Source organism: Bactrocera tryoni, unplaced genomic scaffold, assembly GCF_016617805.1.
Source record: "Bactrocera tryoni isolate S06 unplaced genomic scaffold, CSIRO_BtryS06_freeze2 scaffold_11, whole genome shotgun sequence".
Classification (NCBI taxonomy): domain Eukaryota; kingdom Metazoa; phylum Arthropoda; class Insecta; order Diptera; family Tephritidae; genus Bactrocera; species Bactrocera tryoni.
In genome coordinates, this window is record NW_024395824.1 from 20022355 (window position 1) to 20094443 (window position 72089).

The window sequence follows — 72089 nt, forward strand, 5'->3', positions numbered from 1 at the left end:
TATATGTTTAGAGTCTAGGAATGTAACTCGCGTTGCTTTGGTATACATTTTATACTATTATATAAATAAACTATTCAATACAGAAAACGTTTTTGTCAGTATAAGAATTCAAGGAATTGTACTTGAGGTTTAATTTTGAATATGTTTACACAAATAAATTTATTTGGAAAAAATAACGAATTTAAGGCTGATTTCTCAACGTCTGGTTACCAGCCTTTCTGTCCAGTTAATAGAGTTGTCCGCTTAGCAGAGCATCTATTTAATAGAGCTTTCACTGTATTTTTTATTTATGAATTGTTTTTACTATCCTATTTTCTAAGTTGGTTCGAACTGGATACAGTGTGCTAAATTTTACTAAAATCGGTTCAGTAGTTCAGGAGTCCATCGCGGACAAACAACGTGACACGTACTTTTTATACACTTGCAACCAGTTGCTACAGGGTATTGTAGTTGTATTCACTTAATGGTTGTACATATCACCTAAAACTAATCGAGGTAGATATAGCGTTATATGACGAGAAAAGTTGAAATCCGGTTGACTGTCTGTCTGTCCGTCCGCCCGCCCGTGCAAGTTGTAACTTGAGTAAAAATTGAGACATCTTCGCGAAACTTGGTATGCAGGTTTCTTCGTAGAAAAAAGTTCGAGTTCAAAGATCGCCATTAACCGAAAACCTATAAAGTGCCATAACAAAGTACTAACTTAAGATATAAAACTCATATTTAGCACAGGGGATCGCAGTAGCTAGAGGCACCTGTGGGAAAAAAGTTTCGAAAAAGTGAGCGTGACCCCGCCCTCCAATAGGTTTAATGTATGTATCTCCTAAATCACTTAAGCTATAACAACAAAGTTCGCTCAATGTGAATATTATAAGAACTCCACTTTACGAAAATGGAAATTCACTTCCCATTTAACGGTACTGTTCTAAACTGTTAAAAGAACGATAAATGAAGAACTAAATGCGCCAGAGACCCAAAAATTTGCCGCCAGGATGGTATGATAAGGCTTTATAGGGGCGCGCGTAAAAATTGGACAATGGGCTTGTACCGCCTAGTTTATTGTGAAATCCCTTTTCTCGGGACTGACCGATTCTATAAACTTTGGTATGTTCAAACACGGCGGCGAAGAACTCATAAGGAGAATGCATCAGCTTCTTTGTAAAATATGGCCGGACGAAAGCATGCCCAACGATTGGTATTTGAGTGTGCTCTGCCCAATCCACAAAAAGGGAGAACCCACAATCTGCGCCAACTACCGTGGGATAAGCCTCCTCAATATCGCGTATAAAGCTCGAACAAGCGTATTGTGTGAAAGATTAAAGCCCACCGTCAACAAACTGATTGGACCTTATCAATGTGGGCTTTAGACCTGGAAAATCAACAACCGACCAGATATTCACCATACGCCAAATCTTGGAAAAGACCCGTGAAAAGAGAATCGACACACGCCACCTTTTCGTCGATTTCAAAGCTGTTTTCGACAGCACGAAAAGGAGCTGCGTTTATGCCGCAAAGTCCGAATTCGGTATACCGGCAAAACTAATACGGCTGTGTAAACTGACGTAAGATATTGACGAAAGATATTGATATCATCGGCCTCAACACCCGCGCCGTTAGTTCTGCTTTCTCCAGACTGGACACGGAAGCAACGCAAATGGATCTGGCAGTGAACAAAAGCAAGACGAAATATCTCCTGCCATCAAATAAACAGTCGTCGCACTCGCGACTTGGCTCTCACGTCACTGTTGACAGTCATAACTTTGAAGTTGTTGATAATTTCGTCTATTAAGGAACCAGTACAAACACCATCAACAATGTCAGCCTGGAAATCCAACGCAGCATAACTCTTGCCAACAGGTGATACTATGGACTGAGTAGGCAATTGAGAAGTAAAGTCCTCTCTCGACGAACAAAAACCAAACTCTATAAGTCACTCATTATTTCCGTCCAGCTCTATGGTGCAGAGGCTTGGACGATGACAACATCTACGAATTTCTGCGAAAGATTTATGGTCCTTTGCGCTTTGGCCATGGCGAGTATCGCATTCGATGGAACGATGAGCTGTATGAGATATACGACGGCATTGACATATGTAGTTCAGCGAATTAAAAGACAACAGCTACGCTGGCTAGGTCATGTTATCCGAATGGACGAAAACACTCCAGCTCTGAAAGTATTCGGCGCAGTACCCGCCGGGGGACGCAGAAGAAGAGGAATACCTCCACTCCTTTGGAAGGAGGAGGTGGAGAAGGACCTGGCTACGTCTGGAATATCCAATTGGCGCCACGATTGGTGCGCTGTTGTTAAATCGGCTATAATCGCGTAAGCGGTGTCTACGAAAGTAAAGAAGAACTACGCGAGCGATTCACCTAGGAGTTGCTGCCGAGCTTTCAATAGACGCATGTATTCTTGTAATTTTAGGTTTTATCAACCGTCGCGGTATACCTGTGAGAATTCGTAGCGACAACGGTAAGAATTTCGTCAGAGCCACTAATGAAGAGAAACGTTTTCCCGAAGCATTTGATAGCCATCGCATTTTGTTCGATCTTTTTGTGAAAGAAGTTGAATACAAGTTAAATTTTTCGTATAAACCGTATAATTGAAAAAAATAATTATAATAAAAAACTGTATAATCGTATAATTAAATTTTCGAATGCCGAACAGACTGGCTGAGGCACTGTGGTAAGTTAACCTTGCGGATCATGAATGATGTAAAAACCTTTCGTTTATGGCAGTGTTCGTCATGACAGGAACTGTGACTATGTGAGTGAGCACGAAACAAAGGGCACCCAGTGAGAACTCCGTTACCTTAAATTTGGATTGTATTATTAATTTTTCGTTTAAAAAATTGCTGTTGTGCTTTCTGATATAGTTTATATATTTTGCAATTAAAAAAATTATGTTTGAGTCTAAAAATCTTTATTGTAGTGTATTTAAATAGCGTGAAACACAAAATGTAACTCATAACACCATAAAGCTTTTACTATTTGTAGCTTTGTGGAAAGGCCTTGCGCCGCTAAGCATTACATCGCAGGGCCCATTAGCTTATTTGCAATTATTATCTGGTGTTATTCGGCCTGCCACTTCCATCTCCAGATCCTTCCGCTCTGTTGTACATAAGTCTCAAACAGTAGAAAAGTATATGCTCTGCATTTTTGGTCCTGCTATCATACTAGAACTAAGTAACTCCATTGTTATGACCGTACCTATGCATGTACTCTCTGAAACTGAGCTTCTTAATTGCGTCAAGGGTAGAGCGTTTCCTGCGGAAGCCGTATTTGTTGTTGAATACGCTGCAGGCCTCCCCTTCAAGGTGACTTTCTTTTCGGACACAGATTATCCTATCGAGGATTTTACCCATTGTATCAATCATTCATAGTGGGCAATAAGAATTCTCACACGACGGTTCTCCTGCTGCTTTATTTACCTTCTGTGCTATCACTAGTCCCTATCTTAGGAATAACTTCCTTTTCGTATCATCGTGTAAATATCCCCATAAGTGTTTTTGCGTTGTGCTCCAATGCAAGCTTCAAGACCCTTGTTTAAATGAGTTAAGCATCCACCCCCTCTACCCGGTAAAACTGGCGCATCCTAATAAAACAGCGCAATTTAAATTAAAAAAAAAAATTATATACATATATGATTTTAGTTTAAGGTGTAGTATCTTTATTTGCATTTTTATTAGATACTAGTCCAAACGCGGAACTCCACTCTTTGTTGTCAAAGATATTATGTATCGTGATAACAATATAATCGAATAGTTAAATTGGCAATCTACATTTTTAATTGACTTCATATATCACTTAAAGAAGAGTACATACATAAATGTGTATGATGTAACAACATCTCCACATTCTCTGCATCTGCATCGCATATCGTTACACATATGTATATATGTATGTATGTATATACGCTTCTTGTTATAGTAAATAACAGTGCAGGAGTAGAGCAGAAGAGGGCCCCCTCACGCCCTATATCTAATCATATGCTAATGTTTTGTCGAACATTCATCGAATGTAATTGCAAAATCGACTGCTAAAACCCAGATAGTGTACGTAAGAAAACACAGACTTGATCGTTACTTTAAAATTGTGCATTGTTCTCTGCAATGTTTCGCGATTATTTGTCAGCTATGTATTATGCACTCATCTCAAATGATGATTCAACCTTTCCTTATTCAGTTACAACTATCACTATAATTCATATATATGTGTATGTAAACAAAAACAACTGTACCCCGTCAGTAGCTGTGTGATTTTATTTAGTATTTTTGAAGAAGAAATGTTCAAATGATTCTTACATGAATATTGAACACATACTTGTTTTGAAACATATTTTTTAATATATGAATTGTTTTGACTTTTAACATAAAATGATAAAAAGTAGCCTATGCCCGTCCCGAGGTTCCCAGCTACCTCATCACCAAGTTTCAGCCAAATCGGTTCAGCCGCTCTTGAGTTATAAATATATACATAAATTGCGAAATCGAGGGTGATTTTGCAAAAAAGGACGCCGTTAGGACCATCTCCAGGACCGTGTAAATTTTCACGTCATTCCGTGCTGTGATTCGGGCGTATGCGCAGGCATACAAAAAAAGCATTTAATTTTTATATATAAGATTTAATTTGGCTGAGTCGTTTGGGTGTGGGACGAACCAAAATAAAACATCTGTTTGCCTGTTATGGGTAAATTTCCTTAAAAATAAAGTGGGGAAAAAAGCTATGGCTTGATGCTGTTCCCGTAATTATAATGTTAATGTAATTATACAAATGGTTTTAGTCCAAATTCAATTATTGAAATCAGTATGGAACAGTTTTCTTATCAAAATACTGCTAATAAATCAGAGTCGCTCGATAGTAATAATAATTTAACGCTACGAGGGCTGCTATATATATTCTGGCCTAGGGCAACACTAAGTGTTGCCAGGTGCAATCTGACATTTCCATTGGAAAGTTCGACATTTTTTAGCATAACATCACTCAGAACGTTTTGTCATTTAATCGTGAATTGTTTTATTTACAGGGAATTAAAAAATTCATCTCGGCCAAGAAATGGAATTAACTCGTGAACATTTTCGTGCGATCATTTTTCACAACTTTCGACGTGGATTATCACGACAAGAGTGCATCGATGAACTAAAATCTTTGTATGGCTATGAAGCACCATCCTATAGCACTGTGAAAAACTGGTACAACGAATTCAATCGTGGCCTCGCTCAAAGACGAATTCCGTGAAGGTCGTCCAAAAACAGCCGTTGTGCCAGAAAACATCGATGCCGTACGTGAACTGATAATGCAAGACCGTCATGTAACATACCTACAGATAGAGGCATGCCTATGCATTTCTCCCACCAGCATACATTCGATATTGCATGAACACCTGGCCGTAAAAAAGGTTTGTTCTCGTTGGATCCCGCACAATTTGACAATCGCTAAAAAAAGGCTCGTGTGGATTGGTGTAAAGAAATGCTGAAAAAATACGATCGCGGTGCTTCAAACCATGAATCATGGATCTATGCCTATGAGCCCGAAACAAAACAGCAATCGACACAAAAAAAAAACATTTTCGTTGATAAATATGCCTATTTACATTATTAGGCCAGAAATATATATAGCAACCTACGTATAAGCATCCGTTGTGTTTAAAAAATAAATAATAACCGTTTAATGCAGGACTTATCGGGGCAAGAGTTCCAAGGACTTCCACGACCTGAACATTCGTTCAATAGGCTAGTATTAGACAGCAGCTTTGAAGTAGATGATGTTGGGGAACACACTTGCTCTCAGCCCTTACCCTACTTAGGACATGAGATTTAAGTTGAATACCTTCTTTCGCAGTAAAGGCAAATTGACAGGTGTAATTTGATTACGCCGCCTCAGGGATTTTTGTACTATTACTTAAAGGAAATAGTAACAATTTTTCTTATGGATTGATTGCAATTGATGATAATGATATCAATATCATCGGCCTTAACACCCGCGCCGTTAGTTCTGCTTTCTTCACACTGGACAAGGAAGCAAAACAAATGGGTCTGGCAGTGAACGAGGGCAAGACGAAATATCTCCTGTCATCAAACAAGCAGTCGTCGCACTCGCGACTTGGCACTCACTTCACTGTTGACAGTCATAACACTGAAGTCGTAGATAATTTCGTCTTTCTTGGAACTAGCGTAAACACCACCAACAATGTCAGCCTAGAAATCCAACGCAGGATAACTCTTGCCAACAGGTGCTACTTCGGACTGAGTAGGCAATTGAGAAGCAAAGTCCTCTCTCGACAAACAAAAACCAAACTCTATAAGTCACTCATTATTACCGTCCTGCTATATGGTGCAGAGGCTTGGACGATGTCAACAACTGATGAGTCGACGTTGCGAGTTTTCGAGAGAAAAATTCTGCGAAAGATTTATGGTCCTTTGCGCGTTGGCCACGGCGAATATCGCATTCGATGAGCTGTACGAGATATATGACGACATTGACATAGTCCAGCGAATTAAAAGACTGCGCCTACGCTGGCTAGGTCATGTTGTCCGAATGGACGGAAACACTCCAGCACTGAAAGTATTCGACGCAGTACCCGCCGGGGGAAGCAGAGGAAGAGGAAGACCTCCACTCCGTTGGAAGGACCAGGCGGAGAAGGACCTGGCTACGCTTGGAATATCCAATTGGCGCCACATAGCGAAAACAAGAAACGACTGGCGCGCTGTTTTTAACTCGACTATAATCGCGTAAGCGGTGTCTACGCCAATTAAGAAGAAGAAGATATTTTTCGCCCTTAAATTTTTCAATAGAAACCTGAGTACACCTCATTTTAAGACAAAAAAATTTTATGTTTCGCATATGTAGGATTTTTGAGAAAAAATTGTCTTCAAAGTTAATGCATAGAAACAATATTGTCAAGATAATTTTAAGATCTAATTTTTCTTCGGCTTCTTGTTTCATCTTTTTTTTTGGTTTTTGTTATTTAAAACTGGGTTCTTGCAAACTTTGGCAATGTACTGAATATATGTATATTATGTATTGTATAAATATTTTTTTTTAAGTTATAGCAATTAAGTATATATGTATATGTATTGAACACATATCTCTTAAAGATGTGATATTTTTATATGAATTTTTTAGGTTTTCTGTATTTTTTATCTTTTTAAATTGTTACATTAGTTATAAGAAATGTATTTACTTATTATTACTAGCATGCATATTAGGTCAATTCAGAATCGTGTGCATCTGAGTTTGCAAATATATACCATCAAAAGTGAACTTTTTTTTGTGATTTTTGTGCAACCCTTGCAAATACTATTAATTCACAGTAGATCGGTGAAGAAAAACTTTTTTTTTTTTAAATTTCGCACAAATTGGAAAATATGCCGAAAAAAAGCTTTAGAGAAAAATTAACTGACACTTTGATTGATGATGCTGCTGAAGAAATTATGGACATTGAAGGTAAGAAATATTTTGCAGAATTTCAGTGAATAATAATTTTCTTTTAGAAATCAAAAGTGATGATGACGCAGTGGATGCAATGTTAGATGAATTGGCTGACAATATATACATATACATATAGCGCAGCATATATAAAAATAAACGACAATTTTTGGAGTGGGAGATGGCGAAACTATATTGATAATAACAAAAAGAGTCTTTAGAGTGTTCTTGCGTCACCAATCTAACTATATACTATATCGGCCCGATGAGATTGAACGATCGAAAATAATATCCGATACCTTTGATGAGTTACCGTTTTGTATTGGATATATTGATGAAACCGATATTAAATTAGCAGAATCTCCAATTGAAGACCATACATCATACTTCTCCAGAAATCACATACATATATTCAATAAAAGCACAAATATGTAGTTTGTGACTATAAACGAGTAATTCGACATGTTGTGGTTGGTCCCCCTGGGAGCTGGCATTATGCCCGTATATATCGAAATAACTCACTCTTTCAGCAAAATGAGCAGTATTTTTCTTCACAGCAATGGTTGGCTGGGGACTCGGCATACCCTTTATCTGGAACGTTAATAACCCCTTATAGAAGACAATGGAATAGAAACGCCCAAATTGCATTTAATTTACGGTAGAGTAAATACCGGGTTAGAGTAGAGCATTGTTTTAGGCTTTTGAAAGAAAGATTTTGAAGCCTTAAGCAGCTAAGGATGCGCCTCTCTAACAAAAAAAAAACATTAATTATGCTGCGATTGGTTTCTTGTCTGCTGTATTCTCCACAACATTTTAAATAATAATGGTGCCACTTCGTTCGACAATGGTTCAGATCCATCAACTACTACGGAAGATTCTATTGAACCTGATGACTATATACCCAACAATATTGTAGAAATTAAAAGACAAGCATACGCATAATGTTTTCTTAAATGTATTTAAATTCATTTGTCATTTTTTAATTACATATATTTATACATAAAACTATTGTATGCAAAATAAATGGTTATTTTAATTTAAGTATTTAGTACAAAACAAATATGAAAGAGAAAACGCGTTGAATGATAGAAGACAGTAAAACATCAGTAACCGTATTAAATAAGTATTCATCTCAACAGTAATTGGAATTAAATATTTCAAAATACAAAGATAAATAAAGTACAGAGATAAACAAATTAAGGTAAATAAATAATGAAAAATAAAATACAGAGAAATTACTGTTGAAAGGAATATTTATATTTTATTTCAAGTTCGAACTTTTGTAAGCGTTCCTCCTTTTCAATTTGAAGTTTTTGGAATCTTTCATCCTTTTCCAATTCTAAGGCTTTTAAGTCCAATTCACGGTTCTTGAGTTCTATTTCAACTTTGCCTTTTTCAATTTCTGCTTGCAATTTTCTTTCATTCAAAGCGTGATCTTTTTCATGTTTCTATTTTTCCCATTACATTTTCATTTTAAACATTTCCCTACGCTCGACTTGAAAATCATCGACATCAGAAAAAGTGATTTCCAGTATTTGGATGACCGCGCTTCCGTTCGTACTGCCACTATCAACCACTTCAAAAGGTAATTCACTTGTGGTTTTTTTTCCAAAAATGTATTTAAGTTGATTAAAGAGTGGGCACATCTGCAACACTTTGCCTGAAATATAAGCATTAGACAAAATTTTGTCGCATTCATTACGCTTACCTTCAACACTCGACATACCGGCATCAGACTCAAGAAAGCCTGCTCCTGTTAACAATCGCCAATCGCTAGCTTTTTTGTATGAACCCTTCAGGTGCCGCACACCGTATTAGATCCCACGAGGCGTCTATTTTCGTGCTCTCAATGAGCTTTTTATAAAAAATTTGAGCTGTTGGTGCCTATTAAAATTAAAATTATTGTTAAATAAATTGTTGAATAAGTGCTCCAGCAAAAATTTCACTTACCTCTACTTCTGGAGCTTCCTGCAAGAAATCCAGCATACTCTGGATTTCTTTTACGCTCCATCTTTTGTTGGGTTTTTTCACGTTTTATTCTTTTTTTGCTTAAGCCGGTTTGCTCCATTTCTTTTCTTTGTTTGTTTTTATTTTTGACAACAGCTGATAATTTGCAAACCAGTGTTGCAAATAATACAATGCGTAGGGTTGCTTCTTTGCAAGGGTGTAGCAAGTGCATCGCTGCACATTTTATTAGTGTAAAAGCAAATATATGCTCGATAACTTGCAATTGCAAAGATGCAAGACCATTTGCACCAGATTCTGAATTGGCCTATTGTGATAATTTTACACTCTTGCAACCAGTTGCTACAGAGTATTATAGCTTTGTTTACCTAACGGTGACGGGAAAAGTTTAAATCCGGTTGACTGTCTGTTTGTCCGTCCGTTCGTCCGTGCAAGCTGTAACTTGAGTAAAAATTGAGATATCTTGAAACTTGGTATGTAGGTTTCTAAGTACAAAAAAAGTTCGAATTCGTAGATGGGCTTAATCGGACCACTGCCAGGCCCACAAATCGCTTTAACTGAAAATCTATAAAGTGCCATAACTAAGCACTAAATTAAGATATAAAGCTTTAATTTGGTACAGACGATCGCACTAGCCAGAGGCACCTGTGGGAAAAAAGTGAACATGGCCCCGCTCTCTATTAAGTTTCATATATACATATATCTCCTAAACCACTAAAGCTACAACAACCAAATTCGCTCAACACGTATGTATATTACAAGAACTCCTACCTACAATCTAAAAATGGACGAAATAGAATGAAAACCACTTTCATACCCCATATAACGGCCTTGTTCAAGACTACTAAAACTGCGATAAATCAATAATTGAATGCGCCAGAGACGCAAAAATTTGCCGCCGTGATGGTATGACGAGGCTCTACAAGGACCAGGGTACAAATTGGACGATGGGCGTGGCACCGCCAATTTTTTGCTGAAATTCCATATCTCGGGACTGGACTGACCGATTTGGACAAAATTTGGTGAGTGGTATTTTATTTTAATTTCGATGTCTTCTATACTGTCGTAGATACCGCTTACGCGATTATAACCGAGTTAACAACACCGTGCCAGTCGTTTCTTCTTTTCACAACGTGGCGCCAATTGGATATTCCAAGCGAAGCCAGGTCCTCCTCCACCTGGTCCTTCCAACGGAGTTGAGCTCTTGAATACTTTCAGAGCTGGAGTGTTTTCGTCCATTCGGACAACATGACCTAGCCAGCGTAGCCGCTGTCTTTTAATTCGCTGAACTATGTCAATGTCGTCATAAATCTCATACAGCTCATCGTTCCATCGAATGCGATATTCGCCGTGGCCAACGCGCAAAGGACCATAAATTTTTCCCAAAACTCTTCTGTCGAAAACTCATCTGTTGTTGACATCGTCAAAGCCTCTGCACCATATAGCAGGTCGGGAATAATGAGTGACTTATTCAGTTTTGTTTTTGTTCGTCGAGAGAGGACTTTACTTTTCAATTGCCTACTCAGTCACAAGTAGCACCTGTTGGCAAGAGTTACCCTGCGTTGGATTTCCAGGCTGACATTGTTGGTGGTGTAGATACTGATTCCAAGATAAACGAAATTATCTACGACTTATGAAAGTTATGACTGTCAACAGTGGCGTGAAAGCCAAGCCGAGAGTGTGACGACTCTTTATTTGATGACAGGAGATATTTCGTCTTGCCGTCGTTCACCACCAGACCCATTTGCTTTCATAACTTGTCCAGTCTGGGGGAAGCAGAACTAATGGCGCGGGTGTTGAGGCCGATGATATCAATACGGCTCGGAGATGACCTTCCCGATCCTGACAGAACTTTCGGTGTTGCCCAACGTCAGTTTACACAGCCGTATTAGTTTTGCGGAAATACCAAATTCAAACATCGCGGCATAAAGGCAGCTCCTCTTCGTGGTGTCGAAAGCAGCTTTGAAATTGACGAGGAGGTGGTGAGTGTCGATTCTCCTTTCACGGGTCTTTTCCAAGATTTTGAGCATGGTGAATATGTGGTCAGTTGTTTATTTTTAAGGCCTTAAGTCACACTGATAAGGTCCAATCAGTTTGTTGACGGTAGGCTATAACCTTTTTCACAATGCGGTAGATTGAACCTCATACGTGATGTTGAAGAGGCCTGTCCTACGGTATTTGGCGCAGATTGTGGGGTCTCCCTTTTTGTGGATTGGGCAGAGCACACTTAAATTCCAATCGTTGGGTATGCTTTCGTCCGACCATAAGCTACAAAGAAGCTCATGCATGCTCCTTATCAGTTTTTCGCCGCCGCGTTGTGATTGCTATTCGAACTTCTTCATGGTCGGGCAATGGCACTTTTGCTTCGTCGTCACCGATTAGGGAATCGGGTTCGACATCTCCTGGTTATTCTTTACTGCCCTTCAGCATGCTGGGTAAGTGTTCCCTTCATAATTTTAGAATGCTCTGGGCAACAGTCACTAGATCACCTCTAGGGGTTCTACAAGAGAATGCTTGAAACCTTCTGTTAATCGCCGCCCCTTTTTGTAGAATTATTGAGAATTACCCCTGATTGCTTGCTTGCCAGGAAGCTTGATGAATTTTTTAATATATCGGGTCCCGGCGAAGTCGATCAGCCTCAGCCCATTTGGGGATGTTTCGTCGTGGAGGCTGAATTTACCGACCGTAGTGTCAAAAATACCTTCTTTGCCCACCCTGGCGTTAAAGCCGCCAAGCACAATTTTGACATCGTGGCGGAGGCAGCTCTCATAGGTGCACTCCTAGCGCTCATAGAGGACATCTTTGGTCACATCGTCCTTCTCTTCCGTCAGTGCGTGGGCGCAAATAAACGATATGTTGAAGAACCTCGCTTTGATACGGATTGTGGCTAGACGTTCATTCACCGGAGTGAATGATGGTACTCGGCGACGGAGTCCCTCTCCCACCACGAATCCCACACCAAACTTGCGCTCCTTTATATGGCCACTGTAGTAAATGCCACAAGGGCCTACTCGTCTCTGTCCTTGTCTCGTCCATCGCATTTCTTGGACGGCGGTGATGTCAGTCTTTATTTTCACAAGGACATCAACCAGCTGGGCAGCGGCACCCTCCCAATTAAGAGACCGGACATTCCATGGACATAGCGGGTCCCAAACCCAACGCACAACCCTGCGGAGGGGATGTTTCGCCTTCTCACTTTAGCTCGCCTTCGAACGGATTTTCTTAGGCTACCCAGAGGATACTTGGTCAAAGATCGGTAGTCGTGAGCTGTTTGAGTCATATGTAAAAGAATCGTTTCTGGCCACTCCCAAGTGAATGGCGATCAGAGAACTTTCCTCACTTGCGTGAACTTCTACACATGACTCCATCCTCCACCATAAAAAAATAACCCTTGTAGATAAATATCCCATTCCTGAAATAAACGAAGTACTTACTCAATCAGGGAACAATAAAATATTCCCCGTATTAGATCTTAAAAGTGGTTTTCACCAAATTCAGTTAAAAACAGCAACATAGAAAAGACCGCTTTCTCCGTAAATAACGGGAGATGTATATCCCATTCGGTCTCAAAAATGCTCCTTCAACTTTTCAACGTGCATTGATGACATACTTAGATGACATCATAATATTTAGCAAAGATGATGATACCCACCTAAAAACCTTGGCCACAGTTCTTCAAACTCTTCACGATGCTAACATGAAATGTCAGCTGGATAAATGCGAGTTTATGTAGAACAAAGCTGAATTTCTCGGTTTTGTTATTTCCGATGAAGGAATAGAAACAAACCTTAGCAAAGTCGCAGCATCCATTCCCTAGAACTCCGTGGGATTTAAGATATTTCATAGGCCTCTCCGGCTATTACAGGAGATTTATACAAAACTACGCTAAATTAGCAAAGCCACTTACATTTCTTTTAAGAGGAGAAGATGGACATGTGTCCAAAAGAATGTCATCAAAAACATGTATTACACTAGACAAAGAAGCATTAGAATCTTTCAGAAAATTAAAAAGTAGTCTTGTATCTAAAGACATATTTCTCCGTTACCCAGATTTCAATAAGGAATTCCATTTAACTACTGATGCTTCTAATTTCGCAATAGGAGCTGTTCTATCGCAAGATAACCAGCCTATATCGTTCCTTTCTAGAACACTCTCTAAGGCTGAAGAAAATTATGCGGCTAATGAGAAAGAAATGGTTGCCATTATTTGGGCACTCAAAGCCCTTAAAAATTACCTGTACGGTGAAGAAAAGGTTCAGATCTTTACAGATCATCAACCCCTAACATACTCTCTGAGCAGTTGGAATGGAAATGCCAGAATCAAGAGATGGAAAGCCTATCTAGAGGAATATGATTATGAAATATTCTATAAACCAGTGAGAGAGAACGCCGTAGCTGACACACTCTTCAGAATACCAACAGAACAAATTCATTTAATTGCCTCTACACAATACAGCGCTGAAAGCTCCAGTACCTTAATCCTTCTGTAACAAACGGTATTTATTCAACCGCGGACTTAATGGGAAAAATTTAACTATTTTACGAAAGTCATTTTAGGAGCATTAAAACACGCTTCTCACAAACAAAAGTCGAAGATTTGACTACTGAAACACAACAAGAGGAAGAAATTTTGAAAACCCATAAAAGAGCTCACCGTAATGCATTAGAAAACAAGAAACAACTTTCACAAAATGTTTATTTCCCTAGAATGAAGAAAATTTGAAAACATAGTGAGACAATGTAAAATCTGTAAAGAATCCAAGTACGATAGACACTCCCCTAATCCTGAGCTTAAAGAAACTTCAATTCCGGAATACTCCGGTCACGTACTGCATCTTGACGTCTACTCAACCGAACGACATCTTGTACTAACGGCAATAGATAAATTTTCCAAACTAGCTCAAGCTCGAATCATTGAATCAAAAGCTACAGAAGATATTAGAACCCCTTTGCGAGATATTGTATTTTATTTCGGAGTCCCTAAGCATATTGTTATGGACAACGAAAAATCTTTCAATTCACAGTCCATTAAATTCATTTTAGAACAACTAGGAATAGAAACTTATACTGCTCTACTATACAAAATCACCGTTGACAGACAAATAGAACGATTTCACTCGACATTATCAGAAAGAATGAGGTGTCTTAAAAAGGAATCCACTCATCGAGAATTTAAAGAACTTTTAGACAGGGCAATATACGAATACAATTACTCATTTCATTCAGTCACGAAGCAACGACCATTAAAGGTATTTTACGGTAGGAAAGTAACAACAGATCCAGATCAATATGAAAAGGCTCGGCAGGATAACATCGTCAGGCTTAGGACAAAAAGATACGGAGACTTATTAAATCATAACAGAAATCGAAAGAAGATAACACAAGTTTACAAATTCAGGTCAACTTTTGGATCTGAGCAGATAAGAACGATTCTTAACTATATTTGATATGCTGAATTCGAATATGCATTTAGTTTTTTAAGACTGATTCTAGTTTCCGAGTTCTCGCATGATAGCACCATTGTGCTGTTACAAGCACAGTAATTAAATACCGATTGAGGAAAATTCCCCCAATCTTACAGGCACTGCTTGATAAGTCATTTGAACTGTAGCAGTAAAATAAAATAAGTGATTAGAGCAAATAAAAATGCAGAGACAGTGTTGCAAAGTTGATTCAAAGTGTTTTTGTTACGTTTGTGGTAGTTATATGATTAAAAAAAGTGGCAAAATAATAACAAAAGCGCTCAAAGATACGTATCTGTACTACTTTGGTTTCAGAGTAGCAGACACTCATAAGTCTTGGATACCGAAAATTATTTGTAACGCATTCAAAACAAAGCTGTATAAGTGGTCATTGAGAGAACGTGAGTACTTTTCCTTTTCAATGCCAGCACTCTGGAGAGAACCTAAAAACCATGTAGATGATTGCTATTTTTGTTTGATGAAAATTAAGGGCATAAATGCAAAAAAATTAGCAAAATATGAATATCCTGATGTATCATCAGTATCCAAGCCAGTTCCACGTACCTCTAAGGATACATTGCCAGTTTGTCCAAGTATAAGTGGAAACGTCCTGGAAACTTTAGCTCCATCACCCTCGAGTAATGATAGCGACTTTGTCAAGGAGGAGACACATTTAATTTCGCAAGCTGAACTAAGCGATTTGATTCGTGATTTGAATTTGTCCAAACAAAAAGCAGAGTTGCTAGCATCACGGTTGCAGCAATGGAAATATCTACACTCTCGAACACAAGTTACTGTATACAGAAACAGAAATCAGACACTTCGACCGTTCTTCAAAATAGAAGACAACATAAGTTTCTGTAACGATATTAATGGTTTATTTAATGAAACGAATACACCGTACGATCAAAACGAATGGCGTTTATTCATTGATGGTTCCAAATACATCCTAAAAGCTGCTCTTCTCCACAATGGAAATAAAAAACCATCTATTCCCATTGCTCATGCAGTACAAACGAAGGAATGTTACGAAACAATGCGGAAGATCCTGTGCTTCATGAAATACAATGATCATAAATGGAAAATATGTGGCGATCTAAAGGTTTAAACATTGATTCCAATTAAATCGAAAACACTTATTTTTTATATTATTTCAACAGGTAATTGGTATCTTAACTGGGATGCAATCTGAATTCACCAAATTTTGTTGCTTTTTATGCTTGTGGGATAGCCGCGCAACTGAACATCATTATGTGAGAAAAGAATGGCAAAGTCGTACTCAATATGAGCCTGGACAGCAAAACGTCTCCGCTGAACCACTTGTAAATCTATAAGACATTTTCCTGCCACCTCTTCACATTAAACTAGGCCTTATAAAGAACTTCGTTAAACCGTGAAGGACCGGCTTTTCAGTATTTAGTTAAGTTGTTTCCTAAATTGTCATATGCAAAAATCAAAGAAGGAATATTTGTCGGACCTGATATTAGAAAATTAATGGCTGATAAAAAATTTACAAAATGTTTATCGCCCGATGAAGCAGCCGCATGGGCATCTTTTCAAAATATCGTTCACCACTTTCTTGGTAATCACAAATCCCCTAATTTTAAGGAAATTATTGGCGATATGTTGCAAAATTATCGAAAGATTGGAGCTAGAATGTCTCTAAAGATACATTTTCTGCATTCCCATCTCGATTTTTTTCCCGAAAACTTGGGTGATACGAGCGAAGAACAAGGAGAGCGGCTACACCAAGATCTAGCCAACATTGAAAGAAGATACCAAGGATTTTGGGATGAAGGCATGATGAGCGACTACTGTTGGACTCTAATACGTGAAACAGATACTAAGCAATACACAAGGCAAAGTTCCACCAATCTTCATTTCCGATATGTTACTTTTAAGTTAATAAAATGAATATTATTTGACAAAAATCATAAAAAATTAAATTCTTCATTAATTTAAAAACTAGAATCAATCTTAAAAAACGAAATGAAGATTCGGATTCAGTGTCATCAATTGTCATAGAAACCACTTTTGGTTGCCCAGATCCAAAACCGTGTATACTTGTGTAATTAATTATCAACCAGGACAGGTGGCATTTATAAAAGTAAATACCAGGCTACGATCGAAGCTTTCCTCAAGATTTAGAAAGGAAGTAGTCAAGGAAAATAAAAACACCATTTTTTTAACAGAATCAAGAAAAATTGTCCATAAAAGCCTTATCAAAATTTAACATTTACAAACTATTACTATGGAATATGACTGGCCCTACAGGTACGATAAATGTCAAGAACTGTACCATCCCACAAATCGTAACAAAGGACTCGGGAAGTTACAGACCTCAACGACAAAATTAATACACATAATCGACCTTAACCAAATTCAAAATGCGCTGGATCAACTATATGATTACACCGAAAATAGTTTGAAACGTAGTCCACTATATACCACTCATCACAACGAAATAAATACAACTATTTATACAACCTTCCCAAAGAAACGTCAATCCAGATCCTTCAATTGGGCAATATCAGTTAGGAAATATCTAGGAAACGACCTCACTAATTATATACAGAAAAGCAGTTCAGTTAGCATCGAGACAGCTATTAATTTGCATAATCATAATAGATCAATTATTTACGAAATAATTAATATTAAATACACAACGCAATGGGCACAGTTAAATATTATAGATACACTTTTATTAAATGAGGACGAGTTAATTGAAATAGAGAACATAAAAAAATAATAAAAAATAATAGAAAAAAAAATAAAAAAATAAAAATAAAAAAACACAACATGGAAAACCTTCCGATAGAAGAAATCATGGAGTTTTCTGACGTTTCGATTCTACACAATAAAACTATCATTTTATACATTGTTAAACCGAATCTAGAAGAAACAGAATATCAAAATATACTTGTAAAACCATCAATGAAAAATAATTAAATTATACATTTGAACACAAACGAAATATTCGTTAACAAAAATTGTGGAAGAACTCGACGAAGGTACCATTCTATATACTTGTAAAACCAACAATAAAAAATAATTAAATTATACATTTAAACACAAACGAAATATTCGTTAACAAAAATGGTGAAAGAACTCAACGAAGGTACCATTCTATTAAACAACTACAATGGTAACATAACCTGGAATGGCACAGGTTTGCATTTAGAGGGCAGCTATATAATACAAATATCAGATGATTCGGTGGAATCAACAACAACCGGTTCAGCAAAATAGATTTCATCATAATGAAGCCAGGAATTCTTCTCGTACAGTTTACACGTAGCGAAACTGAGCGATTGAGAATATTATTCCTAGAGGCTCTAGAGTATTACACTGATAACGCTTTTTGGCATTGCTCTGACCCTCGTCTTGGGATTGCACAAATACAGTCAACGGCTGAAGTGTATAATATTGCCGATAGGACTTACAACGGTCACAGAAACAAAAGTAGCAGTGATCACCGCACCACCAAATTGCAATGAATCAACAATCAAGTTACGAAGTAACCTACCCCAATTTCATATCATTCCGTATTTCTAGAAATCTCTTGAGGACAAGCATAAATCGGAGAGGGAAGAGTTAAAGAACGAAAATATTGTAATAAACTGTGGGGACACACCAAATCTGGCAACACCAATTCGGTGTTGGAAAATACCCCTTTTCGGAAAAAGCACATTTTTTTGGATCTTTTTCGGAATGCTACGCTTGCCTAGCACTGGGGCCTTAAAAAAATATAATTTTTGTGGATTCAAAATGGTCTCAGTTCGTTTGGACTGCGACACTTCCGTCTCAGAAGCGTTTACTCACACGGGTCTGAGTTATGACTACACAGTTAACTTTTCGTTGGATTCCTCGTGTTTTCAGTCAACAGAACATCAACAATATAAAATCGAAACTTCAAAACCTCGCATTTAATATTCTAAAAGCAAACCACGAAATTGTTGAAGTAAATCTATAATTAAAAGTAAAAATATAAAAGCATGATGTCTTGTTAAAAAATTAACTTATATATAATTTTATGTTGTATATGGGTGATATAGGCCTTCTGGGGAACGAAGCACCCAAAAATATTATCGGTAACGCGCTATTTGCATACCTATGTGTTAGTGTGGAATTTGCAAAATACCCGAAAATTATTTATAAAATGCTCAATCTAATATTTTTCAGCAGTGGCATCATTGGCAAGTGTTATAAAAAATGCGAGCTATCACTGCTCTCTCTCGAATCAAAAAGTTGCGTATCAATTTATCTATGAAGTGGGGCTTACTATACTGATCCTATGATAAACGAACCCCTAGCCATCTACTACCTGTATCTTACGTGAGTACTTACTTGACTGACCCTATGGTAAGCCAACGCCGAACCACTTAGTGAGAAAATGTACCTGCTTGAAATCGTAAGCGAAAAGTAACGATCAGACATCCCATTCGTTTATGTTATTTTGTAGATAATTAAATATTGTAGCGAAATTAAAAATAAAACATCGGTCGCGGTTTGTTTATGCGTTTTCAAGGCACCGTTCTCGAATTTACAAACACAATTATAATGCATCGAACTTTTTATTTTATTTCGTTTTTCGCTTTTTCGCAATGCTCCAACGCAACTGCGTTTGCCGGTTGACAAAATTTTTGGCAGTATTTCAGTTGAGATGAGAGAAAAGCGCCAGGGCAAGTGATATCTAGTAAGTGAAATTAAATAAATTAAGACTAACATGTAAGAAAGGACTAAGTTCGGGTGCAACTGAACATTTTATACTCCTGCAACTTGCAAGAATCAAAGCCAGGAAAATACCTTAAAATGTAAATCTTCAACCCGAAGATCGGAATCTAATCAATTTTATATATACAGTCGACTCTCGTGAATTCAAACCTGCGATAATTCGAACCTCTCTATAATTCAAAGTTATCACGAGTTCCCTACTAAATCTCTTTATATTTCGAACCAAATCAATACATTTTCTTACACTTGGTAATTCGAACGAAAAAATCATTGCTATTTAACAAAACGACGCGTTAATTCGAACTCATCAGCGTCCAACACTCGACAATTCAAAGTTGCAGAGAGAAGAGGAGAAAGTACATTTTGCGACAAGTTCAAACTTGTATCAAGATACACGAGCCTTTGTTTTTGTTATGATTAGTTTGACTATTTGACGCACACACTTCTCACGATTTGGTTTGTTTAGTTATTCACTTACTGTTCCTCTTTCGTTGGTATGCAGATTAAAAGTTAGCGTTAGTTATGAGCCCTAGAAAGTATAAATGTTTGACGATTGCTGAAAAGAAAAAGTTAATCGAAAAAGTAGAAGAAGGTGAGAAGAAGAGTGATGTTGCAAAAGAATTTAAGATTCCTCTGAGTACTCTCTCAACAATAATAAAGCACAATTAATGCTGCACAAACTGCTGGAACACGGAAAAGAACTACTAAAGGTGAATTTCCTCGTCTGGAAGAAAGCCTGGCCATTTGACTAAGACAGCGTAGAGGACAAAAAGTGTCTATTAACGGGAACTTGTTGAAGGAAAAAGCGAAAGAGTTCGCGTCTACTCTAAGCATCAAAAACTTTGCGGCAAGTGAAGGGTAGCTTACAAATTTCAAAAAGAGAAATGGAGTTGTTTTTAAAAAAGTTTGTGGGGAAAGTGGAAGTGTTGATGATGAAGACGTTCTATCGCAAAGAAATTGTTAAGATCGTTTTAGAATCTCTCGACAAACAGCTAGCTGCAAATATCACGGTTCTGACAGCTATTTTACTAATTGACAAAACATGGAGAGCTGTAACACTCCTAACGATTCTTAACTGCTTAAAAAATCCAGTTTCTTAAAAGAAAATCAAGAAAATCTTCCAATACTTATAGATGATGAAGAACCAACAATAGAACCATTAGTTGATATCAGCGGTGTGAGTTTTTCTGATTTTGTTCAAGTGGATGAAAATGTTGCTGCCTCAGGTTCACTAGCCGATGGCGAAATTTTATCTGCGACAGATACGCAAAGTAACGATGAAGAAGAGGACGATACATCGGAACCTTTGGCAGAAGTGTCAGTTAAGGATGCAAGATCCTCATTTGATACCTTACAAAGCTTCTGTCTACAAAGCGAAAGTGATGAAAAAGCATTTCAGGCACTTTTTCTCTTAAAAAAAGTTATTGAGCAGTGTGAGCAGCAGAATTGTGCTTTAAAGCAAACCAGTATAACAAAGTTCTTTCGAAAGATTAATTAATTCACATTACGAATACATGTATGTACACGAATGTACCTCTTAATTCTTATCATTTTTATATTAATAAAAAAAAGTGAGTGTGCTTATGACCGCACGACTGAAGTAAAACTTCTTTCGCTCTATCTATATGTATATATATATGAATGTGTGTGTACAAAATATACATGTATGCACATATACATATATTAATTTCCTACAAATATTTAAATTTATTTTATGTTTTCATTAGTAAATTAATATTTTTGCATAGATCTTTTATTTTTTTTCATTGTTTTATTCGTTATTTTCATTATTGGGTACATCAGTAATTACTGTGGTTGATTGTAAAACCGAGACAATAGGCTTATGATACGAGAAATACGATACATATATTTTAGAATTAAAATTAGAATTTTACATAATATACTATACTAATAAATATTTTTGTGTTATATTATATTTCCTACTAATAGAAATTAAATTGATCACAACAATATATACAAGGCATTTATGAGTTTGATGGAATACCCTTATTGTAGGTCGGAATTCGCCTCGCAATTTTAACATTTTTTGCAATTCTCTCACATATTCTAACCGAGAATATGAAGAGACAGAAATATATGTATTTACGGCATATGATGACATGGCATATATGCCAAAGCAGAGAATAGGCAGAGACAGGAATACACTCCCAACGAAGAATTTCGTTTATATTTATTTCATTTTGAACAGCGAAAAATGTGTACAAAACACACCTCTCGCACAGACAACATAAACAAATTTTTTATGCATGTACATATTTACATCTTCTATCATATTAATCTTTTGTCTCTGCACATGCTCATATCATAATCTTATTATGTATACGCATGTGCGCATTCAGAAATTTAAATCATGATTTTATAACTTATCAATATACATAATGTATTACATGCGCGCGCATTGATCTGCATGTTCTTGCATTCATATATATTTATATGTACATACATATGTATATTTGCATACACTTCCGAACAAATAATGCACAAGCATACAAAACATACATATGTATGCGTACACATGTACACATGTACCAGCAATTAGCGTTCGCCTCGCCTGATCACACTTTTCGTAACGCGTTCGTCAGCTTACTCCCCAAGCCAAGCGCGCGTAAAGAAGTTTTACTTCAATAATAAATAAAAATTAACCAGCACTTAATACTTCGAAGTTTTATTTATTTTCTCTCACAAATTTCGAACCATTTGATATTTCAAACACTCGATATTTCGTAATATTTTAAGAGTCCCTAGAGTTTCGAATTAACGAGAGTCGACTGCATGTGATATACTTAAATATAACTCATACACTGACCCACAAATTCGGCATAAGATTTGTCAGAGAAACCAAAATCATTATGCGTGGTATATGGGAGTTGGGGTAGTAGCATATTTATCTTTTAACTATTATCATGCCACATACCAAAAAAATGTTCTCCGAGTTTCATTAAGGTACCTCATATATTACAATCACCAATCAGTCGGATTAAAGTCAGCCGGAACAAAGTTCGAAAACCCTGATATTAGATATTTGGGGGCTAGATCAAGTTTTCGCCCAATTGTATCTATTTTAGGAACAAAGATATATTGTTTAGAGCAAAACATTTTTTTTTGTTTCAATATCTTTTTATTTATTGAATCTCCTTTTTGTTTTGGTTTAAAAGCTTAACAATAAGTTATAAAATCTTAAATCTTATCTTAAAAACTAGACAAGCTCAAGCAAGTAACTGAGCTATTTTGGTGATACGTTGCTCCTTAGTACGCAGGCATATCTCTTCTTTTAAGGCGTGTTTGATCGCAGAAATGTACCAAAGCATTAGCCAAAAGGTTTGGGTGATCTCGGAGTTTAGATATATATTTATTTCTGCTGTCTTCTACTTCTTTCTTTACAATAGAAATACCAAGGTCTTTATGGATATTTTCATTACGCATGTACCATGGTGAACACGTGATTGTTCTAAGCATTTTTGATTGGAACCTTTACATTACATCAATGTTAGTTGCACAGGTCGTACCCCACAGTTGAATGCCATACATCCAAATCGGCTTTATGAAGGCATTATATAAATGCAATTTGTTGTCTAGGCTACTAGCCCTGACAGACGAGCAAAATTAATGCGCCTTAAGCAACGCTAATGCGCATTGCAATTTTATGGTGACAGACGGCAGACTTGTGCATTTAGACAGCTGATAGTGAAATTTGTTTATTTATTAAAAAAAAAGTGAAATAAAAATGAATAAGATAAATTACTAATAGAAATGTTGGTATTTTTGGAAAATCAATATAAATTTTACGAAAAAATTCGTTTATTATTAACTACGTTACAAGATAATAGATTGAAATTAAAAGCAATAATTGATTATAATGCGGAAAAAGTGTGCCAAAAAGTTAAGAATAATGGAAAAATGGATTGGACTATGCGTTATTTATTTTCTGCCATTTAAATATATTAAAATTTGTTTTTGTTAATATACTTGCACATAATTGTATTAGCAATATAAAACTGCTTACCGCTGATGCTGCAAACGCGAAGGAGGTGGTAGACTTCAAGCGACATCTGTCAAAAAATAGCAAAAATCGGCCATTTTTGAGCAGTGCTGCCTACTCAAATGTGGTAAATTCAGCAAAATGCACGAAATTTTTATGCATTACAAACTTACATTAACATGGGTCAAATGCGCAAGTAAATGTAAATTAAGCCCGCTACTGCATATTAGCGCTGTCGTCTGTCAGGGCTATAAGCCCCGAGTTTTTATTTAAAAGCCAATTTAAATTTCCAGCTTTTATCTTCATGCAAGTTATTTTGCTAGATACATGTTTTCTTCACGTAAGTCTTCTATCTAAGTGAATAACAAAATAAGTTACTTCATTCGTTTGGGGTACTAAAGTAGTGTTCATTTTTACTGCCGGACACATTTTTGGTCTTAGCGAAAACGTAACATGCTTACACTTTAGTTCATTCACATTTATACGCCAGTTGGTTAGCCATTCTTCGACAGACCTTAAGTGCTCGGCTAATATTCTTAATGCTATTATGTGGCATTTGTTACGGCTTACTAAAGCTGTGTCATCCGCAAAAGTTATGTTAATACATTATTAGCTGTTAGAAGATCTGCTGTATATATGATGTATAGAGTTGGGGCTAAAAAACTGCCCTGTTGTACACCAGCCCTTATCTGTCGTTGATCAGATATGAAATCTCCCATTTTTACCATAAATTGTCTATTAAGAAATTAAATAAGACTCCAATGTTTTATACAATTCTAAAGGTAGAATATTTTTAATCTTATAATAAAAGGCCCTCATGCCACACCTTATCAAACGCCTGAGCCACGTCTAGCAATATAGCTGAACAGTACTCTCTATGTTCAAATGTTTTTCTTATTTCGTTATTAACTCTATTTACTTGCTCTATCGTGCTATGTTTTTTACGAAACCCGAATTGGTGCCTTGGTAAGGAGTCATCTTTGATAGTAAAAAATTTTCAAATATTTTAGAAAGACAGGGTAGAAGACTGATTGGTCTGTATGAAGACGGCTGTGTTAAGTCTTTCCCAGGTTTATCAAGATAATCTGCGACTTTTTCCATGAATTAGGATAGTACCCGAAATTAAAAATTGCATTGAAGAGCAAAGAAATCACTTCTACGGCAATATTTGGTAACTCAATTAGCATTTTTGGGGTAATATTACCATGTCCTAGTGACTTTTTTGGGTTAAGTTCTTTTATTATTCTAGTAACTTCAGAAGTAGAAGTCCTAATTGGAACAAGCGTCTCGTTTGCGGTATTTGGCAAGGTTGGCAACTTAAAGTTGTTCCTTGGGAAATTGGGTTGAAATACCTTTTCTAGGTGATTTGCAAAGCAATTTACCTTCCTCATCACTGCGTGCCCAATTACCATTCAACTGTCTTAGAGGCATGTTGGAATCTACTGGTCACTTGAAAGACTTTTGGGCTTTCCAAAGGGAGTTTTGCTTGCTAGAATTTTGACACAGTTTCTTTATGTAATTTTCAGTGTTGTGTTCTTCCTCGCGTTTAAGCGCATTTTTTAACTTTCGTACAGCAGATTTCAGTTGAAGCAGAGTTCAAGGGGAGCAATTTAACTGCCATTCACGCCAAGCTCGCCTTACAAGTTTCTCTATTTCATTATTTGTGATCTTTCTAAAACCAAAGGGTTTATTGTTTCTTTTTGGTGTTCCCAATACAGCTGAATTAGTTATTACGTCATTAAATTCTCTTATATTTTCATCAATGTCTCTTCCTGTATTTATTTTGCAATCAATATGGATGTGGCTGCTAATATAATATCTATACTTTTGGCTCAAATATCATGGGCTGTTCGTATAACTTTATTAGTACAGGAACATGATCAGATTATAAGTTTGTACATGTATCAGCTGTCATAAGTGATCTATCTATATTTTTGACTACAGCAAAATCTATTAAGTCTGGTATTTTTTTCTATCACTGGGCCAGTATGTCGGCTTGCCAAGAGATATTATATCCAGATTATTATGCTTATTCATAATAGTGTAGTACAGCCGTCGTCCTTTCGGATTACTAGAGCATAGTGGCTTAAACGATTTCTAATCAACACTGCCGTGCCACCATGTGCTTTTCCATCCGGATGATTTGTGACATAGAGTCTAAATCCCGGCATATTCAAATTATTTTTATTTGTTAAATGAGTTTCTGATATAAACATTACATCTATATTTTTTTCAGACAGAAATCTAATAGTCTCTAATTTATGTTGGTTAACACCGTTAGCATTCCATATACAGATATTTAGTAAGCTCATTTTTTACTTAATAAATATTGCAGCATTTGACTTAGTGATTTTATTAAATCTCAGATCATGTTTCGCATGGTAGACATAAATTGTGTCATACACTGTGTAAGATTTATACTCATAGTTCCAATACCTCCATTTGGAGGATTTGACGGCAGTTGCATTTGCACAGTGTTGCCTTTCACCATTTCATTTGCATAGCTTCCTTGCCCATTATTATTGACAGAAGTTACAGGATTTGAACTTTTCTCTGAGGTTGCTATAATTTAATTACGGGATGTTTGTTACATTTGATTACGACGTGCTTGAATGCCATGTGACAACCTCGATTTCAAATCTTTATGTACAGGACAACCCCTGCAGTTAGCAGTATGATTTCCTCCACAATTGCTGCATTTTTTATTTAATTCTTCTTTCTTAAGGGTGCATTTTGAAGTGGGAATAAATCACCACAAACCACACAAATACTTCGTAGAGAGAGATATGATTTAGTATACCCATATTCTTGGCAGTTAGTACGAGTACATTGTACCGGACCTTTTTTTTTTATGTGGTTCTTCAACAGTTATTCTACGATGCAGCAAATATTTCAGATTATATATAATTACAATGGGTCTCACTTTTTATACTCTCGCAACAAAGTTGCTAAGGAGAGTATTATAGTTTTGTTCACATAACGGTTGTTGGTAAGTCCTGAAACTAAAAGAGTCAGATATAAGGTTATATATATCAAAGTGATCAGGGTGACGAGTAGAGTTTAAATCCGGATGTCCGTCTGTCCGTCCGTTCGTCTGTCCGTCCGTCTGTCCGTCGGTGCAAGCTGTAACTTGAGTAAAAATTGAGATATCATGATAAAACTTGGTACACGTATTTCTTTCCTTCCATAAGAAGGTTAAGTTCGAAATGGGCAAAATCAGCCTACTGCCACGCCCACAAAATGGCGAAAACCGAAAACCTATAAAGTGTCATAACATATTTGGCACAAAGGATCGCAGTAGGGAGGGCATATTTGGACGTAATTTTTTTGGAAAAGTGGGGGTGGCCCCGCCCCCTACTAAGTTTTTTGTACATATCTCGGAAACTACTATAGCTATGTCAACCAAACTCTACAGAGTCGTTTCCTTCAGGCATTTCGACATACAGTTTAAAAATGGAAGAAATCGCATAATAACCACGCCGACCTCCCATACAAAGGTTATGTTGAAAATCACTAAAAGTGCGTTAACCGACTAACAAAAAACGTCAGCAACACTAAATTTTACGGAAAAAATGGCAGAAGAAAGCTGCACCCAGGCTTTTTTTAAAAATTAAAAATAGGCGTGGCGTCACCTACTTATGGACCAAAAACAATATCTCAGGAACTACTAGACCGATTTCATTGAAATTCGGTATATAATATTTTCTTAACACCCTGATGACATGTACGAAAAATGGGTGAAATCGGTTCACAACCACGCCTTCTTCCAATACAACGCTATTTTGAATTCCATCTGATGCCTTCTCTGTATAATATACACATTAGGAACCAATGATGATAGCGGAATAAAACTTTACACAAATACGGTATTTGAAAAATATGTAAATGACGGATAATGATATCTCGATTATCACTTTATCATGCGAGAGTATAAAATGTTCGGTGACACCCGAACTTAGCACTTCCTTACTTGTTTAAGTTGATTCGAATTCGGCAACAATTCAATTTTAAACATTGGCTGTGGTATTAAGTTTCTATTAAATATATTTGCAACGGTTTTAATACCAAAACCGCGTTCTTCCGATGCTTCTTTGACTTCACTAGAGTCTACGGCGGACTCTATACCCTTAATTACAACAACTAGGCCCTTAGAGCTCTTCAGTTGATACGAATGATAATTCTTGTTTTTATTTGACAAAAATTTTACGATTTCCATAAAACTTTTTTCGGTGTAGGACTGAATTTTTGTTTCGTCTATATAGCCTTTTTTCAAAGGCACTATATGCCTACAATTTCACTTAATTTCGCAACAAGCGTATTACTGCTAAGTTCGCGCAAATATATTGGAGGTTGTTTGGCATTAACGACTGTGGTGGTACCCTTCGCATCGTCGTCTGAACCATTGCTTAGTATGGCAAATCTGTTGCCATTTAAAACTTCCGTTTTATTTTTATTTGGTGTGCCGCTTTGAAAATTTCTCAGGATTGACCGCTGACTTTGAAGGACTTAATTTCCTTTTTATATTAACGTAGCGGTCAATGCCAGTTTGTACAGACGAACTTCTTTTTATTGGTACTTTCTCACCTTGCGTTGTAATTTTCTTCGTTGCCTGCACGCTTGTTGGTACCTGCAGACTGGTTGCTGTCAACGCATTTGTTGTTGCCCGATTGTTGTTTTCTGCTGCTTCGGCTGACTGCGTTCTTTGCTTCGTTTCCTTTTCAGCTGATCGCCGCGATGACTCACCATCGCCGTTACACTTTTTATTGCCAGTAGTTGTTGTTGTTGTTGGGTCGACAAAGCTGAAGTAGGCATTGCTGGTGAGGCTGCGAAGAAGCACTCATTATTGTTTGTTTTCACTTGTTGATTCGTAAATAGTTTATGTTTATTATTATTAATTTGTGTGCACTGTTCTTTGTTTGTTTACAATTCAATAAATTGTTTTTTTTTTGTTTTACTTTTTGCTTGATTATTATTATTTATTTTTTTGGGAAAGATTGAATTCACAGAGCGAATTAAATTAACTCGTTATTACACTTTGAACACTCTCTTTCGTTTGTGGGCAAAACATGTTCTGTAATTTTCCTAAAGAAAACTCAAATATTGGCCGATTTATCCAGCATGAAGTCACCCGTAAGTTCGAGAATCTGTATATCTGGAAAGCGAAGTAGGCGTGGTTATAGTCCGATTTCGCCCATTTTCACACTGCGATATAGGATTATAAGAAGAATGCTACATACTTTATTTGGATGAAATCGATTTAGCGGATTCCGAGATATGTGATTTCACCAAAAAGTGAAGTCCTCCAATTTTCCCACAGGCTCCCACAACTCATATTTTGACTCATTTTTGAACAGCTCTAACTGTTTTCCAACTTCCCCGAATTAAATCTTTAATCTATAATTTAAATTATGCTTAAAAACACCTTTCCAACACTATATGGTATGACACAATGTGATTGGTATTACTAGAGATATACGACTACCAATATTTGTGTTAAGCAAATTTTGTTGTTGTAGCATTAGTATTTTAAGAGATATCTACATTAAACTTATTAGAGGGCGGGGCTACGTCCACTTCTTCAAAATTTTTTGCCCACAGGTGCCCCTTGCTACTGCGATCCTCTATGCCAAATTACAATTTCATATCTCAATTTTTCGGTACATGGCGATTTGTGGGCATGGCCGGGGTCCGATTACGCCCACCTACGAGTTTACAATTTTTTTGTACTAAGAAACCCGCATACTAAGTTTCATTAAGATATCTCAATTTGAGTAAAGTTACAGTTTGCACGGACGGACGAACGGACAGACAGTCACCCGGATTTTACCTTTTCGCGTCATTCTGATCACTTATATATACATAATTATATATATGTATGTATAACCCTATGTCTATCTCGATTAATTTTAGGTGATACGTATAAGCGTTAGGTTAACAAAACTATAATACTCTGTAGCAATTGGGTGCAAGAGTATAAAAATGGTGAAAATAAAAGGCTGCTAACTAGTTAGATATAATTATTATACTATACACATTTACTATACTTACTTATACATTTGTACAAAATTTGCGGAACACAGTTTAGCTGTATGCGTTATGTTATATACATCATTGGTATATGCATATACGTTGACGAAATTAAAGAAAAGTGTTGCACCCTAATTTAGTAAACACTGTTCATCCAATAAATATACCAATAAATATATTCAAATGCTCTGTTCAATATAAATCCCTACTCCGAAAGTACTAAAATGCATTCCATTTGTAGACAGTGTATTTCTGCTTAATATCAATTGCTCCTTTAGCAAAGCCAAAAGGCTATCGGCCCTGTCGTAGAATCCGATTTTCTCGGTATCGCATTTCAATCCGACAGTTTTTTTGGAAGGGTGTCGCACAATCCGATCTTATCGATTTTCATGTTCGAAACGCATTTTTATAGGTTTAAGGTGTCGCGAATTCCGGGTTTGTAGGTTTTCTTATCGGGAACAAAACGATCAGACGATCGCTAGCTACTATTTCTTATAAAATGTAAGTACATACATATATTTTGTCCAAAGTGTAAAATGTAATTCACATTTGAATATTAATATACCATTGATACTATTTCAACATTTCCAGGGGAAAACATAAAAATAGAGGACAAAATTATGTACTGTTGCAGTTTATGGAGAAGTATCCCGACATCGCCAGAGGGTTTACCAAACTAGAAAAGGCGCGTGTGGACTCCCTTTGGCAACAATTAGCAGAGTCGCTTAACAGAGCAGGCCCGCCAATAAAGGATGTGAACGGTTTGAAGAAGGTAATCAACAATGCTTTCATACTCACGCTAGTGGAAATCCTATTCCATTTTCTAATTCTTTTCTCCTATTTTTAGATATGGACGGACTGGAAAAGCGAAGTGAAAAAGAAGTTGGCGCAGAATAAAATCGAAGCCCGAGCCACTGGTGGAGGACCATTTTCTAAGTATACATTGAACCAAACAGAGGAAACCCTTGTACGCATTTGTGGAATGGCTCAGAGTGTTGGAGAGGTTTCGGGACTATCATTTGGTCTCGAGGAAGAATATTTAATATCAAGCGATGACGATATCCCTTCAACTTCTGCGAAACGTCCTCGTCTTGACACCTCTATCGCTCAAAAACCTACGCCAAAAGAAACAACAAATGAGCGGCTAAAAAAGTTTTTTAAGTACGACAAAGAATGGAAGCACAAGGGAGACAGACAAGGCTTTAGTCAGCGCGGTTAATAACCTAACACAGGAATTCAAAAAATCCACCAAAAAAATGCTTGAAGTATTACGCAAACATGAGGAGGAGGAGAATGATCCCTTGGAAGAGTATGACTGATTTAAAAGACGTTAAAATAAAACTATTTACATATGTACAATGAATTCTATAATTTAATTTATTTAAGGATTTACGTATTTAAATAAACAATTTCATGTTGTGTTCCTTAACAAAAGAAAGAGCGTTTGCTATTTCGTTTCGGATCCGTTGGCCCTCATTTTGCATTCTACTATGTGATAAAATTTCAGAATTTTCCTCGTAAACTTCTGTGGAAACGGTGATAGTTTCTATATTGGGGCATTCAATGTTATAACACCGACAGATGTTGTGCAGTGCGCAACCAACATTGACAATATTAACCACCTTTTGTGGGTTATATTGCAATGTACCTTGTAAGCATCCAAAGCGACTTTTTAAAAGGCCTATCGTTCTTTCAATCACATTGCGTGCCGAAGACTGAGCCCTGTCAAAAGTCTTTTGCAGTGAGCCGTACTCAGGATCTCTGTATGGAGTTAACAAGAACGGTTCAATACCATATCCACTGTCTCCTAGTAACCTGGAAGTTCGATCGCCAATTTCGTACTCCCTAAGAAAGTGCTGTCGAACGGTGCTTATGCTCCAAACAAACGCATCATGACTGGATCCAGGATACCTTGCATCTACTGCACGAATCGTCATATTACTGTCGCAAACCTTTGAAAGTAAACACATATACATTTAATAGTAACTTGGTGCATAAACTTGTTCTATTTCTTACAATCATAGCGTTCATACTGAAGAATCCTTTTCTATTAAAAGTAGAGGTGTTCATCAGTGGAAGGCTTTATAACTTTAATATGTGTTCCATCGATGCAGCCAATGATGCCAGGAATTCTATATTTGTTATAAAAATAGTCTTTGGAGTGTTGTTTTTCACTGGCTCCCATTGCAAGTTGTATCCATTGATGACATATAGAATGTTCTAATGTTTTTATCACTCGTGTTAGCACTTCAGATATAGTGCTTCTTGCCATACTTATGTTTGCATCATTTCCCACTGATCGCTGATATGGGAACGAAGCGTTGCAGCAAGTTGAAGCACTGCGGGAATCGTCGATGAACGTAAGCGTGGCTGAATTTTGTCCAATACGATAACAAAAGCTTCTTTGTTTAAGCGATATTGAGCAATAAATCTGCAAACAAGTGAGTTAAAAACACATAGCCATTGAAGTAAAGTTTTGTATACGTTGACTCCGGCAGCTCGAGAGGGTTGCTCTTATCTCATAATATTCGCCGCTTTAAACTGTGTTGCTGTTCCTCCTCCATCATAAGTAATATGGCAATTGCAGCTGCCATAATATATTTCAGTTATTTTCTTTGAATTTTCACAAAACAGTTCAAATATTAGAAAAATGCTCTATTGTTTACAAATAAGCGTAAATTTAATTTAACACATCATGTTCGAAAAAAGCTTATTCCGATAGAATTTCGCGACACCAAATGAAACCGATATCGGTTTTCATTTCCGGCAAAAACCAATTCCAAGTCGGATTCGACGACAGGGCCGTATATTTCGAATTTATGAATCGAAGCCACTGCCGTTCGTGTTCGACTTGTTAAACGTACGAACGAATGAATGAATGAACGAATTTCAGCGTTAACCGATAAAAGTCGAAGTGAAAGCTTAGAAAAAACATAAATTCCTACAGATTTTGTGTATAAATAAAATAGTCACCCTCACGATAAAGGAGACATTTCGTACCAGAGATAAAGAGATCCCCAACTCTCCTGACACTGGAAATGTGAGAACCGCTCTCCTACCGAATTTTGACAGTTGACTAGATTGGGTTGGTTTTGATGTTTTGCAATTGGAATGACTGGCACGGCCAGATTGAAATTATACCAAAAATATATGTGAACGGAGAAATTTGTTGCCGTCGTTCATGATCGCTAATAAAAAATTATACAATGAAAATCAAAGAAAATGTGAAATTTAAATATATTTCATGAAACGTTTTGCATAGTAGAATTACATTTCAATTACAAGTGATTAAAAACATTTATTAATTGAGAACGAACAGGCTGAATTCACCTTATCAAGTATTGATTCTTCTTCTTCTTAATTGGCGTAGAAACCGCTTAAGCGATTATAGCCGAGTTAACAACAGCGCGCCAGTCGTTTCTTCTTTTCGCTACGTGGCGCCAATTGGATATTCCAAGCGAAGCCAGGTCCTTCTCCACTTGGTCCTTCCAACGGAGTGGAGGTCTTCCTCTTCCTCTGCTTCCCCCGGCGGGTACTGCGTCGAATATTTTCAGAGCTGGAGTGTTTTCCTCCATCCGGACAACATTACCTAGCCAGCGTAGCCGCTGTCTTTTAATTCGCTGAACTATGTCGATGTCGTCGTATATCTCGTACAGCTCATCGTTCCACCGAATGCGGTATTCGCCGTGGCTAACGCGCAAAGGACCATAAATCTTTCGCAGAACTTTTCTCTCGAAAACTCGCAACGTCGACTCATCCGTTGTTGACATCGTCCAAGACTCTGCACCATACAGCAGGACGGGAATTATGAGTGACTTATAGAGTTTGGTTTTTGTTTGTCGAGAGAGGACTTTGCTTCTAAATTGCCTACTCAGTCCAAAGTAGCACCTGTTGGCAAGAGTTATCCTGCGTTGGATTTCTAGGCTGACATTGTTGGTGGTGTTTACACTGGTTCCAAGATAGACGAAATTATCAACGACTTCAAAGTTATGACTGTCAACAGTGACGTGAGTGCCAAGTCGCGAGTGCGACGACTGTTTGTTTGATAACAGGAGATATTTCATCTTGCCCTCGTTTACTTCCAGACCCATTAAGTATTGATTATTACCATAAAATCATAAAAAAGGATTTAAGTAGTTTCGCCATATATGTATGTATTAGAAGTCCAATATATAATATTTAGTAATCCTAGTAAATGTTGGGTGTCTTAATTTAAATGCCCAAAAATTCTTATTTTGTTCGATCTGGCCATAATGGAAAATGTTATAAAAAACGCTTATTTTGAGGCGCTCTCACACTGGAATAAGTTGGGCATCCCATTATCCCTGTTTCTTACGTTGAGCCGAAGTATCACAAATACGCTATATGTATGCATATGTATGCATATGTATACAGGAATATGTATGCATACGTATGCATTTATTTGCTGAGTTACTCAGATTCGAAACAAAACCAGCGTTTCGCAGAGGGTCTTTTTGTATGTACATACATATGTACATATGTATATTATTATATATTCTTTTGAAGCCATCTTTACTCTATTAAGGGAGTTCTGCATTGACCGAATCAAATAGTAGTCCGATGGTGCAAGATCAGGGCTATGTGGTGGATGCATCAAAACTTTCCAGCAGCTCTCTCAGTTTGTGGTCTAACGCTGTCCTGATGAAAGTCGAAGCCCTTTCTTTTGAGCAGTTCTGACCGCTTTTTTTCGATTGCTTGATTTAATCTCATCAGTTGTTAGCAGTAAAATCTAGAATCAATCGTTCGACCAGGAGCAGCTCATAGTTGATGATTCCTTTTCAATCCCACAAACACTCAGCATAACCTTTCAAGGCGTCAATCCTGGCTTTGGGACCATTTGCTGAGCTTTACCAAGCTTGGACCATGATTTTTTTCGCAAATTATTGTCGTATTTGATCCACTTTTCGTCTCCAGTCGCTTTAGAAATGGTTCGATTTCATTTCGTTTCAGCAAAAAATAGCAGATGTTAATTTGGTCCATTAAATTTGTAGCCAGCCTTTTTTAAATGGCTGCTTATGTGACGGTCCTGGTCAATCTTTTCCATAATTGCATCGACTTTTTCAAGGATATGTCGACCAGAGGGAGGTGCATCTTTCACATCGAAATTTTCAGAACGGAAGCGAGCGAACTAATGTTGTGCTACACGAACTGATACAGCATCGTCTCCGTAAACTTCACAAATTTCATTGGTGGGTTGCGTGGCATTCTTCACTTTTTTATACAAAAATTTCAAAATACAGTAAATTTCTTAATTATTTTCACTCATTTTTGAACAGCTGTAACTTTTTTCAACTTGCTCGAATTCAATTTTTGGTTAAATCAAGCTTAAAATCTCACCTTTACAACACCATATTGTATGACACAATGTGATTGGAAGCACTGAAGATACATAGTAGGACTGCAACCACATCTATTGACAAAATACGAAAAGACTTTTTCGACTACTTAATAATATATAAAAAGATTTTAATCAGGATTTTAATTGGTGGCCTAAACAAATGTACTGCATATGCGCCACAACTTCCTAATTATGTTTGAGATAATATACAAACAGAGAGAAAGAGATGTTTAACTCCTATTGCTAAACGTCAAAACCACCTAAACTTTGACAGTTGATCGAGTTCAGGAGGTTTTGACGTTTAGCAATTGGAAACGAGCGATGGCCAGATTGAAATCTTACCAAAAAAATATGTAAACGGAGGGATTTGTTGCATCGTTCAAGACCACTTATAAAAAATGTAAAACAATGAAAATTAAATAAATTTGTGAAATTTAAAGGTATTTGATGAAACGTTTTGTAATTTGAAGCATCATCATTTTATTTTCAATGGAAAATGATTAAAAACATTTAATGATTGAGAGCTAACAAGCTTAAATCCTATTATTTGGTATTGAAAGGACAAAAGTCAGTTGTTATAATATACTTCAATAAGATTTAAATAGTTTCTCCATATAATAAATAACCACTATATAGTAATCTTTATTCATACTAAATATTGGGTATTGGGTTGATAAATGCCCAAAAATTGTAATTTTGTTCAATCTGGCCTGAATGGATAATGTTATAAAAAACGCTAATTTTGAGGCGCTCTCACACTGGAATAAGTTTAACATCCCTTTATTCCTGATACAAATTTGAGCCTTAAATTTATTCATTAGTATTGTTATACATTGTATGATATATGTATGTACTATACAGATAAAGATAACGATAGGCGATATATGTACATACATACATACATACATATTAGGCCGGGTCGATTTGTGGGGGGGCAAAAAAATCGCCCATTGCTCTATGAAAATCATATTCTAGGAATCAAAATAAGATACTTTGGCGAAAGAACCATACCTCTGAAACGAATTTTGATGTCCCCCAATTTGGGTCGAACCTTTGGGTAGGGACAAATTTTGAAAAATCCCACTTTAACCCATTTAGAGTGCTCCAATCGAGTCCAAATGTATGACCGACCCCCACTAACTTTGGACGGCCGATCCACCAATGCCCTGGAACTACCCTGGGGGGTTCCCCATACAATCATTTCAAAAAATCACCATTTTTGGTGATTTACATGAAAAAATCAGCTAAATTGCTTTGCTAAATTGTTTTTTCTTTATTTTTATTTATTTATTTATAATAATATCTATTTTTTCTCTTAAGAAATTTATTTAGTCAGAACATATGTAAATGAAAAAATTAATTTAAGTGAGTTATAGAAAAGAAATTAAAAAAATTATTGTTTGAAGTCTTTTTTACTTTCAAGTATGGGCAATTTCGCACGGCTCTGTAATGTCGTCGTCATAACAGCCTCTACATTTTCCGGTATAACCCGTTTGGAAACGCTAGCTAGCAATTGAACATTTCGTTCCGTTCCTTGTATGTGTGATGGAATTTTTGGATCATTAAACGGTGGATCATCTTGATTTAAATATTCTTTCAATGTATCGTACGGAATGCTTCGCGTGAATGGTGGTTCAAATACGATATTTATATCACTCAAATTGATAATTTCCGTATAACTTGTGCAATTAAAGTTTATATCTGGTTTTTGATAAACTCTAAGTTCCATTGGCTCGTCAACATCGGTTCGATAGCGTAGAATTTTCTTAATGGCACAGTCGCGCTTTTCTTTCCTATCATCAAACAACATTGATAACAAGATATTTTCCGAATGCGCATATTATGAATTATCATTAATTACTTGATTGACAATTTTGCGTAAGCGAGGTTCTAGAAATCGTGACCAACCAATGAACTTGAAAAATAATGCACTGCCGTACACGAAAGAGCTATAATACTTGATATTGAAGTACATTGGCACATAACATTTAATTATAAATTCAACCAGAATTCTTAAATTTGCATCTGGATTTTCCGTTGTCACATATAATCGCAATAATCTAGCGGCCTTGGTGAGCCACCGAGAATGTACAATTTTCCCTGGTTTGATGTTAGCCAGATCCACCGGAACCACGCCGCTAGAAATTGCATGGGCCATGTCGTATAAGTACTTCGAATCGGTGGAAAATTCTTTTTTTTCTGGAGCAGGGGGCATATTTTGCAACTCAATTTTCTGGAAGCCGTCCACCACCTAAAAATATATAATAATAAAATAATTAAAAATGGTTGACAATTATAATAAATGAGTGATAGCAATAACTTACCGGAAGAGTTTCACAAGTTTCGATTTGACGGCTCAGTTTTCCGGTTGCCGATCTTGGCCCAGTGCTGGTTGATTTATCCAAAGCTTCAAGCAAATGCCGAAACGGAGGTTCGTTGAAGTGTAGAAGGCAAACAAACCAATGCAATGGTCTTTTTAACAGCAATTCGAATCGTCGTATAATTCCACCGTGTGGGCCAGCGTTTGTTGGCTCAACGTCAGTGCATATTCCAATTAATTTATCCAGTGATATATTTTTATCGTTGAAAAAACCATTTAATTTGGTTGTTTTGTATTCAGCGGTTTCATGTTCCAGTCTTACGTAACCAATCAATTCAGAATTGGGTTCTCTCAAAATAACAAGATGAGGCTCTTTTACCATCCTAGTATGATACTTCTCATCAATTTTATCTATCGTTAAAGTATCATATTTTCTGCCATCGAATGAAAACGCTAACAAATTGGTATCATCTAACCGTTTGCGAAGCACTTCTTGTCTGCATTTCTCTTTTTCTCTGCGAACTTTCGATTTATCCATGATGAGAGGTTTCCCATGCTTATCTTTCATTTTAAAATCTTGCAAAAGAGCGGTTCCCAATGCTGATGCTACTCTGTCAGGCACACCAAATCTGTCACATACCAAGGCAAAGTTAAAACAATCGTATCTCTCTGTGTATTGTGAACTTGTGCTTCTATCCATATCTTCTTGAACTGGTGGCGGTGCGTATGTTGAATCATCGGGATCTTGGTATGTTGGCATTGATGACATAGACGTTGCTCCTTGCTCTTCAGTTTCCATCATAAATGCATTCATTGTTAGTCTTCTCTGATTATGTTGATCGTGCATGAACTCTTTGAGGCGTTCGGGAACCCAGCCGCATGCACATGGAGCTGCCTTCAAATCGCATACACATGTTCCAATGTAAAAAATTGTTTCCAGAGATTTTACATACTCTGTAAATTGTTGGGTGTTGTTTCTTCTCTTGATTTGCTCTTGATACTTGTCAAGCAATTTATTCAATTTATTACATACATTTTTTTCAGCATTATTTCCATACCAAGTTTTTCCCAAATTCCAATCAACTTATCTTGTACTTGAATAGTGAATGATTTATGGGAAAACTTTTTTTTGTTCTGTTTTAGCATGTCGCTTAAGTAAAAATAATATCTCAAGATATCCAGATGGGTTGGTAAATTAAGATCAGTCAAATCAGTAGACACACCAAAACCAGTAACATCATGCTTGGGTATATGACTCATTGGGTTTTCGATAGTTGTTGATGTAGTTGCTTCATCTTGCGGTGTAGAGGATGGTGGATTCATTGTAAACTTTTTGAGGTAATAAGAATGAAATGGTAATTGTAAAGTAAGACGCGTAGGGTTTCGGTTGTTAAATAGAACTCAGCTCTGGTTGCCCAGAGCTCCTTTATTTATAGCATTCCTTATCCTAATTTATGTATGCACCACATGCTGAGTGCATACACACATCTTAACACTAATCTACTGTACATATCGACAGTATGTACACATATCTTAAGCATAAGTGTTTTCAGGGGCAAACACAATTGTCTATTGTTAGTTTAAGATCATCACTTAAATTAATTGTTTTCATTTACATATGTTCTGACTAAATTAATTTCTTAAGAGAAAAAATAGATATTATTATAAATAAATAAATAAAAATAAAGAAAAAACATAGCAAAATAGCTGATTTTTTCATGTAAGTAAATGACTTGTATGGGGAAGCCCCCAGGGGAGTTCCAGGGGGTGTGCCACTGGCATAGGTGGATCGGCCGTCCAAAGTTAGTGGGGGTCGGTCACACATTTGGACTCGATTGGAGCACTCTAAATGGGTCAAAGTGGGATTTTTCAAAATTTGCCCCCACCCAAAGGTTCGACCCAAATTGGGGGACATCAAAATTCGTTTTAGAGGTATGGTTCCTTCGGCAAAGAATCTTATTTTGATCCCTAGAATATGATTTTCATAGAGCAATGGGCGATTTTTAAATCGACCCGCCCTAATACATATGTACATCTGTAAGATGACGTGAGCGCAATGCAAATATTATATCACCTACAAACATGATAAAATATAGAAATCATATTTATAATTAAAAAGTTTAAACTTATAAAGTGGCTCATGCGTTTAAAGAAGTAGATAATCTGGTTTAAAATAGTGTACATAACATAATAAGAATGATTTTATACAATTAACCCTCTTCCGTTTGTCAAAATATGTAAAAACTCAGAGAAAGCATAAAAATTAATTACATTAATTTGTAACGTGGCTTTTACCACCTTACAATAATTTACGTCAACTTCGCTCCACAGTACATCATGTACCTTCACCATACCACCATACGTACTAAACTTCACCGCATTGACTACGCACCCAACTCACCTCACTACGATGATGAAAGCTGCTAGAGCTTTTCACCATACGTACTAACGCACCATACGCATACAACTTACCTCGCTACGGTGACGAAAGCTGCGCTATGCTGCTATAAAAGCAAGCACTTTACACCAAATGCGATCATTTGCTCCAGCCCGCCGAACCGGACGGTCGCTCAGCATCACGTAGGAAAGCAGCAGTAAGCAGGGAGGAGCCCGTTTTCATCACCGCCGTGCCGACTTCATCAAACGTCAACGCCGGGCACGCTTAGTTTAACCCGTTTTCATCACCGCCGTGCCGACTTCATCAAACGTCAACGCCGGGCACGCTTAGTTTCACCCGTTTTCATCACCGCCGTGCCGACTTCATCAAACGTCAACGCCGGGCACGCTTAGTTTAACCCGTTTTCATCACCGCCGTGCCGACTTCATCAAACGTCAACGCCGGGCACGCTTAGTTTCACCCGTTTTCATCACCGCCGTGCCGACTTCATCAAACGTCAACGCCGGGCACGCTTAGTTTCACCCGTTTTCATCACCGCCGTGCCGACTTCATCAAACGTCAACGCCGGGCACGCTTAGTTTCACCCGTTTTCATCACCGCCGTGCCGACTTCATCAAACGTCAACGCCGGGCTACGCTTAGTTTCACCCGTTTTCATCACCGCCGTGCCGACTTCATCAAACGTCAACGCCGGGCACGCTTAGTTTCACCCGTTTTCATCACCGCCGTGCCGACTTCATCAAACGTCAACGCCGGGCACGCTTAGTTTCACCCGTTTCATCACCGCCGTGCCGACTTCATCAAACGTCAACGCCGGGCACGCTTAGTTTCACCGTTTTCATCACCGCCGTGCCGACTTCATCAAACGATCAACGCCGGGCGCGCTTAGTTTCACCCGTTTTTCATCACCGCCGTGCCGACTTCATCACCACCGTGCCGACTTCATCAAACGTCAACGCCGGGCACGCTTAGTTTCACCCGTTTTCATCACCGCCGTGCCGACTTCATCACCACCGTGCCGACTTCATCAAACGTCAACGCCGGGCACGCTTAGTTTCACCCGTTTTCATCACCGCCGTGCCGACTTCATCAAGCGTCAACGCCGGGCACGCTAATTTCACCCGTTTTCATCAACGCCGTCTACATCGCCGTACCAGCTTTAACAAGCGTCAACGCCGGGCACGTTAGTTTCACCCGTTTTCATCACCGCCGTGCCGACTTCATCAAACGTCAACGCCGGGCACGCTTAGTTTAACCCGTTTTCATCACCGCCGTGCCGACTTCATCAAACGTCAACGCCGGGCACGCTTAGTTTCACCCGTTTTCATCACCGCCGTGCCGACTTCATCAAGCGTCAACGCCGGGCACGCTAATTTCACCCGTTTTCATCACCGCCGTGCCGACTTCATCAAGCGTCAACGCCGGGCACGCTTAGTTTCACCCGTTTTCATCACCGCCGTGCCGACTTCATCAAGCGTCAACGCCGGGCACGCTAATTTCACCCGTTTTCATCAACGCCGTCTACATCGTCGTACCAGCTTTAACAAGCGTCAATGCGGGCACGCTTAGTTTCACCCGTTTTCATCACCGCCGTACCGACTTCATCAAGCGTCAACGCCGGGCACGCTAATTTCACCCGTTTTCATCACCGCCGTGCCGACTTCATCAAGCGTCAACGCCTGACTCATCAATCCCGTTTATTTCCATCGCGCTGGTCTGGCTGTCCGCATAAGGAGTGGGGGTGTGGATATAACTTCACGAGGATAAAACTCGTCTCTCTTTTGCTAAGGGTTCGTGGGTCCCAAGGCTGACCCTGGAGCGGCTGAGCATACCTCAGCTATGGACGAAACCCCATTACAAATGGCGCCCGATCAGGGGCCTGACTTTGTGAGTGATAGTGAAAAACATGAAACAGTCACCAACGCTCATGAATCAGGTTCGCCGCACCCCCTACATAATCATAAGCATCGCAGTACTCCAGCGAATAAGGCTTTAACGCTGGAGACGGACACGACCAGTTGGATTTACTGGCTGAAGAAGGACCGATTAATCACCGAGTGCAGACGACACCACATCGCTGTCGAAGGACGCACCGTAGCAGATCTCCGTAGCGAGCTGAGCGCCTGCATCCGTGCAAAGCGCCATCATAAATCCACGGAGGACCTAGTGCAAGCCTTAGAAAGGGAAATGAAGGAGGAAGATAACGCCACCATACTCGTTCCAACCACCACAGTGAGAATCCCCAGCAAAGCGATAGCAACACGTGGCGACATAACCTCAGCTGCAAGAGTGCCGGATTTGGAGGTTATAAACTCCGTGCGGCGATGGAACATACGCTACAGTGGTCGCGAAAATTCACACGACTTTCTAGAGCTATGCGAAGAACTAGCCGAATGCTACTCTATAGCAAACAACCAGCTTCTTGTAACGATGCCGGAAATTCTGCAGGACAAAGCGCTGCAATGGTTTCGTAGTAAAACGCAACACCATCAACACGTGGGACGACTTTCGTTACGAGGCTGAGCGGTTCTTTTTACCGAAGCGTCACCATCACACATCTGGAGGAAACCATCCACCAGCGCAAGCAATTTCCCAGAGAGAAGGCAAAGCGATTATGTGCTGGCTATCCAAACGCTTATCCGCCAGCACCCGAAACTTCGCGATGAAGACTACACCGAACGCATATATGACGGCTTAAGGGTGAATATCGCTTATATGTCCGTCGGAGCGATTTCAACAGTGTGGACAGAACTACTCGAATTAACGGAAGAATTCGAGTTGCTGAAAGGCGAGGGGAGACCAGGCAAGCGAGAAACACCAATCACTGTTTGACGGCGATAAGTAATAAGTATTGCCGCGAGAAAGTTTGCTTCCCGGCGATGCAAGCAGCCGGGACACCGAAGACACCAATGTCGCAACCAGCAGCGAATATTTTGCTCTCGCTGCGGACTCGACGGAACCATGTCGCGGGACTGCAATTGTCCTACACATGTGGCAGTGTGCGCCACTCCGCCCGAACCCCGCACAGCGGCACACCAAGCTGCGCTTCCGCACGCAGAAGAGAAGCAAGATGGCCGTTATTATCTGCCCATCACTATTGCGGGCATGCAGGTCGAAGCCCTGGTGGACACCAGACCACACGCTCACATACATCGGTAAGGAACTCCAGCGTCATTTGAGACAACCACAGGATTAAAGCCAAACGCCAGACCCGTCGTATTCAGCTAGCTAACCGGACGTATATACCTAGCACGAAAATGTATCCCGTTACTATCGAGCTGGGCAAGAAGACGACGCATCTACTCGTATCCGCTTTACCGACGCTGTCGGAACCTGCTCTTCATCTGGGCATGGATTTCCTGAGGAAGAGGGACCTGACTATCACCATCGATGGTCAAGCCCTAGCCGCTACACGCCTGAGCACGCAGGCACCTGCCGACCACCTCGCGATGCTAACCGAGAGGCAACATCTTACAGAAAGGGAGAATCACCAATTGAATACGCTCCTCACTGAAAACGCAGCAGTGTTCTCGACGATCACCGGCCCCAGCACAGCCGCCGAGCATGTGATTCGACTTAAACACGATCGCCCACTGAAGCAGAGATATTATACGCGCAACCCAGCGATGCGAGGAGTAATCAATCAGGAGGTGAACGAATTGATTGCAACCGGCCGCATCGAAGTCTCTAACAGCGCTTACAGCTCGCCCATTGTCTTAGTGCGAAAGAAACAAGGAAGTTGGCGAATGTGTATCGACTACCGGCAACTTAACGCAGCAAGTATACCAGACGCATACCACTTCCCCAAATAAACGCAATCCTAGACCAGTTGAAGGAAGCTCGGTTTATCTCGACCATCGACCTGAAGAACGGCTACTGGCGAGATTCCGCTACACCCCCGCTCACGCCCGTACACCGCGTTTACCGTCCCGGGGAGAGGTTTATTCCAGTGGCGAGTGATGCCTTTTGGGCTGCATTCAGCGCCCGCAACATTCCAGCGAGCCTTAGACACCGTCCTGGGATCAGAACTACAGCCGAAGGTTTTCGCCTATCTGGACGACATCATTGTACTGGGAAACTCTTTCGAAGAGCACTTGGACTATTTGCAAGCAGTGTTCACGCGTGTCATCACTATGATGTGTCATCTCTATTTCTTTTACATATACTCATACACTTGTTCATTTTCGTCTATGTATTCATTTTCATTCATTTTCTGTATTTGTTAATTTTGAGTTCAAGTTTGTATTCAATGCGAATGTAAAATCAGTTGACAAGAAGTAATAAAACCGAAAGGTCCATTTGACAAGAAGCTAAGTGTCAAATATCAGAAGTGGAATGAACAAATTGCACCTATACAAGATGGACTACAATTTACTTAACATGGCGCAGTTGAAACAAGCACTGCAACAACTGAATCTTAAGACGTGTGGCAACAAAGCGGAGTTAGTGGCCAGACTCCAGGAACTGAGCGGGGATACGGTTAGACCAGTCATAGAGTCGTTGATTCCAGTGGATACAGCAGGTGTCTCCAGGAGAGATGATGGTCAGGAGGAGCCGTCGAGGGGCGACGATAGGGTCAGGACGCAATTGGAAGTGCAGGTCAGTAATCTGTGTAGTGTTGTGGAATCACTGGCCGCACAGTTGCAGGCTCTTCGTCCAACGATGCCGAATGTTCCAGACGCCGGCACATCTTTGCACGCTAGCAACGTACCGTTATGCGAAGCGCACATTTCACCATGTACATCGTACGCGCTGCCGCCGCAGCCACACATGCGGTCAGCGCCGCCGCCGATATTCTCTTTGTCACCAGGGCAACCGAGTACTCCACTAACACAACAGTATTCATACCAACAGTTTGGTATGCCCGTACAAACAACTTCAACGTTCGCTGCGCAGTCGCATGCAACAACACAATCAGTTGATTACGCCAGAGCACATCATCTAACGGCGCCGTCTGCGTACATGAACAGAGCAGTGCCGTTGCTGTACCCTCCATGTTTGAGAGCAGAAGAAGCAGCGAGTTCATCGGTAGCAAGAGAGAGACGCGTTTATTCACCTACCGAAGTAGCATCAGTGTTGCCAGAGTTCGATCCATGCGACAACATCTATTCATCTGTACAATTCATCGAGAGAGTCGAGCAGCTGAGAGACTTGTATGGTTGGGAGGACGCGTTGCTGATATTCTCCGTTCTCAGTAAGCTCAAGGGTGTAGCAAAACGGTGGGCTGACGCACAGCCTGTGTTCCGCGAATGGCATGAGTTTGTGAGTATATTCCTAACTGATTTCCCTTATGTACGAAATTCCGCCGACGCTCATATTCGGCTAATGAACGCAACAATAGGAAGAGAGGAAAGTGTTATCGAATTTTATTACAAAATGCTCGCAATGGGTCGTCGCGATGGAATCGATGACTGTTCGATAATTCAATATACGATTAATGGGTTGAGTGATGATAACTTGCGCAAGACATTAAGCGCAATGCGATTTGAAAAATGTGCAGATTTGTTGCAATCAATATTGAATATATCGACCATTAATAAGAGTCGCTATAGTAGGTCAAATGAATTCGTTTCAATGCGGGTTCCACAGCAAATGCCAACTGCTGTGGTTGAATCAAATAGAAATGGCATTGGGCCTGTTTGCTATAATTGTAGGGAAAGGGGGCATATCGCCCGAAATTGCAAGAAACCAAGAAATAAATTTAGTAAAGTGAACCGAACTGAGCATGTAAATCAGATAGTGAGTGACGAGTGCATTGAAGTGACAGAAAACAGTGGTGCATCAGTAAACAAAATTGTTCCTAGTAAAAAATGCACAGAACTCCGTAAGGATGTCATTATTATTGGTCAAAAGTATGTCAGCTGCAGTGCGCTCATTGACTCGGGTAGCGGCAGGTCGCTTGTTAAGCGTTCAATTGTAGGGAAGTGTGGTGAAAGTACATCAACATGTTTTGAAAAGCTGATTGGTTTTGCGGGAGGTGAGATAATTTGCAGGGAAAAGGTGTCGGTGAAAGTAAAGTTTGATAAGGTCACGCGTTTAGTTGATTTATTGGTTATAAATGATGACGTAATGGATTACGATGCCATAATTGGTATTGACATACTGTCAAAGGGAAAGGTGGTAATTGAGGGAGGTACGTGTAGGATAATGGCGATTGAAAGAAGTGACATCGACGTAGGGAGTGAGTTGCAGTTTAGGGTTGAGCAAGAACTACTTGAGTTGTTAAATACGTACGCACATTGTTTTGGAGAAAGGCTAATTGAGTTAGGGAAATCGAAGCGGTTCAAAATGGATATCCAGGTAACGTCACCGAGGCCGATTTCGAAAAAGCCGTATGGTATCCCCATTCCAAAACAACGTGTAGTAGAGGGTATTATTGAAGAGTTGCTACAGCTAGGGATAATTCGCAGGTCTTCCTCATTGTACGCTTCACCAATTGTGTTGGTGCGTAAGCAAAATGGGGAGGACAGATTATGTATCGATTTCCGGGAGCTAAATGCGGTAACAGAGAAACAGCCATGGTTGATGCCCACGGTAGATGGAGTTTTAGCCACGTTGTCAGGCAAGAAATATTTCACGACGTTAGACCTCATGTCAGGATACTACCAGGTAGAACTGGAAGAAAGTGCTAAACGTTTCACAGCGTTTGTGACTCATAATGGCCATTACGAGTTCAACCGAATGCCGTTTGGGCTTCGGAATGCGCCATGCGTGTTTCAACGAATGATGTCACAATTAATAGAACCGTTGGGGGATAGAGTGGTGTGTTATGTGGATGAGGTTGTTATAGCGACGGATACAAAGGAAGAGAATGTGAGGTATTTAGAGAAATTTTTGCAAATTATTCAAGAGGAAGGGTTAACGTTGAGGCTTTCGAAATGTTCATTTCTTCGTTATAGCGTGAATTTTTTGGGCCATGTGGTAGACGCGAATGGTATTCAACCGGGGGCTGTGAAAACGGCAGCCATTAGAGAGTATCCGACACCGAGTAGCCAGTTAGATGTTCGACGCTTTTTGGGTTTGACGGGATTTTTCCGCAAATTTGTGCCTGGGTATGCCTTGACCGCCAAACCGCTCACCCAGCTTACGAAGAAGAGTGCAGAATTCGTATGGACCACATCATGTGAAGAAGCGTTTCAGCATCTGGTCCGGTCAGTGACAACAGCTCCAGTCCTCACCATATACGACGTCTCGAAAGAGCATGAGCTGCACACCGATGCTTCCAGTGTTGGCGTCGCCGCAATTCTTCTTCAGACAGAAGCCAATGCAAGTCTGCAGCCGATCGCTTACTACAGCAGGGCGTGTACAGCCCAAGAAGCGAAATATCATGCCTACGAACTAGAAGTGCTTGCTGTTGTGGAAGCGTGCCAGCGTTTTCGTGGAATGTTCCTGTTAGAAAGCGCTTCAATATTGTTACTGATTGCCAAGCAATAACAACTGCAAAACTATCGAAGCCGATGATACCTAGGGTGGCCCGATGGCTCCTTAAGTTACTTGAGTACGATTGCAATATAATACATCGGGCTGGGTCGTCTATGGGTCACGTTGATGCGATGAGTCGGGCACCAATCAAGGTGTCAGAAGAAGTAGAAGATGTAGGGGCCAATATATTGATGTTGTCAGTTGATGATTGGCTGGCTACAATGCAAATGCAAGACGACAACCTCAAGCATATTATGGGCGTATTGCAAGGGATTGTGCAGTCCGATCATTTAGGTCCGTTTGTCAAGAGTCGACATGGGTATGAATATGTATTAGTCATTGTCGATGCATTGACGAGGTACACAGTTGTCGTGCCGACCCGGTCAACAAAAACGAAACCAGTTATTGATGCCTTGAACCAGCTAACACTGTATTTTGGCTTACCGCAACGAATTGTCACGGACCGTGGCACAGCATTCACGTCGGCAGCATTCACAACCTATTGTGAAACCTACAGCATGCAACACATTAAAGTGGCCGTGAGAACACCACGGTCAAATGGGTTAGCGGAGCGGGTTAACCAAGCGGTCCTGGCTTACTTGAAGACGTCCACAAGTGATCCCAAAGACTGGGATGTGCATATTCGTCAACTACAATGGACAATGAACACAAGGGTTAATACCACTACCAAGTTTGCGCCAATAGATCTGGTGTACGATTTTCCATTGCGCGACCTGAGGGGAAATAGGGTGTTAGCCGCATTGCATGATGATAACGAACAATTTCATATGAATGGTCGACGTTCTGAGGCGATTGAAAACATCAAGAAAGCGCGTGTGAAATGGAAAGCAAAATTCGACGCCAAGTACAGCAAACCAGTTCCATTACAAGAAGGCGACCTAGTACTACTAGAAGCACCACCACAAAGTACTGGAGAGTCGCGTAAACTCCAACCCAAATACAAGGGGCCCTACGTTGTTAAGAAGGTGTTAAGGTTCGACGGGTACGTGATTGAAGACGTTGATGGGGCGCAATGTACACGAAGACGATACAGTACAATTGCAGCCTCCGACAAAAATGAAACCTTAACCAGTGTGCCCTGTTTCCGGAAGTAGACGACAATTATAGTTCGGAAGACGAAGTTGACACCAGGTAAACTCGGGACGAGTTTTGTCAGGAGAGGCCGAGTTGTCATCACTATGATGTGTCATCTCTATTTCTTTTACATATACTCATACACTTGTTCATTTTCGTCTATGTATTCATTTTCATTCATTTTCTGTATTTGTTAATTTTGAGTTCAAGTTTGTATTCAATGCGAATGTAAAATCAGTTGACAAGAAGTAATAAAACCGAAAGGTCCATTTGACAAGAAGCTAAGTGTCACGCGCCTTCAACAAAACCGCATGCAGATCAACTTTGAGAAGAGCAAGTTCGTGCAGCAACGCCTCCATTACTTGGGCCATGTAGTCAGCAACGAGGGTATTCACACCGACCCGGCTAAGGTGGCAGCCATTAGCGATATGGCAGCACCTACCACCATCCGAGAACTACGCCGCTTCCTGGGAGCAGCCTCGTGGTACCGACGTTTCGTAGCAGACTTCGCCACAATATCAGCACCACTGAACCGTTTATTGAAAAAGAACCAGCGTTGGTCATGGGGTGCCGAACAAGAAGAAGCATTCCAGACGTTAAAGGAAAGACTAACTAGTGCACCCATCCTGGGCTGCCCTGACTTCGAGAGGCCTTTCTGCCTGCAGACTGACGCCAGCGGAGAAGGACTAGGCGTGGTACTATTTCAACGCCAAGACCAAGAACGGGTTGTAGCATACGCCAGTCGCAGCTTGACAGAGTTGGAGAAGCGATACTCTGCCACCGAACAGGAGTACCTAGCCGTATTGTGGGGTATAAGGAAAATGCGACCATACCTGGAGGGCTATCATTTCACCGTAATCACCGACCATCATTCGCTTAAATGGCTTCACACCCTGCACAACCCGTCCGGAAGACTCGCAAGGTGGGCCCTAGAGCTACAACAGTTTGACTTCGACATCGAGTATCGCAAAGGTACCCTCAACGTAGTCGCCGACGCGCTATCCAGATGCCCACTGAAAGACCAAGAAGGCAATGCGGAACTTTTGCATGCCGTCCATGATCAACCGGATAGATGGTATGAAAGACGTACGCGCCAGGTACACGATCAACCAAAGAAACATCCCGATTACCAACTTATCGATGGCCGGCTCTTTCGGCACATCGCCCCACGCAATACGCTATCCAGGTCACCACGCTGGAAACTATGCGTACCGGAGCACCGTCGACTCGAGGTCCTGAGAGAGAATCACGACGCTAGTACCGGCGGTCACATGGGTGTACACAAAACCCTCAAACGCACACAAGAAGGGTATTATTGGCCTGGGATGCATAGGGATGCACTCAGATATGTTCGTCGATGCCAACAATGTGCCGAATATAAGGTAGACCAACGCCGACCTGCCGGGATGATGGCCACCATGCAATGCTCACGACCGTGGGAAGTTGTAACGGCGGATTTTGTAGGCCCACTACCACGTTCAACAAATGGCAACACATGCTTGCTAGTGCTCACGGATAAGTTCTCCAAGTGGGTGGAGCTCATGCCAGTCCGGAATGCAACCACCGCCAGCGTTATAAAGGCGCTACGAGAGCGCGTGATATACCGGTTTGGTTGCCCTGACGTATTCCTTACCGACAACGGGAAGCAATTCACCGGCAAGCCGCTCACACAGTTCCTGGAGAGCCACGGAATTCAACATCGTTTCACCGCCATTTACGCTCCACACGAGAACCCAACCGAGCGCACCAACAGAGTCGTGAAAACTATGATCGCCCAACGAGCAAAGGCCGATCATCGGACCTGGGACCACCAACTAGCCGAAATAGCTTTCGCGATAAATACATCACAACACGACTCAACAAAAACATCAGCAGCTGAGATAAACTTCGGGTACACACCAGCTACACCGAAACAAATCCGCAAAGAAGGGAACGTGCCCGACGAAGAAGCCACCACCGTGCCGACACTCACCGAGCTTTGGCAAGAAGTTTCTCGCAACTTGTCTACCGCAGCAAAACGCCAGAAGAGACACTACGATTTGCGCAGACGACCATGGAAGCCACTTGTCGGCGAGAAAGTACTCAAAAGAGATCATCCGCTCTCTTCCGCAGTAAACAATTTTGCACAGAAGCTTGCTCCGAAGTATTCTGGCCCATATATCGTCAGAAAATTCAAGTCGACCAATACAGTTGAACTTGTGAATCCGAACGCACCAGGTGGGCGTACCATTCATGTGCATCTGCAAGATCTAAAGCAGCTGCCAACCGAATACTAAACTTGAGTAGCCGCTAGCGCGATCTCTACCGAGCCTACGGACTCTAACTCCGAGCCACCTAGCACCAATGTAACGCAACCATAGACGTTGCCAACACTAATCAAAGCGTCCGTTTGCTCATCTCTTTCCAGATAACCAAAATGAAACCGACAACCAGCAGAAGGCCGCATGCATCGAGCCGCCAACCACAGCCGCCGGACGAGCCGCAAAGGCCGCCACCTTTCCGGCCACCCCCGGAAGCACGACCTCGGGTGCACACGAATGCAACCGAGACACACCAGTTGCACGCAATTAGCATGGATGTCGCAGAGTCAGCTGCCCGAACTCGCCCGTGGGTACCCAAGCAGCCCCAGAAGCACAGCGCCCGCAAACAGCAAACGCGGCCGGGCAGACAGCCCGCAGAATTAGAAGCACTGCCGCGACAGACGCCGCTTAGCACAAACGCCCGTAAACTCACGACCACCAGACGAGTCCCAGCGGCCGGGGAATTAAATACCGAAACCTGTGTCATCCCCACGGCCTACGTCGAGACGACACCTGTTTGCCCAAAGGCCCAACCGACCGACGATGCAACGCCCGCCCAAACGACCACCACGGCACACGTCGAGACGACACCAAAGGCCCAACCGACCGACGATGAGACGGCTACCCAGACGACCAGCACGGCACACGTCGAAACGACATCGGTTCGCCCAAAGGCTCCAACAACGGCGACAACAAGCACCATGGCCAGGACCAGCACCCGACCAACCCCGCCTATCACGGCGGCCGAAAAAGCGACACCGGCAAGCGAGATTCCAGCGTTCTTGGAAGGGCTGACCATGACACGGCAGCATTTTATCAAGCGCTCGAAACGAACGCTATTTTACCAAGGCCGACGGTTGGCCCTACAGAGACTAGAAGGCGAGCAGGTGTTGGTGCGGTACGGCAGTGGACGTTGCGTCCTACATTTATATGACTGAACAGCGGAAGCTGAATTGTATTAGTTAAGGAGCCATGTAAAAATTTGTATGATTAATCCAATAAATTTGAATTGTATTAGTTTAAGAACCAATGTAAGAATTTGTACGACTAGGCCAATGAATTTTAATTATATTAGGTTGAGTATCAGTTTATGAATAATATATAGAGGTCACTAGTTGTAAGTACGCATAATCGTAGGATAAGACGCCTTGTACTATAAATTAAGAATTTGCTATTAAATAAAGATTCCACACCCGCTTCCCGCTCATGGCACACGCCAACCAGGACAGCCAGCCAGCCAGCCATCCTCCAGCCGAACCATCGTGGGAGATCGAAACCGCTCCTCCCACCGGCCGCCAGCGAAGTATCATTGTCCGAAGTGAGGGGGGGACTGTAACGTGGCTTTGACCACCTTACAATAATTTACGTCAACTTCGCTCCACAGTACATCATGTACCTTCACCATACCACCATACGTACTAAACTTCACCGCATTGACTACGCACCCAACTCACCTCACTACGATGATGAAAGCTGCTAGAGCTTTTCACCATACGTACTAACGCACCATACGCATACAACTTACCTCGCTACGGTGACGAAAGCTGCGCTATGCTGCTATAAAAGCAAGCACTTTACACCAAATGCGATCATTTGCTCCAGCTCGCCGAACCGGACGGTCGCTCAGCATCACGTAGGAAAGCAGCAGTAAGCAGGGAGGAGCCCGTTTTCATCACCGCCGTGCCGACTTCATCAAACGTCAACGCCGGGCACGCTTAGTTTAACCCGTTTTCATCACCGCCGTGCCGACTTCATCAAACGTCAACGCCGGGCACGCTTAGTTTCACCCGTTTTCATCACCGCCGTGCCGACTTCATCAAACGTCAACGCCGGGCACGCTTACTTTAACCCGTTTTCATCACCGCCGTGCCGACTTCATCAAACGTCAACGCCGGGCACGCTTAGTTTCACCCGTTTTCATCACCGCCGTGCCGACTTCATCACCACCGTGCCGACTTCATCAAACGTCAACGCCGGGCACGCTTAGTTTCACCCGTTTTCATCACCGCCGTGCCGACTTCATCAAACGTCAACGCCGGGCACGCTTAGTTTCACCCGTTTTCATCACCGCCGTGCCGACTTCATCAAACGTCAACGCCGGGCACGCTTAGTTTAACCCGTTTTCATCACCGCCGTGCCGACTTCATCAAACGTCAACGCCGGGCACGCTTAGTTTCACCCGTTTTCATCACCGCCGTGCCGACTTCATCACCACCGTGCCGACTTCATCACCACCGTGCCGACTTCATCAAACGTCAACGCCGGGCACGCTTAGTTTCACCCGTTTTCATCACCGCCGTGCCGACTTCATCAAGCGTCAACGCCGGGCACGCTAATTTCACCCGTTTTCATCAACGCCGTCTACATCACCGTGCCAGCTTTAACAAGCGTCAACGCCTGGCACGTTAGTTCACCCGTTTTCATCACCGCCGTGCCGACTTCATCAAGCGGCAACGCCGGGCACGCTTAGTTTCACCCGTTTTCATCACCGCCGTGCCGACTTCATCAAGCGTCAACGCCGGGCACGCTTAGTTTCACCCGTTTTCATCACCGCCGTGCCGACTTCATCAAGCGTCAACGCCGGGCACGCTAATTTCACCCGTTTTCATCACCGCCGTGCCGACTTCATCAAGCGTCAACGCCGGGCACGCTAATTTCACCCGTTTTCATCACCGCCGTGCCGACTTCATCAAGCGTCAACGCCTGACTCATCAATCCCGTTTATTTCCATCGCGCTGGTCTGGCTGTCCGCATAAGGAGTGGGGGTGTGGATATAACTTTACGAGGATAAAACTCGTCTCTCTTTTGCTAAGGGTTCGTGGGTCCCAAGGCTGACCCTGGAGCGGCTGAGCATACCTCAGCTATGGACGAAACCCCATTACAAATTCATTAAAATATAGCTGCAATGTTCATTGCCATTGCCAGACCCTGGCCAGCGTAAAACCGTTAGGTGCACAAAAATATATAAGGGCAATTCAGAATCTAGTACATCAGAGTTTGCAAAATTGTGTAATTGCAAATATTTACCATCAACAGTGAACTTCTTTTTTATGGTTTCTTTGCAACTTTTGCAAATACAATTAATTCACAACTGATCGGTGAAGAAAAACATTGTTTTAAAAAAATGTTCGCACAAATTGGAAAACATGCCGAAATAAAGTTTTAGGGAAAAATTAGCTGACGCTTTAATTGATGCATCTGCTGAAGAAATTATAGACATTAAAGGTAAGAAATTTTTTTATGTGGAATTTCAGTTAATAACAGTTTCCTTCTAGAAATCGAAAGTGATGATGACGCAGTGGATGCAGCTTTATAATAATTGGGTGACAATATATATGTTGTTATGGAATGTCGTCGAGGAGTTTACAATACAATATATAACTCATAACGCCTACGCGTAAAGGACCATAAATCTTTCGCAGAACTTTTCTCTCTAAAACTCTCAACGTCGACTCATTAGTTGTTGTCATCGTCCAGGTCTCTGCACCCTATAGCAGGACGGGAATTATGAGTGACTTATAGAGTTTGGTTTTTGTTCGTCGAGGATTTTACTTCTCAATTGCCTACTCAGTCCGAAGTAGCACCTATTGGCAAGAGTTATTCTGCGTTGGATTTCCAGGCTGACATTGTTGGTGGTGTTTACGCCCTTTCCAAGATAGACGAAATTATCTACGACTTCAAAGTAACGACTGTCAACAGTGACGTGAGAGCCAGGTCGCGAGTGTGACGACTGTTTGTTTGATGACAGGAGAAAATTCGTCTTGTCCTCGTTCACTGCCAGACCCAATCTGGAGAAAGAAGAACTAACGGCGCGGTTGTTGAGGCCGATGATATCAATATCACCGGCATACGCCAGCAGCTGTACACTCTTATAAAAGATTGTACCAGCTCCATTAAGTTCTGCAGCTCGAATTATTTTCTCCAGCAGCTTGTTGAAGAAGTCGCACGATAGGGAGTCGCCTTGTCTGAAACCTCGTTTGGTATCGAACGGCTCGGAGAGGTCCTTCCCAATCCTGACGGAGCTTTCCGTGTTGTTCAACGTCAGTTTACACAGCCGTATTAGTTTTGCGGGGATACCAAATTCAGACATCGCGGCATAAAGGCAGCTCCTTTTTCGTGCTGGCTAAAGCAGCTTTGAAATCGACGAAGAGGTGGTGTGTGTCGATTCTCCTTTCGGGTCTTTCTTCAAGATTTGGCGCATGGTGAATATCTGGTCGCTTGTTGATTTGCCAGGTCTAAAGCCACACTGATAAGGTGCAATCAGTTTGTTGACGGTGGGCTTTAATCTTTCAAACAATACACTCGATGGAACCTTATATGCGATGTTGAGGAGGCTTGTCCCACGGTAGTTGGCGCAGATGGTGGGGTCCCGCTGTTGTTCTTCAGACGGGTAATTGCTATTCGAACTTCTTCATGGTCGCGCAATGGACCGTCTTCTCCATCGTCGTCGATTGGGGAATCGGGTTCGCCTTCTCCTGGTGATATACGTTCACTGCCATTCAGCAGGATGGAGAACTGTTGCCTCCATAATTTAAGTATGCTCTGGGCATCAGTGACTAGATCACCTTTGAGGGTTCTACAGGAATACGCTCCGGTCTTGAAACCATTTGTAAGCCGCCGCATTTTTTTCATAGAATTTTCGAGCATTACCCCTGTCGGCCAGCTTATCAAGCTTTTCATACTCTCGCATTTCGGCCTCTTTCTTTTTCTGTCTGCAAATGCGTCTCGCTTCCCTTTTCAACTCTGGGTATCTATCCCATCCCGCACGTGTTGTGGTCGATCGTAAAGTTGCGAGGTAGGCAGTCTGTTTTCTCTCCGCTCCTCGTCGTACCAGCTGTTCTTTTCGGTTTCGGTTGTAGCTGTACGTAAGGGGTTTGAAATTTCTCCCACAGTTTTTATACCGGAGTAGCTGACGAGTGCTCTCAGAGAGCAGGAGTGAAAGCCGAGTAAAAAATCGTTCCGCTGTCTGTTGTGATTGCAGTTTCTCGACGTCGAACCTTCCTTGTGTTTGTTGGCGTGCGTTTTTTGGCTACAACAAGATAGTGGTCTGAGTCGATGCTAGGACTTCGAAGCGTACGCACGTCTAGAACACTGGAGACGTGCCTTCCGTCTATCACAATGTGATCGATCTTATTGGTGGCTTTTTCGAACCGGAGACCGCCAGGTAGCTTGATGTATTTTCTTGTGCTGGAATCAATACTACAGATAACCATATTTCGGGCCCTGGCGAAGTCGATCAGCCTCAACCCATTTGTGGATGTTTGATCGTGGAAGCTGAATTTACCGCCCGTAGTGCCAAAGATACCCTTCTTTGCCCACCCTGGCGTTAAAGTCGCCAAGCACGATTTTGACATCGTGGCGGGGGCAGCTCTCATAGGTGCACTCCAAGCGCTCATAGAAGGCATCTTTGGTCACATCGTCCTTCTCTTCCGTCGGGGCGTGGGCGCAAATAAGCGATATGGTTGTTGAGGCCGATGATATCAATATCACCGGCATACGCCAGCAGCTGTACACTCTTATAAAAGATTGTACCAGCTCCATTAAGTTCTGCAGCTCGAATTATTTTCTCCAGCAGCTTGTTGAAGAAGTCGCACGATAGGGAGTCGCCTTGTCTGAAACCTCGTTTGGTATCGAACGGCTCGGAGAGGTCCTTCCCAATCCTGACGGAGCTTTCCGTGTTGTTCAACGTCAGTTTACACAGCCGTATTAGTTTTGCGGGGATACCAAATTCAGACATCGCGGCATAAAGGCAGCTCCTTTTCGTGCTGGCTAAAGCAGCTTTGAAATCGACGAAGAGGTGGTGTGTGTCGATTCTCCTTTCACGGGTCTTTTCCAAGATTTGGCGCATGGTGAATATCTGGTCGCTTGTTGATTTGCCAGGTCTAAAGCCACACTGATAAGGTGCAATCAGTTTGTTGACGGTGGGCTTTAATCTTTCAAACAATACACTCGATGGAACCTTATATGCGATGTTGAGGAGGCTTGTCCACGGTAGTTGGCGCAGATGGTGGGGTCCCGCTGTTGTTCTTCAGACGGGTAATTGCTATTCGAACTTCTTCATGGTCGCGCAATGGACCGTCTTCTCCATCGTCGTCGATTGGGGAATCGGGTTCGCCTTCTCCTGGTGATATACGTTCACTGCCATTCAGCAGGATGGAGAACTGTTGCCTCCATAATTTAAGTATGCTCTGGGCATCAGTGACTAGATCACCTTTGAGGGTTCTACAGGAATACGCTCCGGTCTTGAAACCATTTGTAAGCCGCCGCATTTTTTCATAGAATTTTCGAGCATTACCCCTGTCGGCCAGCTTATCAAGCTTTTCATACTCTCGCATTTCGGCCTCTTTCTTTTTCTGTCTGCAAATGCGTCTCGCTTCCCTTTTCAACTCTGGGTATCTATCCCATCCCGCACGTGTTGTGGTCGATCGTAAAGTTGCGAGGTAGGCAGTCTGTTTTCTCTCCGCTCCTCGTCGTACCAGCTGTTCTTTTCGGTTTCGGTTGTAGCTGTACGTAAGGGGTTTGAAATTCCCTCCCACAGTTTTTTATACCGAGTAGCTGACGAGTGCTCTCAGAGAGCAGGAGTGAAAGCCGAGTAAAAAATCGTTCCGCTGTCTGTTGTGATTGCAGTTTCTCGACGTCGAACCTTCCTTGTGTTTGTTGGCGTGCGTTTTTTGGCTACAACAAGATAGTGGTCTGAGTCGATGCTAGGACTTCGAAGCGTACGCACGTCTAGAACACTGGAGACGTGCCTTCCGTCTATCACAATGTGATCGATCTTATTGGTGGCTTTTCGAACCGGAGACCGCCAGGTAGCTTGATGTATTTTCTTGTGCTGGAATCTAATACTACAGATAACCATATTTCGGGCCCTGGCGAAGTCGATCAGCCTCAACCCATTTGTGGATGTTTGATCGTGGAAGCTGAATTTACCGCCCGTAGTGCCAAAGATACCTTCTTTGCCCACCCTGGCGTTAAAGTCGCCAAGCACGATTTTGACATCGTGGCGGGGGCAGCTCTCATAGGTGCACTCCAAGCGCTCATAGAAGGCATCTTTGGTCACATCGTCCTTCTCTTCCGTCGGGGCGTGGGCGCAAATAAGCGATATGTTGAAGAACCTCGCTTTGATGTGGATTGCGTCTAGACGTTCATTCACCGGAGTGAATGATAGTACTCTGCGACGGAGTCTCTCCCACCACGAATCCCATATCAAACTTGCGCTCCTTTATGGCCACTGTAGTAAATGCCACAAGGGCCTACTCGTCTCAGTCCTTGTCTCGTCCATCGCATTTCTTGGACGGCGGTGATGTCAGCCTTTATTTTCACGAGGACATCAACCAGCTGAGCAGCGGCACCTTCCCAATTAAGGGACCGGACATTCCAAATGCATGCCCTTAATTCGTAGTCCTTATTTCGTTTGCCATGGTCGTCATCAAAAGGGAGGTCTCTCATCCGAGGGTTGTTGTTTCCTTTCATTGGGGGTGTTTTTTTACGTGGCTGGTCCCAAATCCAACGCGCAACCCTGCGGAGGGGATGTTTCGCCTTCTCACTTTAGCTCGCCTTCAAACGTATGTTTTTAGGCTACCCAGAGGATACTTGGTCAAAGACCGGAAGTCGTGAGCTGCTTGAGTCATATGTAATATAATCGTTTCTGGCCACTCCCAAGTGAATGGCGATCAGAGAACTTTCCTCACTTGCGTGAACTTCTAACACATGATTCCATCCTCCAATATAAGATGCTGGTTGATTTAATAAAACGACTTGAAAATGGTATCGGATACCTTTGATGAGTAGCTGTTTTGTATTGGATATAATAATGGAACCGAGATTAAATTATTAGAATCGCATACGTCATATTTCAATAAAATAATTCATAATATTCAATAAAAGCTCCTAGGGTGATAAGCTGTCATGATGCCCGAGTATATCGAAATAGCTCACTCTTTAAGCAGAATTTTTCTTCACAGCAATGGATTGCTGGGGACTCGCCATACCCTTTATTGGAACGTTAATAACCCCTTACAGAAGCAACGCAAGGCAGTTGGATAGAAACACCCAAATTGCATTTAATACACGAATTCCTAAAATTTTTTTAACTTTTTACATGATTTTGCAGTGTTGGATATCATCCAAATGGCAACTCTACTTCACGGCTTGTTTACTTTGAGGGAAATACTCTTTTTATTTCACATATCAGTTTGCTGATGACACAATAGGGGGATTCTCTTGCTCTTGCAAAACCCTAGCATGGTGCACGAATTGCAGAATTTTTCTCTTGGTTCAACGGCACAACAATAAACACACGCAGAAAATTATTTGGAATGGCTGTAAAATATGTCAGACCAAAACCCATGTTTATTTTCGTGCAATGACATGTAAAAAAATAATTGCAACCTTGTGCTAGCTGTCATTTTACTTAAATACAAATTTTGACGTTAAATTGTTAAGGAAGGTAAATTTTAAATAGACTTTATAATTTCTATTTAAATTATAAAGATTTGTTACAGTTTTTTGTTGTTAAGAATGAATGCAGAGGGTGCGCCAATTAACAATACCCATGCACAATAGTCAATTGACTATATGAACGGATGATTCGATCAATTTATTGAGAATGACTATTGTGAATTAGCGCACCTTCTGCATTCATTCTTAACAAAAAACCCCTAATATATAAAAATTGTTTGCTGCAAATAAATTATTCGTTAAAGGCTTGCGATTTTGAGTGCAAAACATTTTTACTGAAATGAATAGAATAATAGAAAGTATTTTCGTCATGTTTAAATAAATATTTGTAGCCATTGACAACATAAATGCCAATTAAGTGAATGAATATAATTGCGATGTATCCAGACGTAACCTGCAAGACGGGTATTGTTAACTCAATAAAAACTTTATCAACCTTACCACTGGTGGGGGGAAATGAAAAAGTCTTTTGTCGAGTGGGAAATCTTTCATTCAATTTTTTTTTTCAATTTGTAAGCCTTATGTACTATTTTTGAAATCTTACTTAGCTAATTTAATAAGTACATATATAGTAAATGTATGGACTGCACATCACATGGGGTTGTTTTTAACTGTACATTGCAATACATGTGTGTGCGTGTGTTATCATATAATTTAAATTGCATGGTTTGGTTGTTTTCAAGTGCACATGTGCCTTTGTAATCAATTGCCCAAACCTAAATAAATACATATGTATGTTTATATTATTGTATATTTGAGTGCATGCGTATTGCATATGGATGCTTACGTGCTTCATATATGTAACAGGTGGCGCAAAAATTACCTTCCGACGTTTTTTGGAAGATGAAAAACTTTTTTTAAAATCGAAAAACTTTGATTCTGCTTGTGCATTATTTTTTTTTTGGTCTTTTAATTTTTTTTACATCAAGTCGAGAATATGATATCATGTAAATGGCCGCCGCCACAGTTGATTGTCATTTGAGCCCTTTTTATTGCATTTTCCATCACTGTGGCCAGAACTTCGGCGATAGGTCCTCACATTCTTGACGGATATTGTCTTTAAGAGCTGCAAGAGTCTGAGGCTTTTTGACATAAACCCGCGACTTCAAAAAAGCCCACAAAAAGAAGTCTGGAGCAGTCAATTCAAGCGATCTTGCTGGCCAGTGCAAATCGCCAAAACGGGAGATTAGGCGCCCGGGAAATGTATCCTTCAGCATATCGGTTGTGGCAAGCAGTGTAGCGTATTTACGTGTATGTCGCATGTGTTTACTACACATTAGAGGTCAATTGTAAAATTTATAGCATCTTCTGATCATCTTCTGACTTTGTGTGTTGCATATAAATGCATACATTTTTATGTGTTTATTTATGTACGTTTTGTACTTTCTCTGCCTTATCTAATTTATATGGAGTGTATAATTTATTACAATAATAAGATATTTCATGTCTTATTTAACATTTGTGAAATATATAAAAGGTTTAAATATTATGTTGTAGTCCGTCCTTTGGTAGCAACGAACATGTTCAATTTTCAACGGGTATCTTTCAAAATAAAGAAATGGATAACCAAGAAATGTGACTAATTTTGCAAATATATTAACTTTGGTGAACACATATCTAATAATTTAATTAATTTTTAGGATTTCAAAATTTGAAAGAACAGCTCAGGAGCAGCTGCAGCATTACATTATATTCTTTAAACATAAATACATATGTATATGTCATACTCAGAAGGAAGTAAAATGTACAAAGACCGTAGTTATACATTTATTGCAATAGATAAACAATTAAGTATATTATAATAATCAATTAATTAAGTAATAATTAAATTTCTTAAAATATATTGAAATTATTATAAAAAACGCAACCGTTTTTGCATTGTGAGGTTTGCTTTCAGACGTCGCAAAGTTGTAAGGAAATTGTGACTATTTGTGCTTTTGAAAACACCTCAGCATACGGAAAACCTCACAATAGTGGAGGTAGTGATTTTTGTGAGGGCATTAGAATAGGGCTGTATTTTATACTTTTGTTCAGAGAGTGGGGAAAAAGTAACATATCGTCGTTTGATGTTCAATGGTTTTCTCGCTCTAACCAATAGTCTTGTTCTAAGGTACCCTCATTTGATGATATTGATATCATCGGCCTCAACAAACGCGCAGTTAGTTCTTCTTTCTCCTGACTGGACAAGGAAGCAAAGCAAATGGCTCTGGCAGTAAACGGGGGCAAAACGAAATATCTCCTATCATCAAACAATCAGTCGTCGCACTCGCGGCTTGGCACCCACGTCACTGTTGACAACGTCCGGTGTGTTTTACGTGGGCACCTGCTGACGACAGCCTTACTCCACGGCGCTCAAAAGCACAGCGGATCAAATCAATGCGTTGATCAGCGCCCTGAGAATGCAAAGCATTTTCAGTACCAATTGGCAGTGTGGAATGGACACACTAACCACCTTGGTAGGGTTCGAGGCCCATCCAAAACCTCTGCCGTGCTTTTTGGGTCCGGCACCCGGTTTGCAATGCAACTCCACATTCAACTGACAAAGTCAGTTCTTCCCACGATTTGGGTTTCAACCACAACCACCACGATACTCCCCGAGGGCCAGTCCGCACGAGCAGGTTGGAGCGAACTCCAAGGGCTCCTGCTCCCCGTGGTACCAGAATTAAGTCTCCGGTCAGACCTCGTAGCCGAAACTACTACCAGTTGAGCTTCCATACGGCTCTGGACTGGTGGCCAGGGTTGGACCCCATACACACATCCCTAACACACCCCAATCATACAGAAACTAACCCTAATCTTCCAGCTAACCGCCTTCGCCGCTTAAATAATTCACGCGCAAACGACCCTAACTGTTCGGTATTCCGACTAGTGGAGATCCACACCACTAACATCTAGTGTCCATCAGTCCAGCTAATCCCCATACCACCCAAATCCCTAATGTCCGAGTACATCGGGCACTCCGCAATCAAATGCGACCAATTTTCTAACCCCGCCCCACAAAAACACCCCGACGTATCCGAAAGGTGCCTCTGATGCAAAAATGCATTCAGAGGCCCATGCCCCGTAAGCAGGAAACCCAGACTCAGACAAAATCTGAAGTCTGGGTTATCCACAACGAACCCCACGTCCCGAATGTACTCGTACGTCACTCGGCCGTTAGGACTATTGTCCCAACGTTCTTGCCACCTACATCTAACCCTATCATCTAGGAGCCTCTTGCTCCCTAGATATCTCTCCGTCTTCACATCATTATGGGAAATCCAATCACTTCGCTGCAATGTCACACTCAAACCCCTTCTTAACCTGAATGCAACTGCGCGCTGTATGACAATCAGGTAAAGAGGGAGCGCTCCTAGCAAAACTTGTATCGCATCCGTTGAAAAGGTGCGACATACAAGCAGACAGGTAAGCATCATGCAACGCTGGATTGAGAGGAGTTTTTGAGACCCCCAGACAGTCGTGGCTGTCTCCCACCATACAGGGGCTCCATAAGTGGCACAGGCCACAAACAAGCCACGATATATGGTGCGAACAGCACGACGTCCGAGACCCCAATCGCTCCTCAAAATCCGTCGTATTTTGCCTACAGTTGCCTGCAGTCGCTCCTTTACACTCGCCAAGTGTGGAGTAAAACACATCCTTTCACTCATGGTCAGTCCCAGATATTTGACTTGCGTCACATATCTGATGCTGACCCCGTTCACACGGACAATCGGTGGACGACCCGATGACAATCTACCTTTCAGCAGCATTGCCACCGTTTTGTCCATCGATATGTCGACCCCCACACCTAAACCCCAAGAATTAACGATCTCTAAGAGATCTCCTCCCGCCCGCTCTAGCTCAGACCTCGAGCGACCTTCGACCATAAGAAGAAGGTCGTCCGCATACGCACAACATTTACAGAGTGGCTCGAGCTGCCCAAGCAGAGGGTCCATCATAAGATTCCAAATATATGGACCACAGATGGAACCCTGCGGGCAGCCTCGAACAACTCCGATCTCCACACTCCCATTCATGCCGACAAGAGAGAGGCCTTTCTGTCCGAAAAATAACTCCGCCAAAGAGAAATTTCCTGGACAGCCAAGCTCCTCCAGCCGTTGCACCACTCGATCCCAGCTTAGGTAATCAAACGCCACTTGAAGTCAACAAATATGCCAAAGGACATATTTGTTGACATTCTCCCTAACGACACTCTGAACGTAGAACCACGCATCCTCTATACTGCGTCCTTTCCTGAACCCAACCTGCCTATCCGACCACATACCCCGCGTTAGCTCCTGAAGCCGTTCCACCACGACCCTTTCCAGCACTTTTCCAAGTACTGGAAGGAGACTGATGCCCCGATAAGATCGAGGATCGCTCCTGACCTTATCAGGGGACTTCAGGAGAAGAACAACCCTAGCACTTCCACTCGCGTGGAAAGTATCCTTCCCAGACGCACTTATCATAAATGGCCTCCAGGTATTCCGGAATGAACTTCCATAAGCTTTTACACATCTCTCCGTTCAAACCATCAAAACCTGGGGACCGTTTAGACCTAACCAGGCCAAAGGCGTACCCCAACTCCCCATCATCTAATGGAGGGACAGGCACCTCTTGTGCCTGAGGTACCTGCACCTCCGACCTGGGAAAGAACGCACCTAACAGAACCCCCGCACACTCACTCCACGACGATAACAAGGTGTCACCGACGCGAAGAGAGGTGACATCCTCCCTCCTACGACCCCGGCAGATCCTATAGACCTGACCCCAGGGGTCGTTCCTATTTTCCCTAACAAAGCTCCTCCACTCTTCCTCTTTAATCTTTAACTAGCATCTCTTTATACTCCTATCCGCACAACTAAATTCATACCTAAGCTGGGACAGCCTATCAGAATTGGACCGTCGGTCGCGTTGAAACTTTCGCCTCAATCGCCTGACAGTCCTCCTCTTCAAGGTCAGCTCACGCGTCCACCATTTGATTTTACTAACCTTAGAACAGTCATACCTACGAAAAACCCTATCATTGACCCCCAAAACAACCTCATAGAGACGAGAAATCTGCTCGTCAACTCCCAACTCAACAAATTCACTAAGCGGTATTTCAAATATCGCTTCCCTAACCGAGAGTCCATATTGGTTCCAGTCAGTACCAGTGGTACGCCATCGCCGCAATGGACTCTCATAAGGCAAGGGAGGGGATTGAGGGGTAACCATAATTTGAATCAAATTATGGTCACTCAATCCCCTCCCTCCCTTTACCTCCCATCTAAAGCTAAAAGCCCTACTTGCTGCCTCATTCATAAGTGTCACGTCAATGTCACTTACGCCCCCAGGCCCATCAAACGTATACCATTCACTTGGCTCATTCCAAATGTGGAGGCCTTTAGCCACCACCCATTCGCTTAATGCCTCGCCTCGACTGTGGCTTTGGTGTATCAGACGAATGCCGGGATACCTTACTAAACCACATCGAGGACGAGGCATTCGCATCCAGCCCTAGGATAAATGGGCTGCTACTCGCAAGTAGTAGCAGCTTATCCATGTAGCCCAGGTAGGGCTCTAGGGGCTCGCTATATTTACAATATAAACTAGCGACGATCATCCTACCGAACTCCCCTTCTATCGCTACACATATACCCAGTTGTGAAGAATCACAACTACGCAATCGTAGTGTGGATTATTCACAACTATTGCAATACGTTAGCTCTAAGGTCAGTGAAGACCTTAAAACCCCCAGGAAGACCCCGAACCACACCATTGGTGGCGTAGGGCTCCTGGAGTAGAGCAATACTGCACCCACCCTCAACCATGCTATCCCCAACTCACACATTACGGCATAAGAGCCCTGACAGTTGAGCTGGATAGTCCCTCCCATCAGTGTCTGGCGAGGGCGCGCTCCACAAGGCCACAATATATAGGGCAGACAGCTGACATCATCAGATGCCCAGCTGGTCTACCCTTAAACTCACAGTTGCGACAATGGGGTTCATTGACGCAACTGGCAGCTTTGTGGCCTTCTTGACCGCACCTCCGACAGACATCTGCTTTGGCCCTACACTCAGCCACCCGATGATCAAATCCCATACACCGGAAGCAGCCAGCGACGGGGCTATCCAGTCGCACCCGGAAGTAGAACCACTTTATGTAGCACCGACCCTTCTCCAGAGGGCGGACATCAACTTGTCCGTACCCTCCAGGACAACGTTGGTGCTACCGTCAGCAACCACCTTCCAGGGACGACTGACCATCCTCACGTCAGTCCTCTGGGACGCCGGGCTGAAGTCGCGAGGTTCAGCCGGAGTAGATCTTCCATGAATTCCTCATGGGAGATCTCCGTATGACCCCCTGGACCACCACCCGGCGACCCAACTTCCGGTTGACAGAGACGTCCAACCCCACCTCCTCGAATTTCTTGTTATTCGCAACTTTCTCCCTCTCAAGAACAGAGGAGTGCGAATAACCGCCCCACCACCCTTAATTGGTCTAAGGTCATGGACCCTCACACCAAGTGAGGGACCCACCTCCTTGACCACCTTCTTTATAACCTCCTTAGAGGAAGTAGCAGGCCCCTTACTCCTCACCACGACCGACCAGGTCTCCACGAGGCTTCGGCGTCACCGGTGTGATCGCATCCAGCACAGGTGCAGGAGGCGGAGGCATCGGTGCCGACAGAGCCGGCATTGACCTGCTCGGCGTCGAGGGGTGACCCCCGCAACTTCCCCTAAGGGCATCTACTTGACCGCGAAGATGGGCATTCTCGGTTATGACCGTCATCAGAAGCGCCTCATACTTTGAGGCAAGCTCCATTAGCCCCTTCGCGGTCCCCTTGTCAAAGCCCTTGGCTTCGAACACAAGCTCGTTTAGCTCCCCCGTGATTCTTTTGGCAGCCGCAACATGGCTGACTGCCCCATCCCCAACAACCACAGATCCCCTTGGAAGAGCCCGCGCTCCCTCTTTATTGCCACTCGCGACACGAGTGACAACTTTCGCAGCGCCCTCCTTCGCGACGCCCACTCCTTTGCCCACCGTACTAGACGGATGGGCAACGCTCCCACTACCGCTACCTCCCTCGTTACGCGACGACCCCGTACGCGCAGCCACTTTCACGGTGGTGGCCACTGAGGCACTCCCACCAAAACACCCGCTCCCTCCCTCGACACCTTCTACGTTACGCGACGACCCCGCACGCGCAACCACCTTCTCGACGGAGGCCACGGTGGCACTCCCGCCACAGCTCTCGCTCCCTCCCTCGCTTCCGTTCTCCTTACGCGGCGACCCCAAACGCGCCTTACTCCACGGTGGAGACTTTACCGCTCCCGTCATTTCCCCCTCGCCGCCCGACGTGGAGTCATCCACGACTGTGGAAGCGGCGGATTCTCCGCTTCCAGCGAGGACCTTCGTCCTCCTCTTCCGTCCTCTAGGCATCTCGCTCCCCAAACTTACCGCTCAGTTGGACTGATCCGCTGGCGTACCACTAGCGTTGAAGGCTCACGGACAGGGAAGATTCTGGAGCAGATGCTCTCCAGGTGCGCGCGTCAGGACGCGCCGAAAAGTGCGACTCACGCAAGGGCCCGCTCAGTAACAACGACCACCCAAGCGGTCGATTATAGCGTGCTGGCGGTAGCACAGCCCACAACCCCAACCAGTGGTCGGGTTAAGGCCACTCAATTGGCCGCCGGCCGGACAAAGTCCCCGTAACGGTCCGGAGTCGACCGATGTGGCGCTGAGCCGAATCGCACCGTGGGCTAAACGGTAGCGCTGTTACGACCGTTGGTCCTCACAGGAGTCGCAATCTCCAACACTGGACAGACGCTCGCACCCTTTGGGCAATCCTGTCCACATCTTCCTGACACTGAGCCAACTAACGGTGCCAACTAATCGCGTAAACAAATACCCGCACAAAAGAGAATCGCAAAAATCACCGAAAAAACACTTTGAATATCACAACGATGCGCACGCACGTCTATCCGCGTCGACAGTCAACTAACGAATGACGTCACTGTTGACAGTCATAACTTTGAAGTTGTAGATAATTTCATATATTTGGGAACCAGTGTAAATACCATCAACAATGTCAGCCTGGAAATCCAACGCAGAATAACTCTTGCCAACAGGTGCTACTTTGGACTGAGTAGGCAATTGAGAAGAAAAGTCGTCTCTTGACCAAACCAAACTCTATAAGTCACTCATCATTACAATCCTGCTATATGATGCAGACGATGACAACATCCGATGAGTCGACGTTACGAGTTTTCGAGAGAAAGATTCTGCGGAAGATGTATGGTCCTTTGCAACTTGGCCACGGCTAATATCGCATTGGATGGAACGATGAGCTGTATGAGATATACGACAACATTGACATAGTTCAGCGAATTAAAAGACAGCGGCTACGCTGGCTAGGTCATGTTGTCCGAATGGACGAAAACACTCTAGATCTGAGAGTATTCGACGCAGTACCCGACGTGGAAAGCAGAGGAAGAGGAAGACCTCCACTCCGTTGGAAGGACCAGGTGGAGAAGGACCTGGCTACGCTTGGAATATCCAATTGGCGCCACGTAGAGAAAAGAAGAAACGACTGGCGCGCTGTTGTTAACTCGACTATAATCGCGTAAGCGGTGTCTACGCCAATTAAGAAGAAGACGCTACCCTCATATGCATACCTCTTTTGTTATGTATTGGTTAACAAAATTATATACATTCCTTATCAAACTATTCACAGTCTGTTAAAGCTAACAAATACTTTTGTTAGAGAATAGGTTACCTAGGTGTTATGCTTAATAAAAACACTTATTACCCAAATTTCTGTTAGTGTTATTATTTTTGTTAGCAGTTTGTTACCTGTAACATGTAAACATGTTCGCGTGTTTTTACTTTATTTAATGCTAAAAACATTTTTAATTAAACTAGTTGTTATTATTAATAAATTCAATATATGTCTGTATACATATACATAAGTATACATAGCGTGTGAGGAATAATCAATTTTATAAATTTGGCTTGTTAATATAAATTGTTTCAGAGTTATTTAAAGATAACTGTCAATTAATAGATAACTGATAACTGTGTAAACAGAACACAAAACGCAGGTATAGGTACAACTCTAAAACAATAACAATATTAAATTTTTTTCTATAACCTTTGGCTCTTGCTACTACTGTGAGCTCTTTGTAAGTTTCTGAAATACTTTTCTTAATTTTCTTGTTTCACACACACAACCAAAATCAGCGCGATTCCTTGCCATATCAGTCAAAATAACCTCACCCATAAAGCCCATATCTTATCGTCGTACCGGATCTTCAAGATGAACCGTGCACCGTGCAAGAGTTTTGCAAGTGCAAGAGAATCCCCCTATGGTGTTATGGGTTGAAAATATACAGCAAAAAAATGTCTATACATGGGAAGATTATTAAAGAGAAAGCCCTTAGAACATACAGCCGACTTCAGGAGTTAGAACCATCAGTATACCATTAAAGAACTAATAAAATTGCTTTTAATGCAAGTCATGGATGGCTGACAGGTTCACAATGTAAAAATTCAAGAATTGGCATAAGCAGACGAAAATGCTGCAAAACACTATCCGGATGATCTAGCAAAAATAATTCCAGAGGGCAACAGGTGGCCTTAAAGTAGCTAAAGTACGGGTGACCCTCTTGCTTTGCAGCAACGCATCTGGCGATAAAATGTTGAAACCACTCTTAATAAAAAAAAATCCCTTATTTCAAGAGCTTTAAAAGGTAAGGCCATTAAACAACTTCCAGTTCATTTTATGGCGAATAAAAAGGCATGGATTACGGCTAATCTGTTTAAAGATTGGTTCAATAAATGTTTTGTTCTTGAAGTCCAGAAATATATGAGACAAAAATGTTTAAAATTCAAAATACTTTTGCTTGTTGATAACGCACCTAGCGGCCCGGTGCTGGTACATCCGAATATTTAGTTGCTGTTTTTGCCGTCTAATACCACTTGTCTGATTCAGTCACTCGCTCAGGATATTATAGTACTACATTAAGCAAACGTTAAGATATATTTTAGATTCAGTGGGAAAAAACAATTTGAATGTTTTGAATGCATTGAAAAAGTTTAATATTTTGGGTTGCATTACATATGTTTCTTCTGCCCTCTAACAGTTGCAGCAATCAACCTTAAAAATATATTATAAAAATATAGGTGCCGCACTTTCCAAAGAGTTAGATCCCACGTCGCGTCAATGGTGGTTTTTTCAATTAATTTTTATAAAATATTTGAGCTGTTGGTTCCTATTAAAACTAAAATTATTGTTAAACAAATGCTAACAGCAAAAATTTCACTTACCTCTACTTCTAGAGCTTTCTGCAAGAAACCCAGTTTACTTTCGATTTCTTTTTCGCTCCACTTATTATTTGAATTTTCTCGTTTTGGCCTTTCTTTATTTAACCAGCTTGTTCCATTTCTTCTTTTTTTGACAATGTTTTTAATTTCGACAACAGCTGATAGTTTGCAAACTAGTGTTGAACATAATACAATAGCGTTTTAGTGTTGCTTCTTTGCAAGGGTGTACCAGGTGTAATAGCCCTGTACATTTCGACAGTGTAATAGCCCTGACATACGAGCAAAATTAATGCGCATTAAGCAACGCTAACGCGCATTACAATTTTATGGTGACAGACGGCAGACTTGTGCATTTAGACAGCTGATTGTGAAATTTGTTTACTTATTTAAAAAAAAAGTGAAATAAAAATGAATAAGAGAAATTATTAATAGAAATTTTGGTATTTTGGAATATTAATATAAATTTACCGAAAAAATTCGTTTATTATTAAATGCGTTAAAAGATAATAGAGTGGAATTAAAAGCAATAATTGATTGTAATGCGGAAAAAGAGCGCGAAAAAGTTAAGAATATTGGAAAAATTGATAAAAAACTGTGCATTGTTTATTTTCTGCCATCTAAAAATATTAAAATTTGTTTTTGTTTATATACTTACACATAATTTAATTAGCAATATAAAACTGCTTACCTCTGATGCTGTAAACGCAATGGAGGTGGCAGACTTCAAGCGACATCTGTCAAAAATAGCAAAACTCTATCATTTTTGAGCAGTGTTGCCTACTCAAATTTGATAAATTCAGCTTAATGCACGAAATTCTTGTGCATTACAAATTTGCATTAACATGGGTCAAATGCGCAATTAAATGTAAATTAAGCCCGCCAATGCAAATTAGGGCTGTCGTCTGTCAGGGATATAAAAGAAAAAATATGCTCGCTAATTTGCAATTACAGAGATTCAAGACCATTTGCACTAGTTTCTGAATTGCCCTCTAATATTGTTACATTATAACATGCAATTTTTATACAATGGGTGATATGTATATATGTATGTCGTACAGCCCAGACAGGAAAACTAAGCAACTGGAGTTTTCAAAAAGTTAAGAAAAAATTATTTAAAATAGCTGAATCAAATAAGATAATCTCTTAATAACATAAAAAATCCACTGCAAGTGTGGTGACACTATCGAGTGTCTTGAGAAGATGGTTTTCGAAATTACCGAACAAGTTTGTTCCTCATAAACAACACACTTATTATTTACTTTCAGTCAATTAAAAAGCTTTTTTATTTGCGGCGGAAACGAAAGTGGCTATTGAAAATTTAGACAATATCTTTGATGAAATTCAGTCTTTAAGAGGTTTGAGTATGTTTTAATCATCTCCTAATAAAAAAGTATAAATAATATATTTATTCTTATAAGTAATCAGTGGCGGATTTGCAGTCCTAGCCGCTCTAGGCCCTAGGCCATGTGCCGCACCTTTCTCAGCAGCCATCATTATAGACTACAGACATAATTCATGTATTTACTTTATTCCCACTTTTAATTTATTCAGAAAATTGTTTAACTAAAAGCTAGCGGATAAAGCTAGTTTATAATATTTTCCGAGATTTCAGAGATAATTTTTAATAAAATAAATGTTTTACTCGTACAATGTGTTACAAAACTCGTCTGCACTTAAGCGCAATCCAATTTGTTTAAAAAATCAGCTTCTATGTTAAGCAAATCAAGATCGTTTAACCTCTGCTCCGTCATTGTTGTGCGTAAATCAGAGATGGGAAAATGAAATGTATGGATGTATTGGTAACAGCGAGCGTAAAGTGGCTACCATGGGACAAAGAACATTTGCAGTCGTGCGCTGCTTGATTTTTTTATGATACTATTTATGCGCGTACCTATATGTCTTTGTTCAAAATTAATGACAAATATTGCTTTATGATTTCCGATGCCTTTGGTAATATGCAATGTCTTTTGTGTAATATGTGTGTAAAGGGGACCCGGGCATATAATTTTAGGAGGCACTATAATACCTTCCATAAATACTTTGAGAAATATGAGGGTATTGAGAGAGATAATTCTTCACAATTTCAACTTTATCTTAAAATATACGCTAACTAGTTTGCTAGTAAAAGTAGTCAACTCCCAATTTACCCCACCAAAGGTATCTGAAATTATAACATTTTATTTATGTTATACATTGCAAATGGGGCAAAAATATACTAGGGCATAAAAAAACATCAACATACCGACTACCTATGTTACCTCGTTGCTGTCTGCAGCGCAACTGGCAGGAAAATCAATTCATTATCCCACAGTGCAAAACTGTTTTTTTCGCTCTCAATAGCGACTGAAATAAGAGCGTAAGAATACGTGTGCTGAGAGTAACTGCTCATATGAGTCAAAACGCCCATCTATGTCTACGATTACATGGGGCAACTTTAGTTGCTAATTCTCGGGCGATTCTCTTTTGCTGTCGCCCATTACCTTCACACGAGCAACTTGTGTTGCGCAACTCTGCTCGAGTTTTTTTCTCATTCTCTTTCACTTTACTTTAACCCATTGTCTACTCTTTGCTTTAACCCATTGTCGCTTCTTTTTCCTTATAGGTATTTGGAGCCACTCTATCACATATATTAATCAGCTCTGTCAATTAAGAAATACATTTTATTTATTAAAACAAAGATATATCACCCTTTTTACTATCGTCTGAATCAATTTAAATGGCTTCCTCCATACATTTCACAATATCTTTAATTAATTCGATTTTTTCGTCATACTCCAATTTCTAAAGTATTTATATTATATTATGTATATTTGTATAAATATATTTAAAATATT

The 72089-nt window shown here is 41.0% G+C and overlaps 2 protein-coding genes and 1 pseudogene across 2 annotated transcripts; 2 read left to right on the plus strand and 1 right to left on the minus strand.

Annotated features, from left to right (window-relative positions):
• Positions 1 to 19531: 19531 nt before the first annotated feature.
• LOC120779684 lies at positions 19532 to 30929 on the plus strand. Its single transcript, XM_040112042.1, has 3 exons — positions 19532 to 19544; positions 30201 to 30381; positions 30457 to 30929. Exons 2-3 carry the CDS (start codon positions 30247 to 30249, stop codon positions 30826 to 30828), a joined length of 507 nt encoding a protein of 168 aa, XP_039967976.1. The 5' UTR covers positions 19532 to 19544; positions 30201 to 30246; the 3' UTR covers positions 30829 to 30929.
• A 77-nt stretch (positions 30930 to 31006) lies between these two features.
• LOC120779844 lies at positions 31007 to 31913 on the minus strand (annotated as a pseudogene).
• A 12131-nt stretch (positions 31914 to 44044) lies between these two features.
• LOC120779845 lies at positions 44045 to 47119 on the plus strand. Its single transcript, XM_040112206.1, has 2 exons — positions 44045 to 46503; positions 46585 to 47119. The coding sequence occupies exons 1-2, from the start codon at positions 44045 to 44047 to the stop codon at positions 47117 to 47119; spliced, it is 2994 nt and encodes a 997-aa protein (XP_039968140.1).
• The last annotated feature ends 24970 nt before the right edge of the window (positions 47120 to 72089 follow it).

Excerpts from the sequence above, each read along its gene's own strand:
- LOC120779684 (XM_040112042.1), top strand. The coding sequence starts at position 30,247 with ATGGAGAAGTATCCCGACATCGCCAGAGGGTTTACCAAACTAGAAAAG. Across the intron at positions 30,382-30,456 it reads ATGTGAACGGTTTGAAGAAG|ATATGGACGGACTGGAAAAG; the intron begins GTAATCAACAAT and ends TCCTATTTTTAG.
- LOC120779845 (XM_040112206.1), top strand. The coding sequence starts at position 44,045 with ATGGACTACAATTTACTTAACATGGCGCAGTTGAAACAAGCACTGCAA. Across the intron at positions 46,504-46,584 it reads ACAAAGGAAGAGAATGTGAG|CGTGAATTTTTTGGGCCATG; the intron begins GTATTTAGAGAA and ends TCTTCGTTATAG.